The sequence below is a fragment of the Myotis yumanensis genome, unplaced genomic scaffold (genome assembly GCF_028538775.1).
Source record: "Myotis yumanensis isolate MYYU_CA2020_CCGP unplaced genomic scaffold, mMyoYum1.0.hap1 SCAF_1, whole genome shotgun sequence".
In the NCBI taxonomy this organism is placed as follows: Eukaryota; Metazoa; Chordata; class Mammalia; order Chiroptera; family Vespertilionidae; genus Myotis; species Myotis yumanensis.
Window position 1 is genome coordinate 110,950,689 of NW_027223752.1, and position 72,089 is coordinate 111,022,777.

The 72,089-nt window shown below is 42.4% G+C and overlaps 1 protein-coding gene and 1 pseudogene across 1 annotated transcript; one reads left to right on the plus strand and one right to left on the minus strand.

The window, feature by feature from the left end:
* Positions 1–6,088: 6,088 nt before the first annotated feature.
* Positions 6,089–45,611, minus strand: LOC139011396 (endoribonuclease LACTB2-like; annotated as a pseudogene).
* A 3,584-nt stretch (positions 45,612–49,195) lies between these two features.
* LOC139011498 (general transcription factor II-I repeat domain-containing protein 2-like) lies at positions 49,196–52,272 on the plus strand. Its single transcript, XM_070417034.1, has 3 exons — positions 49,196–49,458; positions 50,733–51,234; positions 51,322–52,272. Exons 1-3 carry the CDS (start codon positions 49,196–49,198, stop codon positions 52,270–52,272), a joined length of 1,716 nt encoding a protein of 571 aa, XP_070273135.1.
* Positions 52,273–72,089: the final 19,817 nt, after the last annotated feature.

Below are 72,089 nucleotides of genomic sequence, written 5' to 3' on the forward strand. Positions count from 1 at the left end.
CCCTCTCCAATCTGGAACACCTTGGACATCCCTCTTGCAATCTGGGACTGCTGGCTCCTAACCACTCACCTGCCTGCCTGCCTGATCGCCCCTAACCACCTCTGCCTGACTGCCTGATCGCCCCTAACCCCTCTGCCTCACCCCCCACCACCGTGGCTTTGTCCAGAAGGACATCTGGAAGACGTCCAGTCTATCCAGTCTAATTAGCATATTACCCTTTTATTAGTATAGACTAGAGGCCTGGTGCACAAAATTTGTGCACTGTGTGTGTGTGTGTGTGTGTGTGTGTGTGTGTGTGTCCCTCAGCCTGGCCTGAGCCCTCTAGTAGTCTGGGAGCCCTCAGGGGATGTCCGATTGATGGGACCGGGCCTAAGTTGTCAGTCTAACATCCTTAGCACTGCCACAGAGGTGCAGGAGAGGCTCCCGCCACTGCTGCTGTGCTCGCCAGCTGTGAGCCCGGCTCTCCTGTGGGAGAGCACTGATCACCAGGGGGCAGCTCCTGTGTTGAGTGTCTGCCCCCTGGTGGTCAGCACGCATCATAGCAACAGGTCGTATGCTGTTTGGACAGTTTGCATATTAACCTTTTATTATATAGGATTACATGTATACCACATTTTCTTCATCCATTCATTCCTTTATGGACACTTAAGTTGCTTCCATGTCTTTGTTATTGTAAATAATGCTGCAATTAACATATAATATCTTTTCCAGAGAAATACATAGAAATAGAATTGCCAGATTATATATATGTTTTCTATTTTTTAATTTTTTGAGGAACCTCCATACAGTTTTCCATAATGGTTACACCAATTTACATTCCCACCAACAGTGCACAAAGGTTCTCTTTGCTTCACATTTTTGCCAACACTTATCTCTTACCTTTTTTATAATAGCCATTCTAACAAGTGTGAAGTGATATCTCATTGTGGTTTTAATTTACATTTCCCTGAGAATTAATGATGCTGAGCACCTTCTCATGTGCCTGTTGGCCATCTGTTATGTGTTCTTTAAAAATGTTTATGAAGATCCTCTGATTATTTTTAAATCAGATTGATTTTTTTTCTCCTATTGAATTATATGAGTTCTTTACATTTTTGGATTTTAACCCTTATCAGATATATGAATTGCAAATATTTTCTTTCATTCCATAGGTTGCCTTTTTATTTTCTTGGTGGTTTCTTTGGCTGTGCAAAGTTTTTTAGTTTGATGTAGTCTCACTTATTGATTTTTATTTATGGTGTCAAATCCAAATGCTAAGACTGAAGTAAAAAATCTTACTCTCTATGGAGGGAATTCTTCTAAAGTTTTATGGTATCAGGTCTTACATTCAAGGATTTAATTCATCTTGAGATGATTTTTGTGTATGGTGTAAGACAATTACATTGTTTTGCATGTGGCTCTCTAGTTTTTCTAATATCATTTATTTAAGAGACTGTCTTTTCCCCATTGCATATTTTTGGCCCCTTTGTCATAAATTAATTGACCATATATGTGTGAGTTTATTACTGGGGTCTTTCTTCTGTTCCATTCATCTCTGTGTCTTTTTTTTTTTTTAATGCCAACACCATCCTGTTTTGATTACTATAGTTTTGTAATATACTTTGAGATCAGGAAGTGTTATGTATCCAGCTATGCTAATTTTTTATTGCTTTGGCTATTGAGGGTGTTGCATAGTTCCATACAAATTTTGAGATTGTGTGTTCTATTTATGTGAAAAATGCCATTGAGATTTTGACAGGGATTGCACTGAATCTGTAGATAACTTTGGGTAGTGAGGACATTTTAACAATATTAATTCTCCCAATCCATGAACATGGAAACCTTATCATTTATTTGTGTCTTTTTCAATTCTTTTCATCAATGTCTTTATAATTTTCAGTGTATGGGCTTTCAACTCCTTGGTTAAATCTATTATGAGGTATATTTATTGAGGTAATTATAAATGGGGTTGCTTTCTTAACTTTTCTTTCTGATCACTGTAATATGAAAAAGCAGCAGAGTTTGTATATTAATTTTGTAGCCAGAAACTTTACTGAATTTGTAAATTAGTTCTAACAGTCTTTTGGTGGAGTCTTTAGGATTTATATATAGAAGACTAGTGGTCCAGTGCACGAAATTCATGCACGGTGGTGGGGTGTGTCCCTCAGCCCGGCATGCACCCTCTCTAATTTGGGACCCCTCAGGGGATATCCCTCTCGCAATCTGGGACTGCTGGATCCTAACTGCTCACCAGCCTGCTTGCCTGATTGCCCCTAACCACTCTGCCTGCCAGCCTACTCACCCCTAAATGACCCCATCCACCAGCTTTCTCACCCCCAACTGCCCCCCTGCCAGCCTGCTCACCCCAACTGCCCCCCCACTAGCCTGATTGCCCCAACTGACCTCCACTGATGGCCTGCTCACCTCCAAGTGCTCCCCCTACCAGCCTGCTCACCCCCAGCTACCCCCCTGCCAGCCTGGTCATCCTCAATGGTCCCCTCCACCGGCCTGATCAGCCACAACTGCCATCCCCTCTTGGCCCCTAACCACCTCTACCTTGGCCCTGCCACCATGGCTTTGTCCAGAAGAACGTCTGGAAGGTCTCCCAGTCTAATTAACATATTACCCTTTTATTAGTATAGATAGAGGCCTGGTGCATGGGTGGAGGCTGGCTGGTTTGCCCTGAAGGGTATCCTGGGTGAGGGGTTGAGGGCTGTTTTCAGGCTGGCCACACTTCAGGGTGGGGGTCCCTGCTGGGGTGCCTGGCCAGCCTGGGTGAGGGGCTGAGGGCCATTTGCAGGCACCTTCATTGGCAGCTGGCCTGGGTGACCCAAGCCTCCCACTTGCTCAGGCCGGCTCTGTGGCTGCCACCATCTTTGTCCGGCTAATTTGCATATTCCCTCCTGATTGGCTGCAGGGCATCTCAGAGGTACAGTCAATTTACATATTTGACTATTATTAGTGTAGATTATATCATCTGCAAAAGAAGGCAATTATAGTTCTTCCTTTGTGATTTGGATACCTTTTATTTATTTTGATTGCTTGATTGATCTGACTAGGGCTTCCAGGACTATTTTGGATAGAAGTGGTGAGAGTGGACACTCTTGTCTTATTTCTGATTTAAAGGAAAAGGTTTTAAGTTTTTCACCATTGTGTATAATGTTAGCAGTGAGCAGAAATAAATTTCTGTTGTCTGTAAACTACTCAGTGTGTGGTATCTTGTTATAGCAGCCTGAATGTGCTGAGATGGTAATCTTGGTGGTAAGTATATAAGCAACATTAGGAACACACTTTAATCTGAGAAGTGAAGCTTCAGCTGGTGTAATCGAAATGTTATGAAATAAAAAGTGTGGAGCAAAATTCCAGGGAGTGAATTTTCAGCCATGTCCCTCGGGTTAGGCAGACAAGAAACACTTTTTAATCAAGTTGGAGTTAAGCAAGAAAGGACATCATTCAAAAGGAAATATGGTTATCCTTGAGACTCTTAGAGTCTAATGAGATGAAACACTCATACTTGAAATGACTTAAGAACATGACCAAACAGCATGTCAGTAAATAAAACTAGAAGTCATGAGAACCTATGAATTAACCTGATTTCCTGCTCCAGTAAAATAAGTCCCTGTTCTGCAACCACCATTGCTCTAAAAGGTAGTTGAGTTTGGTATGAGCCAGGCAGACTGAGTTCTAATCTTATCCCCAGTGCTACTAACTGGGTGAATTTGGGGGTAGGTTCTTAGACTTTCTAAGTCTCAGTTTAAAAAAATATATCTTAAATGGAGCTAAAAATAATATACTCTCATATGGTTGTTGTAAGCACTTACAAACTGTAAGTCTTACTGCATAGGACACACACACTCACCCCTTTTTTAAGGATAACCAGGAAGTGCTAGTTCTGCACATGAGCTGACTCAAGCTTCCAAGGAGAATTAGATTAACTGTCTAGCAATTGGTACCTGCTCCAGGTGCAAAAGGGATGGCTACCAGGTTAGCTGGTGAGCACATCTCTCAGGAAGCAACTGTTCCTCTTTGCAGGGACTTAGCATAGTACATTTCCAGACCCAACTTGGAGGAGTACAGAGGAGAGAGAGGTTATTAAGAGAAAGATTTTGTCAGGGCCTGGAGCCCCTTACAGTAGGGGAAGTGGAAAGAAATTGGTCAATTGAGATAGCTCAAGGTAGGAAACCAAAGATAACCTGCTTATTTCCTCAGACACCCAGGCTCAGTTCCCCTCTCGCCTCATGTTCTGCTAGCAAGTTTGCTCATGAGAGTAGGAAACACCACTGAGTCTTAATGTGGAGCAACTTGAGATTTCTGACCCAATGACTAGAGAGGGATGAACTCTGGGTCTCAGCCAGAATTCCAATGAAGCCCAGAGAATATTGGTCCTGAGATATGGGTGTCTGGCTCCATCCTTGTAAGGAAATGTTTTAGACAACACTCTTCCTTGTGGCTTTGGAGCATGGAGTATCTGCCAGTACCTCACAGACTCCTGTGACAGTTTCTTGCCCCCTGCCCCCCACTGATTCTTATATTTATTTCATAATTGTTATCAGTACTAACTTGAAAATAAGAGTGATTGCAGTTGAAAATACTAATGCCATTGAGGGCAGAAATTCCTCTTGGCAAAAAAAAAAAAGGCTCTCAAACCTGCCTTCTTTCCTGGTTAGGATAGCAGTGGCAAACTGAAGGGAGACCAGAGGTTATGGGTTAGGATCACGGTGGATAAGTGAGGTTGCCAGAGTAGGATCAGAAGCCTGTCTTAGGGGAATGTTCCAAATAGAGTGGTAACCTTATTTCAAGAAGAATTGTTTCTTAAAGCTCATCACCATAGTTCCCCCAGAAGAAGCTGCTGTCTGTGCTAGGCATCAGAGGCTATACAACATAGACATCCAGTCCTGTTTTACCATGGTCTGACCTCAGTGTGCTGGAGGGGGGTGAGGGGTGTACATCTCGGTTTCTTCTCTTGCTCACTCTGGTTAAGTGATAAATCATCTTGGCAGGGACACTATGTTTCTATTCATTTGCTACAGTGCTAGGCACAGGGAGCATACTTGATACATGTAAACCAGTAACCCTGTGACAATAACAAAAAGCCTGAAGCAGGGGTGGTATTTAGAAAACCAGTGGGAAGTAAGAGTCTGAAAATATATACAAGCTTATGCAAAACACTCACCTTTGCCATTAAGTGGCTTTCAAACTATACTGCATCCTCTGACAGATTTGAATGGGGGCTTCATTCATGAATGGCAAAGTATGTGAAAATTGTAACAAAATCAAGCTGCAAGCCAGAAAATAGTGTTCAGAGGAGCCCAGGGTGTGGCAGCCTAACCATGTGACTGATCAGAGCAGCTCTGAAACTGCAGTGTAATCCTCCCTGACCTGCTCACCTTAGCCAGCTTGTCACTGGTCTGTCTTTTCAGGGTTGTCCTTTGTCCTTTGTTTGTTCCTATTTAGGGGTGAGGGATGGTGGCTCTTGTTAAATAAAACACAAGATGGGAAAGTAATAATTTTTTAAAACTGGGAATTTAATCTTTTTAATTACCAAAAGTTGATATTCATGAATCATTTGTGGAATACCATTATAAGAAAATAAACATGATACAGAGATATAGAACTAATACATAAATCATGATATAATTGACAGAAACATGAAAACAAAGCCATTATCTATAGATATAGACAAGGGTTCCAGAAAAGGAAGAATTACATAGAAATCTGCAGTGTTAACTGAAGCAGTTAGAGAAAACAGTATTATTGACCACTGGTAATAGATAACAAATTTCCAAGAATAATATCCAGTTTAAATTACATAAATTTTATTATTTTTAAAGTAACCATTTTACTTAATTACTTGAAAGTAGATAAACTGGTGGATCTTGAACTTTGGTAAAATATTGTAAGATCTAGGTTAGATAAATGATCTATATTATAAATGTAAAAATGCAATTTTTATATTTTAGAATAAATATTACATTATGTTAAGGCATATTTAGAATTATTTTCAATGTTATACACTCTTAATTCTCTGTAAATAATTAATAATTAAGAAAACATACCACTCTCTATGAACAAAGCAAAATAAAACAACTAAAATTTTATTAATCTGAAACTAAAGATGAGATTTCCATTTCTTGTCAGAATCCATGTTGCTAAATAATTTTCCTTCTTTTTCAAATAAAGCAAGAGATTGCATTCAGTCATTTTATGTAAGTACTAGAGGCACGATACACGAAATTCGTGCACTGGAGAAGGGGGTCCCTCAGCCTGGCCTGCTCCCTCTCATAGTCTGGGAACCCTTGGGGGATGTCCAACTGCTGGCCTTAGGCCTGCTCCCTGGCAGTCAGACATCCCTTTCACAGTCCAGGACCCCTCGCTCCTTATCACCCACCTGCTCACTGATCCTTACTGCTCGGCTCGCTGCTCCTTAGCACTGCATGGAGGTGGGAGAGGCTCCCACCACTGCCGCTGTGTTCGCCAGCTGTGAGCCCGGCTTCTGGCTGAGCAGTGCTCTCCCTGTGGGAGTGCACTGACCACCAGGGGGCAGTCCTGTGTTGAGCATCTGCCCCCTGGTGGTCAGTGCGCATCATAGTGACTGGTTGTTCTGATCGTTCCACCTTAACAGTTGCTTAGGCTTTTATTATATAGATTCGGGAGTATACTTGTAAATAATTTTTACAAGTACCATTATGTAAATGATTTTTCAAAATTATATCATAAAACATCTTAAGAATTTGCTCTTCTCAAATATTTCTCGGAGAAATGTAGAATTTTATCTTCAGCAATATGGATTACTAGGCCATGTCCTGGATAAATAATATCAGCTTTGATGTCAATAATTAGTGAACCCTGAGAAAGAAGACATATACTAAGAAGGCTCCTGGAGGCTAACTGGGCTCAAATTAAACAAAACAAAATAAAATAAAACAACAACAACAAAACAGAGACTAGCAGCCATTTCCACACAGAGGCTTCTCACTCAAACTATACCCCACAGAGAAGCTTGCACTCACCTACCTGCTTCTATATTGAACTGCACTGTGATTCTGCCATATGAGCCAGCCCTTATATAAAGGAGATTCTGAAATCCTATTTCAACCAATAGGACTGAGGCTTTTCCTATCCAATAGAAGCTGTGCAGCTCTGACCAATCAGTACAGTGCCTAATGGGCTAATCAAACATAAGGATTTGAAGTCCTTATTTGCATGAGGGTGGACCAATCAGGGACCACAGACAGGGACTTCTGTCTATATAAGCCAGCTCCCCTCTGGTTCTGAGAACTCTTTCCCTTTCCACCAGTGACTGAAGACTGTGATTCCCCAGACAGAGCTGAAACACAGAAAACAACTCTAGAGCAGACCTGCCCAGGAGCAGAAAGGCAGACTAGTGCAGAGCAGAGCAGCTTAGATGAAAAGGAACTTGGCCCTAGGGCAGTGATGGCGAACCTTTTGAGCTCGATGTGTCAGCATTTTGAAAAACCGTAACTTAACTCTGGTGCCGTGTCACATATAGAAATTTTTTGATATTTGCAACCATAGTAAAACAAAGACTTATATTTTTGATATTTATTTTATATATTTAAATGCCATTTAACAAAGAAAAATCAACCAAAAAATGTGTTCGCGTGTCACCTAGGGCAACCTCACAGTTGTGTGGTTTTCACAGCTGTGCTGTATCACCATTGAGCTGTTTGCACTGAATAAAATTTCCTTCTTCACCATACACCAAATTGGGGTTCCTTGAATTGATGCCATCGGTTGACAAATTCTTTTCAGAAGTTCATATGATCGAAGAGGTCTTCAAATATAGTTCCTTCTCCTAGGACATAATCTCCTCTTCCAAAAATAGAGCCATTTGATCATTAGTGTGGCCAGGTGTATATTTAACTTTTACAGTGGCACCTTTTATGTTTCCAAATAAACATATTGTTGCTCTTGTCAATCAATGGTCATTGGTGCCAATTCAACACCAACAGGAATCCCCAATTTAGGGTGCAGTGAAGAAGGAAACTGTATTCACTACAAAACAGTGCAATTGTAATACAGCATGGCTGTGAGAACAGAATGGCTGTGAAACAATCATGTGGCCAGGCAACTAGACAGTCCTATTATGCCCCTCTCTGGTCTGATTTGCCCTGCACTGGTCTGTTCCATTCTGCTCTGGTCTGCTCCATTCTGTGCCAGTCTGCTCTGGCCTGCTCTGCTCTGGGTCTCCTTTGATGTTTTAGCTCAAATCTTCAGTGGAAAGGGAAAGTACACTCTCAGGAACAGAGGGGAGCTGGCTTATGTAGACAGAAGTCCTCTTTCCTGGTCCCTGATTGGTCTGCCCTCATGCAACTGAGGACTCCAAATTATCAAAGTTTAATTGGTCCAAAGGGCGCTTTCCTGATTGATCAGAATGGAACTGCTCTGATTGGTCAGTGGAGATGTTGATATAGCTGTGCATCTCCTATTGGATGAGGAGAACCTCAGTCCTATTGGATGAAATACGATTCTAGTCATTCCTTTATAAGGGCTGGCTAGATGGCAGAAACACAGTACAGGCAGGCAATTCAATGCAGAGGCAGGGAAGTCAGTGCATGCTTCTCCCTGAACTGCAGTTTGAGTGAGAGCCTCCTATGTAGACATGGTTGCTAGGCTCTTATTTAAAAAAAAAAAAAAAAAAGAGTCCAGTTAGCCAACAAGAGACCTTCTTAGTATGTATGTTATTTCTCAGGGTATACACTCTCCATCTCATAATTTTTTCTCTCTGAAGATTCTGTGGGACTTTTTTCATGCAATGTAAGAAAAGTTTACCTGTCCAAATTCAAATAACAAAATCGGAGACAGAAGAATGGTGAAAACGAGATTTTTAATGTGGTCTTGCAAGAGCAGGTTTCCAGTTGAATAAGCACACACAGAGCAGCGATCACAGGCAATTTATCACTAATGTGCGTGAGTCCCTCCCCCAGTTCCTCATTGGCTGAGTACCATGGGTTTAATAGTTTTCCCCATGTTGCCTAGGTCTTATTGTCTCCTATTGGGTTATTTAAAAAAATGGGCTGAGGCCTTTTCTAGTTGTCTCCACTTTGCTTTGTCTAGTTGGGGCAGGCAGATTTTCCTGGAAAATGTGCTACTGGTTACTTAGAGTGGTTCTCAACCTTCCTAATGCTGCGACCCTTTAATACAGTTCCTCATGTTGTGGTGACCCCCAATTTCATTGTTACAAATTGAACATAATTAAAGCATAGTGATTAATCACAAAAACAATATGTAATTATATATGTGTTTTCCGGTGGTCTTAGGCGACTCCTGTGAAGGGGTTGTTCAACCCCCAAAGGGGTCGCGACCCACAGGTTGAGAACCGTTGGGTTACGACATAGTTGTTTGTTCTTATACCCTTCCCTACATCCTATTTGCCTTGGAAAATTTAGTAACTGACTGGTCACATGTTGTTAGTTTTTTCTAAAAGTTGATTATGCTGAAGATGGATCACAGAGGCCTATTTCCTATAAATTCCCTCCTTTTCTTTTTATACTAACTGATCTTCATTAGCTGTTCTAAAACCTTGTGGCTTTCTTAGAGGAAGGGAGAGAGAGTCTATACAGGTTCCTCCATGGCCACCTTCAGAGCATTTGGAGTGGTGAGAAGCATGTCTAAGGGTCCTGTCCATTTCACTACAGTTGGTCCATTGTCCTTGTTCTGCTTATGTCTGTCTAATTATCTACCACAGCCCCTTAAGGATCTTGGCTCTGAATTTTTTCATGGAGAATGGGCATAGTGTCATTTTTGAAGCTACTTCATGCTGAGGAGAGATGGAAGTTTTGTGTGTGTGTGTTTTTCAGAGCCAAGAGATTCTTGCTCTCTGTCAGAAGGACAGTGAGGCCTGGACATGAAAGGAGTTGCCTACAGTTGGTATCCCCTGTGTATGAGTAGGGCTTATAACATGGTGGAGACAAACTGTGTTAAAAAATTTCAAAAGTTAGAACAGCAAGAATTATAACCAATGGTTTGGTAGAAGGAAAAAACACACATCACATTTCAGTTTTAATAATTCCTGATTGAAATATCATTTTTCCCTAAAATCACCCTCATTTTTTAAAAAATATATTTTATTGATTTTTTACAGAGAGGAAGGGAGAGGGATAGAGAGTTAGAAACATCGATCAGCTGCCTCCTGCACACTCCCCACTGGGGATGTGCCCACAACCAAGGTACATGCCCTTGACTGGAATCGAACCTGGGACCCTTGAGTCGGCAGGCCGACGCTCTATCCACTGAGCCAAACTGGTTAGGGCACCCTCATTTTTATTAAGGAGCCAAATTAAGACCAAATTATTTATTGCATTAAGTCTGGTTTCAATTTGGCTGGATTGTTTGCATGAACACAATAAGAATAGCAATTGATCATATAGGCTTTTTAAAAATCTGCTTTGCTGGAATTTCATGATTGAACCTTAATGAGCCCCTCAGGGCAGAGAAGCTGAGCCACCTAGCTGCCATAAGGCTTGCCTGGAATACCTGCAGACTTGAGTGAATTCCTCAAGTTTTTGAGGTTTCCAAAATGTCTTGAGGTTCCTTCCTTGCTATATCTCAGGAAAGCAACCTTTGTTCCTTATCTGGAAAGATTACTATGAACCATGTGACCAAGTAAGGTACCATGATTTCTCCAAGGCACTCTTATTGGCTTCAAGTCTTCTGGTAACATTCAGAGTCCAGACATTATTCTTTTAGACATGACACTTCAGTCAAAGTCTTGGTTAATAAAACAACCATTGGGAACTGGTCTTATTGAATTCATGCAAGGAAGTATATTGCCATGATTCACTCATTATAAATTGCCAAATTCTGGAGGGATAAGCCAGGGAGAAATATATATAATTTACCAAATTGCTTTAAGAAAACAAAGTTTCCTTATGTCTGAAAAACAAAAAGATTAAAAATCAACAATGCTTTCAACAAAAGTTATAAAAACTAAATAATTATTTTTAGTTCATTTAGTCCCATAAATAATTTTTGTTTCTTCTGATTTTCCCTGCCAATACTTCTATTAATCTAGATACTCTAAGAGTTCTAATAATTTTCATCCAGTTCAAAGGGGATAATCTGAAAATGTCAGAGTTCTTTCCATGGAGCCCTCAGAAGATGTAATATTTTTTTTTTCAAATGCCTTGTAACAAAACAGTGACTGTTTCTAAAATGACACAGTTATGGATTTTATTATAATCCAAATGGCATGCAATTTTGTCCTTCCTGCAAAACACAATATTCCAGAATAACAATTAGAGTTACAAATGAAAGCATAATATTGCTATTTCTTTATTTGACAAAGTTTCCTATGCACCTTAAGTATAAAATTTTCCTGAGGTTTATTCTCTAACTTCATTTGTCCTTGGGTGTGGTCAGCAAATGACACTAATTGGATTTTTGCTATCTATCTCCCTGAGTAGGTTGATATAAGCTACTTACCCTCTGGCAAAATTTGAATAATTTATTCTTAAGTGTTCTTTATAGACTCCAAATTGCTGTTTAACCATCTCAGTTTCCTTATTCCTGGTTTACTGGCCTGTGTCATTTATATAATTTCTTTTTAACACTTTTCTTTACAAACATTCTATAATTTTCATAACCCTTTCTATGCCTCATGCCTTTTATAACACTAAAACCATAATTTCTTTCCAATTAGTTAGGATTCTTTGAAAGGGCGAGGGCTAGGCCCTCCATCTTGCCCCAGGGTAAACGATACGCCCTCCATCTTGCCCCAGGGTAAGGGCTATGTTCTCCATCTTACCTTGGCCACGTGCTTGGCAAGGAGCTTCTTCCCGGAAGTCTAAGACTCTGCTAGCCACACTCAGGAACAAGACACCGACTTGCTCCTGGCCAATCGGCAGAGCACAGACACTTACTCCAACCCCCCCTATAAAACCCGTCTCTACACGGGGTTCTGTCTCTCAGCCACTTGGTTTGCCATTGTGTCGGTGAGTGTGGTGGACGGGGAGCTCAAGCTAGCTTGAAATATAAAGGACTCTTTGCTTTTGCATCGGACTGCTGGTTCCCTGTTGGTTTCTTGGGGATCCTGAAATCTGGGCATGACATTTGGGGGCTTGCCCGGGGTTCCCAAGACCATGTAGGGACCCTCAATCCATAGAGTCTGATTGGCTGCAGTAAGTGTCTGTGTGTTGTGTATTCTGTTCTGTGTGATATCTCTAAGGGTCTTGTCCTGTATCTGGAGGAATGGCTTCTAGATGGTACTCACCATCAAAACTCGGACTGGCTAAGGATTCGAATATGGCCTATCTTTTGAAAAAGGTAGAAGAGAAGCATTCCTAGGCAGTTTTCTACTGCCTCTGTTCAGGGACTTGTTCTTTGTCTGTCCTGTGTGAGCTCACTTCTGGAATCTGTGCCTGAGGGGCCTAGGCGGATGCGCCGTGAAAGACCACAGGCGGGGGAGAGTTAGAAGACGTTCTGCTCCCCACGAGGAATGTGTATTCTCCTCACGGATTTGAGGGATGTGTATTCCCCTCACAAGGGATGTGGTTTCCTCTCGCGGATCTGAGACGAGGTGGGTCGCTCCCGCCGGTTTGGTGTAACGCCATCGTCTAGTTGCTTCCATGGAGTTGGAAGGCTGTTCTTTGGGGCCCTGTTTGTATGTGTCTGTGTTTTTCTGTTTTCTGTGGACTTACTGGACAGATGTTATGGGACGGACTCAGACTGCTCCTTTGGGTATTGTGATTTATCATTTCAAGGAGATTGGGGGAGGCTTTAGAGCTCCCTCAGGAGTTGGGAAGTTTTTAGGAATTGAATGGATCGTTTAAACTCTGAATGAATGTCTGGTGAAAGTATGTGAGTGTAGAGGCAGGGGAAGGGTTCCTGCTTGCCTCCGCTAGCTGCTCGCTCCTTGCCCGCCGCCCTCCCGTGAACCTCCCGGGCAGGGAAGGTGAGCAGGGATCACTGTGCCTCAGGCCACAGGAGAGGATGTGCCTGCCCGCCCGGGAGCTGCCTGGATGCGGAAGCTGAGGCCGGCTTGGTGCGCAGTTGGGGCGCTCGGCCCCCGGGGGCAGGTGTGCAGGAGCGCGGCGTGCAGCGAATGCAGCCCTCGCCCCGGAGCCCAGCTGCACCGCGGCCCAGGTGGCTTGGCGGTGGTGGCGGTGGCAGCGGCGGCGGCGGCGGCAGCGGGCGGGCGTTGGCCCCTGGGCTTGTGGCAAGCGAGTGGAGCTGGGCGGAGCGCGGGGGGGGCGAGGCCGGCGAGTCGCTTGCGGGAGGCAGGAGCAGCGAGGCCCCCGGCGGCGGGTCCGGGGGAAGGTCCCCGGCGGAGCCCGCTGGCCGGACACCCGGGGGGCTGGCGGAGGCAGCGACTCTGGACAGGAGCCTGGCCCTTCCCGTGGAGATCGCCCCAGCTAGATCACAGAAGTTAAATGTAAAAGTTTTAAAATGCATCCGGGATTTCTGTGCACGTGTAAAGGGAAAAGGCCAGTTTAAAAACGAGTGCGCATAGTTTTGAGCTGAACTTGACCTTTTGCTGTGTACAGAATAAAAATCCGAGACTGTTTTGGCCTTAAAAATGGCAGAGATGAACCTGACAAAGAAATGTTCGGATTGAATTGGGAAAAATTGTGTTATTGTGGTAACTAAATGCCTTTGCTTATTGGTACAGCCACCATTTTAGGTTGCTAGCCTTGGCAGCCACCATGTTGGCCGCATGGTTTGCCACTCCCCTGGGGAACGCCATCTTGAAACAGCAAAGGCCCCTCCCTCTGATTTAGTCATGGGTGGAGCTTTAAGGCAAAGTCTTATGGGGCTGCAAGTGTGCTTGCTTTGCAGATTTATTTTTAAGCTAATTTCTTAAATCTAGAAAACCCTGCTTTCCTTAAACTAAGGACAATTAAAGGTTATGTCAAAGTCTTTAAAAGGGACTGATAGCAGTGATCCAATTTCTAAAGTCAGATAGAGACTGCAGTTTCATGCTGATCTTCAAGGGCATATTTTTCCTTTGCCTGGGAGGGACAGTGCAACTGTCCTAGGGTCGGGAGGGCTCCAGCTAACTTGCAACTTGGTGTTCAGGAGACCCAGGATATGCCTAAGTTTAACCCAGGTTCTAGATAATACCCACAGCTGTGGTTTGGACTGCATGCTGTCTCTGCTTCTGTAAATTGATCTGTCCTTATTGCTTAAATATGTATCCTTGTTGTTATTTACATGTCACCTAAAAATTAAGGCTAAAAGTTCTAACTAACTGGAAAGCATGGCTTTGGTGTGATGGAAAAAAAAAAAGAAATATTAGGCCAGTAAGGTGGAACTGGTCACTGGTGGTGGATTGTGAGAAGGGCTGGACACTGCCTAACTTCTCCTTCCTTGGTACCCCTGAAACATCAGAGGGTACTTCTGGCCTTGACTTTCTTGGTTTCTGGTTTTGGATTTGTTTATTCGTTTATGATGAAAACCATTTCTATCTGAATGAGACATAGGTCAAGAATCCTGTCCTAGGATGTGGGAAAGGGCCCCACATCTGTTCCTGTCAGGCCCCCATCAGGGGACTTGGGAGATGATCCTGTTATCAGCTCAAGAGCCCAAGACTGTAAAGATACTTGTTCACTTAAAAGGTGTAAGTATAAATGTGTATTTGATGTTTGTAAACACCTCTGTCTGTTTGCTGGGGACTTTGATTTGCTATGTGACATTCTGTGCTGGGTTGGGATTTTGGAATTCTGGGGTAAATTTAAAAGTTATTTGTGGATTTTCTAGTCTGATTGGGACATTTAAGGGTGGGGCTCACAGTTCCTCAACGCAAAGATTTAATGGGCCCTTCCCCCTGCCTGTGCTGAATTAGATAATACAGGCCAGTACTGATTAAAGGAAGACAATGGGCCTTGGAATCTATAAAGATGGGCGGGAATGAAGCTGGTCAAATGTACTGAAAGGGTTTGGTACCTGTTGCTGCTAGCAAAGGAGGGGCTGATCCCCCTCCTAGCCCACTCCCTTGAAAGAGGCCTGGTTGCTGCTCTGCCACAAAGAGAACTGGTAGAAAGGCAAGAAAGCAGAGTGCTGTAACTAATAAACAGGGTTCCTAACCTTAAAGCTGACTTTCTTGCTGCAAGAACTATCTCTTTCCTTGAGAGGGCTCCAGAGGGCGCACAAGGACATTTGGCTGCGCCTCGGCGCCACCCAGGAGACCAGCCCAACCCCAACTCCTCATCAGCACAGACCAGGAGATGGGGTCTATGTCAAAAGGCACCACCTGGAGCCACGATGGAAAGGTCCCTACACCCTACACCGTGGTGCTGACGACCCCCACCGCTCTCAAAATAGATAGACGGCGTCGCGACCTGGGTCCATCACACCCACGTCTGGTCAGCGGACCCATTCGCGATCCGGAAAGACTTCATCACCAAATGGAGCGTCAATCGAGAACAACGCAACCTGCTCAAGCTCAAGCAGGTGCTCGACCTGCCCGATGCTGGTAACATTGAATAGACTTAGATAATGCCTGCGTCTTCATGGACATGGCTCCAAAAAGACAAGGACAATTTATAGGAAGATCAGGAATAGACTTTAGTATCACATGTTTAGTAGCGGAAGATTTGGCTGCCTGAAGCGGCCATGATGCCAATATTATGTTTCATTGTATTGATATGTTATATTGACCTTTGATTCTTTTGCAGGTTTGAATGTGTGCTGGATGTACTGGAAGGGAACTATGGGGTGGCCCCCAAAAGTAAAGGATGGCTAGCTTCCAAGAGGGCAGGTGCTCAAATGGGCAGGAACGGTACCCATCAGGTTTTGGTCTCTGTTGAGAGACAGCTAACAGTTGTAGCCTGTAATACTGTCTTCCAGGCCTGAGTCACCATGCCCATGTCAGGGGTAGTAAGCTGGAAAAAAACCTGTTTAGAATAGAAGGTCTGAGGCATGGTTATGCATAAAAAGAAAATTTAATGCCAACAATTACTGTTTCGTTAAAAGGAATTGGCAAGGAAAGTCAGAAAATCTTAGAGTAGATCAGTATGTTTTTCTCCTTATGTAATTCCTCCGAAATTTGGCAATGCTAAATAAGTCATGGCAATACATTTCTTTGCATAGATTCAATAAGACTGGTTCCTAATAGTGGTTTTATTAACATAAAACTTTGACTGGAGTATCATGTTTTAAAGAGCGCTGTCTGAGCTCTAAAGACTTGAAGCCAGTAAAAATGCCACGAAGAAAGCCTGGTATCCTGCTTGGAAGCCATGAAGATGGTTGGCGCTGGAGCATCAGGCCCATGCCCTACCATCACTGGCGGTTGGTAAGAGTAGAAGGGGAGCAGTAAATATGCCTCTGCATCCCTGCGGAACCCCCACACACTCTGGGCTGCAACGGGAGGAGGGCAACTGAGATGGGCCTTAAAGCCTGGAGCATGGGCTCAGGTGGAGTTGCTACAGGTGAGGGAAGCACCTAACTCAGCAGATACTGCAGGCAGGCCTGATGGCAGCTGGTTGGCTTGGCTTCCTGGCCCTGCAGGGCACATTAAGATTCAACCATGAGATTCCAGCAAATGTGGTCGGTTACCATTCTTGTTGTGTTTATGCAAACATCAGACCACATTGAATACAGTAGATAAATTAATCTTGATTTGGCTTTTTGATAGCCATGGAGGAATTTTAAGAAGAAAAATCCTATTTCAATAGAAGTTGTTAAAGCTAAAATGGTTTCTTTCCCTTCCACCAGACCATTTGTTAAGATATGCCCAGTATGGGCCTCTAGCAACGGTGGAATAGAAATGCAGTCCATCTCATGATTGAGCCGGAAGTTCCAAGACTAAGGGGGGAATGAAAGGGCAAGGGCTAGGCCCTCCATCTTGCCCCAGGGTAAGGGATACGCCCTCCATCTTGCCCCAGGATAAGGGCTACGTCCTCCATCTTACCTTGGCCACGTGCTTGGCAAGGAGCTTCTTCCCGGAAGTCTAAGACTCTGCTAGCCACACTCAGGAACAAGACACTGACTTGCTCCTGGCCAATCGGCAGAGCACAGACACTTACTCCAACCTCCCCTATAAAACCCGTCTCTACACGGGGTTCTGTCTCTCAGCCACTTGGTTTGCCATTGTGTCGGTGAGTGTGGTGGACGGGGAGCTCAAGCTAGCTTGAAATATAAAGGACTCTTTGCTTTTGCATCGGACTGCTGGTTCCCTGTTGGTTTCTTGGGGATCCTGAAATCTGGGCATAACATTCTTAACCCTTAGAAATCTTTATTTTAGGTGACATATAAGTAATTAACACTCCTCAGATTAACAATATATTCAGATTTTAAGAAATATTTCAAATAAAATACAAGACTTATTGATTAATAGATTCAAATACACCCTCTAGATTCTTCATATGAGGCAAACTTACATTAATATTTCAATATCCTGTTATTTTAAAATACCTAGATATTTTTGGGGGGTGGATGGTTTATTGTTGTTGTTTTTTTTTTAAATTAAATCTTTATTGTTCAGATTATTACAGTTGTTCCTCTTTTTTCCCCCTATAGCTCTCCTTCACCCAGTTCCCACCCCACCCTCTGCCCTTACCCCTCCCACTGTCCTCATCCATAGGTGCATGATTTTTGTCCAGTCTCTTCCTTCACCCCCACACACCTTTCCCCCCAAGAATTGTCAGTCCACTCCTTTTCCATGCCCCTGGTTCTATTATATGCACCAGTTTACTCTGTTCATCAGATTTTTTATTCACTTGATTTTTAGATTCACTAGTTGATAGATATGTATTTGCTGTTCATAATTTGTATCTTTACCTTTTTCTTCTTCCTCTTCTTAAAGAATACCTTTCAGCATTTCATATAATACTGGTTTGGTGGTGATGAACTCCTTTAGCTTTTTCTTATCTGTGAAGCTCTTTATCTGACCTTCAATTCTGAATGATAGCTTTGCTGGGTAAAGTAATCTTGGTTGTAGGTTCTTGCTATTCATCACTTTGAATATTTCTTGCCACACCCTTCTGGCCTGCATAGTTTCTGTTGAGAAATCAGCTGACAGTCGTATGGGTACTCCCTTGTAGGTAACTGACTGTTTTTCTCTTGCTGCTTTTAAGATTCTCTCTTTGTCTTTTGCCCTTGACATTTTAATTATGATGTGTCTTGGTGTGGTCCTCTTTGGATTCCTTTTGTTTGGGGTTCTCTGTGCATTCTGGACTTGTAAGTCTATTTCTTTCATCAGGTAGGGGAAGTTTTCTATCATTATTTCTTCAAATAGGTTTTTAGTATCTTGTTCTCTCTCTTCTTCTGGCACCCGTATAATTCTGATGTTGGTACGCTTGAAGTTGTCCCAGAGGCTCCTTACACTACCTTCATATTTTTGCATTCTTTTTTCTTTTTGCTTTTCTGGTTGGGTATTTTTTGCTTCTTCGTATTTCCAATCTTTGACTTGATTCTTGTGATCCTCTTGTCTGCTGTTAGATCTCTGTATATTATTCTTTATTTCAGTCAGTGTATGCTTAATTTCTAGTTGGTCTTTTTTCATATCCTCCAGGGTCTCACTAAATTTATCGGCGGTTTCTAGAAAATTCTTGAAAAACCTTATAAATGTGGTTTTGAACTCTATATCCAGTAGTTTTCTTTCCTCCATTTCTGTCATTTGTGACCTGTTTAATTGTCTCCGTATTTTTTATGCTTCCCTGTGTTGGTAGAGTAGCTTTCTGTGCTAGGTGTCCTATAGGGCCCAGTGGCTCAGCCTCTCCAGTTACCTGAGGTGGACACTCTTGGTGCACCCCTTTGTGGTCTTTGTGCACAGTCTTGTTGTAGTTAAGCCTTGATTCTTGTAGGTATCACTGGGAGGAATTTACCCCCAGGCCAATTGGCTGTGAGAATCAGCTGTGTCTACAGTCAGAGAACTTCTGTGCTGAAGACACCTTTATGGGGCAAGACTTGCTTCAGTGGGGCTTTGGTGCTCACTGAGTCTGCCCCCTGAGTGTGTCCCTTATGGATCTGAGGAGTTGTAATCTGGATGGTCCCACTCTGACCACTGGGTACTCTGGCTCTTGGATCTCTAAGGAGGTGCTAATTTAGCCTCTTCCTGAGGCTACCCAGCAGGAGCTACAGAGAGATCTGCAGATTCCCCTTCCTTGTTTGGGATTTGGAGGTGCCCAGATGAGGCCCAGCTGTGAAGCAAATCAAGCTTCTGTGGGGCCTTGGGCCTTCTCTTGGAAGTTCTGTGTCTTTCTGGCCCAGCTGCAGTTTGTTAGGTAATTTTCAGATTGCAAAGGGCCAGGGCATTCATATGCAAAAGCCTCTGCCATTGCTTGGGTGGGGCGGGGTTTCAGGGAATCAACAGGGTGGTGCAAGCAGCTATGGCTGATCCTCAGCCCTGCCCTAAGAGGCCACGTGTCTCAGTGTCCCCTATAATTGCTCCAAGCACCTCTGAGAGAAAGCCGCCCTCGAGTTCCGAGTTCTGCCCGCTGTCAGACAGTCCAGTTTCTCCCCGTATGAGTCTGGGTCTCCAGAGACTTCCTGGAACTGGAGTTAAGAGCAGTCTGGGGCTTGTGACTCCCTCCCGACTCAAAAAGATTCAAAAAGACTGCCGCATCCTCAGTTGCCAGCCCTTGCTGCGTGGGCCTCCATACCTCTGCACTTTACTTCTGCAACTCTTCTGAGTCTCAGTGTGCTTTTCTCTTTCCTTCTAGTTGTAGAATTTCCACTTAGCCAGCCTTCCTATAGTTCTGGATGATGTCTGTTTTGTCTTTTAGTTGTATTTTTGAAGTTGTTGTGGGAGGCAGCAATTTTCGGTGTTTACCTATGCTGCCATCTTGGTTTCTCCTAAGATACCTAGATATTTAATATTTTTTGTTATTTAATTCAGCAAACTCCAAAGTTTTAAGTTACCAAAGACTTTGAAAAACTATGTTTAGGCATATATAACTATTATTGAAAAGCTTTATCATAAACCCTGTATTTTAATTATATTTATTTTGCTTTAACAATTTTGCGAATTTAAAGCCAATTATTATTAAGCAAGGCATTTTCTTGGCAAATTTTGTAACATGTATAACTCACCAGCTTCCAGTGGCTTTAATTTGAAAGTACTGTTTTATTTTATTTTATTTTATTTTATTTTATTTTATTTTATTTTACTTTATTTTATTTTTTACAAAATGGGAGTAACCCCCATAGCTATTTCTGCAGCCTGCTGGAGGGCATTTCTACAGATCTTTTCTTCCTAGAAAAAAGACTTGGCGGTGTTTAGAAGATTTTATTTCCCATATTTTTCTTTCTCAGTAAACTAACAATATGAAATCTTGCATATAAGAAGAAACCTCAAAAATAGAAACAAAACCCTTACAGTAAATAAATGAATACTCACAAAAGGGTGGACTGTGACATTAGCCTTAAAATACAAGACTTATTGATTAATAGATTCAAATACACCCTCTAGATTCTTCATATGAGGCAAACTTACATTAATATTTCAATATACTATTATTTTAAAATACCTAGATATTTAATATATTTTGTTATTTAGAGTCTTATCTCACACTAACCCAGCACAGCAAATGATTCTGAGTGGCACAATACCCAAACAGCAGAGACAGAGAATCCTCTGTTCATAAAACAGTGAAGAGCAAACTTAGTCACCCAAAGTTAAGAAAGCAAGCAAAGAACATTAGTGCCCAAGTTACATTACAGACAGACAAGAACTTTTTTTTTAGGTTTTTTTTTTTAATTGTCTAAAGTTTTACATATGTCTCCTTTTTGCGTGATTGACCCCCCCGCCCTCAGCTATTCCCACCCCAAGCAAGCCGCCACCACCCCAATGTCTGTGTCCATTGGTTATGCTAATATGCATGCATACACGTACTTTGGTTACTCTCTAACCTCCCACCTCCCCTGTCATTTGTCTATGGATCTATTTTTGTTCATCAGTTTATGTTGATCATTATATCCCACATATGAGTGAGATCATGTGATATTTATCTTTCTCCCACTGGCTTACTTCATTTAACATAATGCTCTCCAGTTCCATCCATGCTGTTGCAAATGGTAAAAGTTCCTTCCTTTTTATAGTGGCATAATATTCCATTGTGTAGTATACCACCATTTTTTAATACACTCATCTGCTGATCAGCATGTAGGTTGTTTCCAAATCTTAGCTATTGTAAATTGTGTTGCTACGAACATAGGGATGCATATATCCTTTCTGTTGGTATTTCTGGTTTCTTGGGATATAGTCCTAGGAGTGGGATTACTGGGTCAAATGGGAGTTGCATTTTAAACTTTTTAAGGAAATTCCAGACTGTCTTCCATAGTGGCTGCACCAGTCTGCATTCCCACCAGCAGTGCAGGAGGATTCCTTTCTTTTTCGCATCCTCTCCGGCACTTGTCATTTGTTGATTTGTTGATGATAGCCATTCTGAGATAGTATCTTATTGTTTTTTTGATTTGTATCTCTAGGATGATTAGTGACTTTGAGCATGTTTTCATATATCTCTTGGCCTTCTGTATGTCCTCTTCCAAAAAGTGTCAATTTAGGTCATTTGACCATTTTTTGATTGGTTTGTTTATCTTCCTCTTGTTCAGTTGTATGAGTTCTCTGTAAATTTTGAAGATTAAATCCTTATCTGAAATAGCATTGGCAAGTATGTTCACCCATGCCGTGGGCTTTCTTGTTGTTTTGTTGATGGTTTCTTTTGCTGTGCAGAAGTTTTTTATTTTGATGTAGTCCCATTTGTTTATTTTCTCTTTAGTTTCTATTGCCCTAAGAGCTGTGTCAGCAAAGATATTGCTACAACATATGTCTGCTATTTTACTGCCTATGGAGTCTTGTAGGATTTTTATGGTTTCTTGTTTTATATTTAAGTCCTTTAGTCATTTTGAGTTAGTTTTTGTGTATGGTGTAAGTTGGGGATCTAGGTTCATTTTTTGCATGTATATGACCAAATTTCCCAGCACCATTTATTGAAGAGACTGTCTTGACTCCATTCTATGCTCTTGTCTCCTTTGTCAAATATTAATTGAGCATAATGGCTTGGGTTGTTTTCTGGGTTCTCTATTCTATTACATTCATCTATATGTTGGCTCTTGTGCCAGTATAAGACAGTTTTGAGAACCGTGGCTTGGTAATATAGCTTGATATCTGGTATTGTGATCCCTCCAACATTGTTCTTCTTTCTCAGGATTGCTGTGGCTATTCGGGTGTTTTTTTTTAAATTTCAGATGAATTTTTGGAGAGTTTGTTCTAGATATTTGAAATATTCCATTGGTATTATAATGGGGATTACATTGAATCTGTAGATTTCTTTTGGTAGTTTGCACATTTTAATGATTTTGATTCTACGAATCCATGAACATGGTATGTTCTTCCTTTTGTTTATATCTTCCTCTATTTCTTTTTTCAATGTCCTGTAGTTTTCTGAGTACAGGTCTTTTATGTCCTTAGTTAAGTTTATTCCTAGGTATGTTATTTATTATTATTATTATTATTATTATTATTTTGGTGCAATGGTAAATGGGATTGTTTTTTTTTTTAGTTTCTCTCTCTGTGGGTTCATTATTGGTATATAAAAAAGCCATAGATTTCTGGGTGTTAATTTAGTATCCTGCTACATTGCTGAATTCATTTATTAGGTCTACTATTTTTTTGATGGAGTCTTTGGGGTTTTCAATGTACCGTATTGCCGGTGGTCTTAATCAGCATCTAGAAGGGGGTTTTAGGAATCTGAAGAAGATAATGCTGTAAATTATTATAGAGTCTAGAGATGAAACATAATTTTTGAAGGCATTTTGGGGAGCCAGAGAAAACTTAGCCAAAGAAACTAAGTTCTCCTGTCTCTCTGGACCCTTGCTTTTTATTAACACAAATTGTCCTAAGGCAAGATAGATATACAGCTGAAACCGGTTTGGCTCAGTGGATTGAGCGTCGGCCTGTGGATTGAAAGGTCCCGGGTTCGATTCCGGTCAAGGGCATGTACCTGGGTTGCGGGCACATCCCCAGTGGGAGATGTGCAGGAGGCAGCTGGTCGATGTTTCTCTCTCATCGATGTTTCTAACTCTCTATCTCTCTCCCTTCCTCTCTGTAAAAAATCAATAAAATATATTTTTTAAAAAAAGAGAGAGATATACATATCAAAGGCCAAGGTTTAGTATACAGAGGTATTATTGGATTGGAGGAACTGTCTTTGGCTGCTCAGGTGTTTGGCCAGTAGGAGGCAATAACATGTAGATTGAAATGCCCTCAGCTGTCTGTCAGCAAGCAATCAGATATGCATCCTTTTCAGGTTTGGGGAAATGCCCTCAGCCATTCCAGATGATTCAGCCCTGCTGACATGCTGGAATTAGCTTGCGACATCTCACCCTTTTTAATTTTATAAATTTAACAAGAATGTATGTTTTAAGGTTTTTAAATTCAATGGAAAGGATAGAGTTCTATCAAGTCCCTTTAAATTGCTGTCAGGCATTAAAGGAATCAGCCTGCAGTAAGTTCCTTTCTCAGCCAACAGTTCTTTGAGTCCCCTTTCAATGTCCAACAGTTTTTTATGTGTACATGCCAGCAATGATATGCTAGTTCTGGATGGTGGACAAATGGTGGCAGTGCAGGTCTGACCTTTCCTGGCTTTGTCTTGGGTAACCTGCAGCAACACACAGCTGCTGACTGCTAGTATGACAAGGCGTCTTCACCACCTTCCATCTCTGGACTGTTTCTCCTCTTGTCTTGGGGGCCACTGCTATTCTGTGGCTAGAGAAGCCTGGTCAGTTCCTCTCTGGGATCTGTTGTTGTGTAAATCCACAAGGGCTTGGAAGAGTTTTCTGGAAATATACAAACACCATCTCGACCAAACGTTAATAAAGGAATCTTTTTTGTATAATTAGACTTGGGATCCTTTCATTTTTGCCCAAACGATATTCCTTTGGTTTATTTTGACACCATGGGTGTTTTCATGGGTGTCTTGCTATCAGCATTACAAATGAAAAATAATTTTCAAAGTAAAATTTTAAAGCAATTAAGGCTTGATGTAATTTTCTTACAAGATATTTTCTTACAGGGGTTTATTCTACTATCCCCCCTTTTTTTGATTTAAATAATATTAAGAGGCTTTTGGAAATTTTGTAATGCAGTCTTGATAACTTTTAATTTTCTATACAGAAATATGACTGCTTTGGATTTATTGTATGTTAAGCAAGTTTACTATGAGATGAACCATTAATAAAAAAATTGTGAATGCTTCAGGAACAGTTTCCTGCCCAGTACAATTAAGTTTTCTTGAATATCCATTTATCTCAATAGTCAATTTAAATTTGCCTGAAATAAAGTTTATTTTTTAATTTTACTTGTCCTTGGCTGTGGAGAGTAAATGACAAGTAATTAAATTTTTGCTATTAATCTTTGAGTAATTTTACATACACTTTGTTTAGGGAGGCAAAAACACAAATTACTTACTTTTCTTTTTGAGGCCTAATATATTGACTTTTAATTATAGTTTTCCAGACATTTGAAGGAAACCTCTCTATTTCCTTCCAGAATAATTTTTAGGCTACATTTAGAGAGCTTTTTTAAAAAGACACTTTTCTTTCTTTTTCACACCAAGCAACAAATGTAACAAACATGGTTGCTTTTTGAGATTTTGACAATGCCGCAAAGCCATATATTTCAAGTGATTTTTTAAATTATGATGTCTTTACTTATTGTCAGACTTAGTACTTTAACAGCAATCTTTAGTTTACCCTGTAAATATTAGTGGAAGAGATTTCAAAATTTTTAAATTTCTTCTTTTTATTAAGCTTAGAATTATATTTTTAAAGAGTATCCCCTTTGGCTTATTTGCATATACAGAGGGATTATGGGAGGTTTCAGTAATTTTCTTAGAAGACTTTACTAGTATGCAATTGCTTATAAAAATACTGGTTTTTCATATAACTTAATTTATATGAGACCTTGATTATATTTTAAAAAGCTAATTTATTAAGTAATTAAAGTAGGTATTTTTATTAAAAAAGTAAAGCAAGCTAATTTAGTAAACATATACGTCTGATCTACAAAGCACAAATGCTGCCCTACCTCAAGCCTATTTAAAAAGCAGGCCGATGGGGCTTTTGTTTTTAAAATTTTGTCTTCTTTTTTTTTTTCCAGCTTATTCTTTTTTTTTCTTTTTTTAATCTTTAAATTCTTTATTAGTTAAGGTATTACAAATGTGCCCTCATCCCCCCCATTAACCCCCCTCTTTCCCCCACCCCCCACTCAGGCTCTCATCCCCCTGTTGTCCATGTCCATTGGTTTGGCTTATATGTATGCATACAAGTCCTTTGGTTGATCTCTTCCCCTTACCCCCACCCTCCCCTACTTTCCCTCTGGGGATTAAAATTTTGTCTTAAAATTCTACTGCTATTGAAAATTTGGCTTTACTTAAGAAATATTTTGCTACTTTACTTTGTCCTCCTTAGAGGCCAAAATCTTTATAACATTTAAAATAATGTATATAAGTAAAATATATTTATTAATTTTTATTTGATAAAGCTTTCTACTTAATTTCAAGTATATTAGATCAGCTAAATCTAAAATATTTCCTTTAAGAAGTGAGAACAAATTTTTTGAATCACTCTGGGCCCTTGGAGTTTTCCAAAAATCACCCCTCAATTATAGTCTTAAAATTTAACTTGGAAAAACTATTATATATATGATTTAAAGATTATATACTTTTTATAATTATCTTAAAAGATATCAATTAAATTTAAACTGGTTTTTGTATTAAAAACTTTGGTTGGGATCACAGAATTAATCCTTTTTTAATTAGATCTAGGTTGAAATTTTACTACATGGATGATAATTACCAAGTTTTCTACAGAAAATACAAGATTTATATTCTCAAAAATAAATTTCTATAATTTAGGCATCTAGTTACCATAACTATATAAATTTTTTCCCAATTTAATTTGAACCTTAAATTTTTAGAGCTGGCGAGTCAAATATTTCTTAGATTAGTAACACCTTTATATTTTTAAGAATAAATTTCAAAAATAGAAGACATATTTAATTAATAGATTTAATTCTCTCCTCTAGATTTCATATGAGGCATATTCAGATTAATATTTCAGTATTTTGTCATTTCAAAACACCTAGATATTTAAAAAATTAATTATTTATTTAATTTAGCAAGCTCCCAAAGCTTTAGGCTTGCTAAACTAGTTTGGTAGCAGGCCTGTAGCCATTCAAATACAAATTTCTATCTTCTTCCTGCTGGTTACTGCCAGAGGCAAGCAAAAAGTTTCATTTCAAAGGAGCCATATTTTTTCCTTAAGAGGTTGCCGCAGTGGGAAAAACTGTTTTTGGCTGGGGAAACAGGTTTTGCCCAGCTGCTTGACTTAAAATGACCATACTTTTTCTGCTGTTGGAAATATGACCAGCAAACTTCTAGCTACTCAAATGCAAAATCGTCAGATTGCCATGGGAAGTCAGCTTTCTTAATTAACAAAGGGCAAAGTCAGTGTTCACCTGGGCTACTTAGATCCTTATAATTAATGCTAGAAGGCCCGGTGCACAAAAATTTGTGCACTTGGGGGGGGGGGGTCCCTAAGCCCGGCCTGTGCCCTCTCACAGTCTGGGACACCTCGGGGATGTCAACCTACAGGCTTAGGCCTGCTCCCCGAGGGATTGGGCCTAAGCTGGCAGTCAGACATCCCTCTGGCAGCCCAGTAGCCCTCAGGGAATGTCCGCTTGCCAGCGGGGAGTAGGCCTAAGCTGCAGTCAGACATCCTTAGCATTGCTGAGGAGGAGGGAGAGGCTCCCACCACCACCGCTGTACTGGCAGCCATCAGCCTGGCTTGTGGCTGAGCAGAGCTCCCCCTGTGAAAGTGCATTGACCACCAGGGGGCAGCTCCTGCATTGAGCATCTGCCCCCTGGTGGTCAGTGTGTGTCATAGTGACCAGTCATTCCCAGTCGCTTTGCTGTTAGGGTCAATTTGCATATTACCCTTTTATTATGTAGGATAGAGGCCTGGTGCATGGGTGGGGGCCGGCTGGTTTGCCCTGAAGGGTGTCCCAGATCAGGGTGGGGGTCCTACTGGAGTGCCTGGACAGCCTGGGTGAGGGGCTGAGGGCCATTTTCAGGCTGGCCACACCCCCTTCAGGGAGGGGGTCCTGATGGGGTACCTGGCCAGCCTAGGTGAGTGGCTGATGGCTGTTTGCAGGCTGGCCACAGCCCCTTCAGGGTGTGGGTCCCCACTGAGATGCCTGGCCAGCCTGGGTGAGGGGCTGACAGCTGTTGGCAGACTGGCCAAGACCCCCAGCGGTGACCCTCACCCCATGAGGGTATAGCCAGCCTGGGTGAGGGGCTGATGGCTGTTTTCAGGATGGCCACAGCCCCTTCAGGGTGGGGGTCCCCGCTGGGGTGCTTGGACAGCCTGGGTGAGGGGTTGATGGTTGTTTGCAGGCTGGCCATGGGCCCCAGCTACCCAAGCTCCCAGTGGAGGCTGGTTGGAAGCAGGTATCTGGGATTTATTTATCTTCTATAATTGAAACTTTGTTGCCTTGAGCGAAGGCCACAGCAGGCCAGGGCAGGCAGGAAGCTTGTCTTCCTCCATCACATGGGAAACCAAGCCTCCTGCTTGCTCCAGCTCCTTGGCTGCTGGCCCCCATCTTGGTTGAGTTAATTTGCATATAGTCGCTCTGATGGGCTGGCGGGCATGGCTTGGGGTGTAGTGGAGGTGCAGTCAATTTGCATGTTTCATTTTTATTAGAATAGATATTATTTATTTATATTTCAACAATTTTGAGATTCTAGAGTCAATTATAATTATCTAAGGCATTTTCTTTGGCAACTTTTGTAACAGACAATTTACTGATTTTCTTGGTGGCGTTAAGGTTAACTTTTGATTGCAGTCCATGATTATTTAAATAAAGTACTTTTTATTATGGAAATACCAATCTTGTTGCTAGAACCAGCCTGCATCTTTATATTTTGGGTTCTTTCCACCATCTTTCTTTTGCAGGAAAAAAACAGTCTTGATTCTATATCATCCCAAAGAGAGTTAAGTTTAGCTCTTTACCTATCTAATATCCGATATCGGATGGTTGCATGCATTTGTTTTTAAGCTAACTTCTCTCTTTTCACATGCACAGAAATCCCAGACATATTTCTAAATTTTGTAAAATTTTCATGGTGAGAAGGAGACTTTTCCTAGCACACTCGGGAGTTTATGTTACAGTATCACCATGTGTCTCCCTTCCCCCACATCCTGCTTGCTTTGGGGGGAAAATTCAGTAAGTGCTTTGGCCGCATATCTTTTCCCAATTAAACTAAAGGCATGCCTAATGGATAATGACAGATGAACAAGACCAAATCAAAGTTCTTTTCCTAAATCTTTTTGCCAGTGTTCTTGTCCCAGCATCAGAAGGGTTCAGGAATCTGGAGAAGGGCCTGTGCTTAGATGACATAGGAATCCAGAGACTAATAAAGAGTCTGGAGACGAGATATAATTTTGAAAGGCATTGGGGGTCAGAGGACCTTCAGCTAAAGGAACTGAAGACTACCACCTTGTCTAGGACCCTTGCTTTTATTAACACAATTTGTCCTAAGGCAAGGCGGAGATAATACACTTCAAAGAGTAAGGTTTCAAAGGGTACAGAGGCATTGTCAGTTTGGGGAATAGCCTACAGCTGTTCAGGTGTTTGGCCAGTAGGAGGCAATAACATGTAGATTAAGATGCCCTTTAACTGTCTGGCAGCCACAATCAGTTTCCTATTCAGGTTTAGGGAAATGCCTTTAGCCATTCCCAACAGGTGACTACATGTGTGACTCATCCCTGTTGACTCCCCAAATCTCATCAACCTTTTGATGAAACCCTTGAAATTATGACATGCTGGAATTGGTTCCCGGCACTTTTTCTATTCCATTTTCCAAAGTAATGACTAGCTCTTAGAATTATTTTTGCCAAAATTTGCTTATCTCAATGTGTTCTTCAGTAAATTTTTAAAAAAGCATTAAGGAATCTTTTTGCAAGAGAACTGATAGCTCTGCCCTCACCAGATTTTGAGCCTCTCTGCACCAGAGGCAGATTCGGGATTAGGGCTTTAGTTTTTATTACATACTTTAAACAAAATTTTTTTATTGATTAAATTATTACATATGCGTCCTTATCCCCATGTTACCCCATATCCCCCCCACGCATGCCCTCACCCGCTGTTGTCTGTGTCCATTTGTTAGGCCTATACGCTTGCATATAAGTCCTTTGGTTGATCTCTCCCCCTTACCCCCACCCTCCCCTACCTTCCCTCTGATTGACGTTCTGATTGATGATTCTCTGTCTCTGGATCTGTTTTTGTTCATCAGTTTATGTTGTTCATTATATTCCATAAATGAGTGACATAATGTGGTATTTATCTTTCTCTCACTGGCTTATTTCACTTAACATAATGTTCTCCAGTTCCATCCATGCTGTTGCAAATGGTAAGAACTCCTTTTTTACAGCAGTGTAGTATTCCATTGTTTAGATGTACCACAGATTTTTAATCCACTCATCTACTGATGGGCACTTAGGCTGTTTCCAAATCGTAGCTATGGTGAATTGTGGTGCTATGAACATAGGAGTGCATATATCCTTTCTAATTGGTGTTTCTAGTTTCTTGGGATATATTCCTAGAAGGGGGATCACTGGGTCAAATGGGAGTTCCATTTTTAGTTTTTTTGAGGAAACTCCATACTGTTCTCCACAGTGGCTACACCAGTCTCCATTCCCACCAGCAGTGCACGAGAATTCCTTTTTCTTCCCATCCTGGCCAGCATTTGTCATTTATTGATTTGTTGATGACAGCCATTCTGACAGGTGTGAGATGGTACCGCATTGTCGTTTTGATTTGCATTTCTCGGATGATTAGTGACTTTGAACATGTTTTCATGTGCCTTTTGGCCTTTCTTTTGAAAAGTATCTATTTAAGTCCATTGCCCATTTTTTTTATTAAGTTGTTTATCTTAATTTTGTTAAGTTATATGAGTTCCCTGTAAATGTTGGAGATTAAACACTTACTGGTGGTAACATTTGCAAATATGTTCTCCCATGCAGTGGGCTTTCTTGTTGTTTTGTTGATGGTTTCCTTTGCTGTGCAAAAGCTTTTTATTTTGATGTCGTCCCATTTGTTTATTTTCTCGTTAGTTTCCATTGCCCTAGGAGCAGTATCAGTGAAGAAATTGCTTTGGCATATGTCGGAGATTTTGCTGACTGTGGATTCCTCTAGTATTTTTATGGTTTCCTGTCTTATGTTTAAGTCCTTCATTCATTTTGAGTTTATTTTTTTATATGGTGGAAGTTGGTGGTCTAGTTTCATTTTTTTTTTGCATGTATCTGTCCAATTTTCCCAACACCATTTATTGAAGAGGCTGTCTTTACTCCATTCAATGTTCATGCCTCCTTTGTCAAATATTAATTGAGCATAGTGGTTTGGGTTGATTTCTGTGTCCTCTATTCTATTCCATTGATCTCTATGTCTGTTCTTGTGCAAGTACCAGGCTGTTTTGAGAATAGTGGCTTTGTAATGCAGCTTGATATTTGGTATTGAGATCCCACCTACTTTGTTCTTCTTTCTCAGGATCACTGTAGCTATTTGGGGTCTTTTTTTTTTAATTCCAGATGAATTTGGGGAAAGTTTGTTCTAGGTCTGTGAAATATTCTTTTGGTATTTTAATGGGGAGTACATTGAGTCTATAGATTGCTTTGGGTAGTATGGACATCTTGATGATGTTGATTCTACCAGTCCATGAACACGGTATGTTCTTCAATCTGTTTATCTCTTCCTCTATCTCCTTTTTCAGTGTCCTGTAATTTTACACGTATAAGTCTTTAACCTCCTTAGTCAAGTTTATTCATAGGTATCTTAATTTTTTTTGTGCGATGGTAAATGAGATTGCTTTTTTAGTCTCTCTTTCTGTAAGTTCATTATTGGTGTATAGAAATCTCATTGATTTCTCAGTGTTAATTTTTTATCCTGCTACATTGCCGAATTCATTTATTAAGTCTAATAATTTTTTGATGGAGTCTTTAGGGTTTTCTATGTACAGTATCATGTCATCTGCGAAAAAGGACAGTTTTACTTTTCTTTTTCAATCTGGATGCCTTTCATTTCTTCTTGTCTGAACGCAATGGCTAGTATTCCCAGTACTATGTTGAACAGGAGTGGTGAGAGTGGTCATCCCTGTCTTGTTCCTATTTCTTAGGGGAAATGGTTTTAGTTTTTGCCCATTGAGTATGATGTTGGCTGGGCGTTTGTCATATATGGCTTTTATTATGCTGAGGTATGATCCTTCTATTCCCACCTTGCTGAGAGTTTTTATCAAAAATGGGTGTTGGATTTTGTCAAATGCTTTTTCTGCATCAATTGATATGACTATTTGATTTTTATCTCTCAATTTGTTTATGTGATGTATCACGTTTATTGATTTGCAGATATTGTACCATCCTTGCATCCCCAGGATAAATCCTACTTGGTCATGGTGTATGATCTTTCTGATGTACTGCTGGATCAAATTTTCTAGAACTTTATTGAGGATTTTGGCATCTATGTTCATGGGGGATATTGGCCTGTAATTCTCTTTCATTGTGTTGTCTTTATTTGGTTTTGGTATTAGGGTGATGCTGGCTTCATAGAATGTGCTTGGAAGTGTTCCTTCCTCTTAATTTTTTTGAATAATCTGAGAAGGATAGGTTTTAGTTCTTCCCTGAATGTTTGGTAAAACTTCCCTGTGAAGCCGTCTGGGCCCAGGCTTTTGTTTGCTGGGAGCTTTTTGATGACTGCTTCAATTTCTTCCATAGTTATTGGCCTCTTGAGACTTTTAGAATCTTCCTGATTAAATCTTGGAAGGTTGTATTTTTCTAGGAATATGTCCATTTCCTCCTGGTTTCCTAGTGTGTTAGAATAGAGTTGTCCATGATATTTTTTAACAATCCTTTGTATTTCTGTGGGGTCTGTTGTTATTTCGTCTTTTTCATTTCTGTTTTTGTTTAGTTGGTTCCTCTCTCTTTGCTTCTTGGTGAGTCTGGCTAGAGGTTCATCAATCTTGTTTATCCTTTCAAAGAACCAGCTCTTGGTTTCATTGATCTTCTGTATTGTTTTTTTTTTTTTTTTTTTTTTTTTTTTTTGTCTCTATCCAACTCATTTCTGCTCTGATCTTTATTGTCTCCTTCCTTCTGGATACTGTGAGCTTTTCTTGTTGCTCTCTTTCTAATTCTTTCAGTTGTAGAGTTAGATGATTTATTACCATTTTTTTGCTTATTTTTTGAGGTAGGCCTATAGAGCTATAAACTTTCCTCTCAGGACTGCTTTCATTGTGTCCCATAGATTTTAGATTGTTGTGTTTTATTGTCATTAGTTTCCTGTATGTTTTTAATTTCTTCTTTGATCTCTTTGGTAATGTGATCATTGTTTAATAGCATGTTTTTCAGTCTTCAAGTGTTTGAATTATTTTAGATTGTTTTTAATGTAGTTTATTTCTAATGTTGTGCCATTGTGGTTTGAGAAGATGCTTGGTATGATTTCAATCTTCTTGAATTTAGGGAGACTTTGATTTTGATCCAATATGTAGTCTATTTTTGAAAATGTCCCATGTGCACTTGAGAAGAACGTATATTCTGTGGCTTTGGAGTGAAATGTTCTGAAGATGTCAATTAAGTCCATTTGATCTAGTGAGTCATTTAGGATTGCTGTTTTCTTGCTGATTTTTTTGTCTAGAGAATTTATCCATGATGTCACTGGTGTATTAAAGTCCCCTACTATGATTTTATTGTTGTTGATCTCTCTCTTGATATCTTCCAGAAGTGTTTTTTTAATATATATTTGGGTGCATATATGTTTATCAGGGTTATAGCCTCTTGTTGTATCAATCCCTTTAGTATTATGAAGTGGCCTTCCTTATCTCTTTTTATGGCCTTCACTGTGAAGTCTATTTTGTCAGATATAATAAGTATTGCTACTCCACCTTTTTTTTCATTTCCATTTGCCTGAAAGATATTTTTCCATCCCTTCACTTTCAGTCTGTGTGACCCCTTATTCTGAGGTGGGTCTCTTGTAGACAGCAAATATATGGGTCATGTTTTTTTATCCATTCAGCTACTTGATGGCTTTTGATTGGAGCATTTAGTCAGTTTATGTTTAAACTTATTATTGGAAGGTACTTGTTTGTAGCCATTTTTTTTTTGTGTGTGCCTGTTTTCTGTTTTCTTTCTTAGCTTTTTATTTCTTCCTTTTACACCAGTTCCTTTAGCATTTCTTGCATTGCTGGTTTGGTGATAATAAACTCTCTTAGCCCTTTTTATTCTGTGAAGCTTCTTATTTCCCCTTCAATTTTGAATGATAGCCTTGCTGAATAGAGTATTCTTGGATTCAGTCCCTTGCTTTGCATCACTTTGTAAATTTCGTTCCATTCTTTTCTGGCCTGATTCTGTTGAGAAATCATTTGATAATCTAATGGGAGATCCCTTGTATGTAACTTTCTGTCTCTCTCTTGCAGCCTTTAAGATTCTCCTTTTGTCCTGAACATTTGCCATCAAAATTATGATGTGTCTTGGTGTGGGTCTTTTCAGGTTCATCTTGTTTGGGACTCTCTGTACTTGTGTGACTTTTTTCTTCCCCACCTCAGGGAAGTTTTCTGACATTATTTCTTCAAATAGGTTTTCTGACCCTTGTTCCTCTTCTTGTTGTCCTGGCACCCCTATTATTTGTATGTTTCTTTGTTTCATGTTGTCCCATAGCTACCTTAGGCTCTCCTCCTCTCTTTTAATTTTTTTCTCCAATTGCAGTTCAGTTTGGGTGTGTTTTGCTTCCCTGTCTTCTAATTCGCTAATTCAGTCCTCTGTTTCTCCTAGTCTACTGTTGAAACTTTCCATGGTGTTTTTTATTCCAGCTATACCACTCTTCATTTCTTCTTCATTCTTACATAAGTTATTGATTTTTTCATCCATTTCTTCTTGATTCTTACATAAGTTGTTGATTTTTTTCCTCTATCAGGTTTATGAACTGTATGACACTTATTCTGAATTCTTTTTATGACATATTGCATGCCTCTTTTTCACTAAGCTGCTTTTCTGGCGAGTCCTCCTTTTCTTTCCTCTGGGGGTTTCTTTGTCTACCCATTTTGGGTCTCACCAACTGATCTAGATATCAAGTCGTGCAGCAGCTGTTCCTTAGGTGGCAGTGGCTCCTCTGGCGGGAGCTTTTTGCATCAGTGGTGTCACATCTGGCTGGTGGGGGAGGCTGCTCACTCAGCTGCTGTTCCTTGGATGGTGGTGGGCTGATTACAAGGCTGCTGCTCCTCAGACAGGGGTGGACTGCTCAAGTGGCTGCTGCTCCTTGGATCGGGGCAGGCTGCACATTGCTGCTGTTCCTCAGATAGGGCAGGCTGCTCGTGAGGCTGCCACTTCTTGGACAGGGGAATTTTGCTTACAGGGCTACTGCTCCTCGTATGAGTGAGGGTTGCTCACACAACTGCTGCTCCTTGAGTGGGGGATGGGCTGCCTGTGCAGTTGCTGCTTCTTGGACATGGGCGGGAGTGAGCTGCTCATGTGGCTGCTGCTCCTTGGACATGGGCGGTCTGCTTGTGTGGCTGCTGCTCCTCGGACAGGGGTGGACTGTGTGGGGCTGCTGCTCCTCAATCATGGGCAGGCTGCTAATGCTGCTGCTGCTCCTCTGATGGGGCAGGCTGCTCCTGTGGTTGCTGCTCCTTGGACAGGGGCAGGCCATGTGAGGCTTCTGTTTTTAGGCCTAGGGCAGTCTGCTTGCAGGACTGATGCTCCTTGGACAGGAGTGGGCTGCTCATGTGTCTGCTGCTCGTGTGGTTGCAGTGCCCTGGGCTAAGGCGTTGGGCTGGTCAGAGGGGAGCATGTTTCAGAACTCACAGGAACCTGCGTCCAGGGTAGCTGAAGACTCGTTGACTGTGGGACCACAGCTGAGGTAGCAGGTCCCTGGCAGGGGTGGCTGTAGAGTCCCAGGTGTTATGTGAGGGCACTCTGGGTGGAGGTGAGGCTGGGTCCCAGTTACAGCAGCTCTCCCCTTCAAAAGGCTAGGCCTCTGAGGACAATGTGGCCTCCAGGTACTGTTTACTACGGCAGCAGAGGCTGCCTAGTTAGGCTAGCCCAGTTAGCCTGCCCCTAAATGTCCTGCGGGATCTTACTGTGCCTCACTCACATACACACACGCACATCCCACATGACCACAGACTCCTCTTTTTCTCTCTCCCTCACTCACATTCTCTCCCTCACTGCCGCCTTCTTCCTGCCTCTGTAGTTGGATCTGGGGTGTTATTGACCCATTCGTGGATATAGTTTTCTCTCCAGGTGTCGGGTTATGAGGCTCGCTCTCTAGCATCTTTCTCCAGGGATCCTCTGCCCTTCCCAGCTGCAAACCATCTCCCAGCTGAGTCTCCTTTGCCAATTCGGGCTGGATATTTCTCATTTCATCTGCTTACCCTATCTGCTCTGGGACAAAGCTTGAGACCTTTATTACAGACTTTTGACCCCAAATATGAGTTAGGATTTTAATTTGAACAAGAAACCACATTTTTAAATATGACAATGGAACTCCTTCTTAAGCCTGATTTTAAAAAGTACCTTTTAATATTCGAATTTGTTTATAATTTTGCCTTTTAATAAAATTCTTTCCCATTATTATCTGACTTAAAACAAAAGACTTTTCTTGCCCAATCTGGTTCGCAACTTCCAGAGCTTGGTAAAAGCTTAACAAACAGTTCATCTTACCACCATACCGGTGTTGTTTTCCCTCAGGTGAATTCTTCTTCTCCAAATATCCATGTCTCGGGTGTCAATTAATGCCAGTGTGTGTTTTTCTGCGTCTAGAAGGTGTTCAGGTGTTTGGCCAGCAGGAGGCAATAACATGTAGGTTGAAATATCCTCAGCAGTCTGGCAGAAAACAATCATTTATGCATCCTTTTCAGGTTTGGGGAAATGCCTTCAGCCATTCCAGATGATTCTGCCCTGCTGACATGCTGGAATTAGCTTTTGGCACAGTATCATGTCATCTGTGGATAAGCACAGTTTTACTTCTTCTTTTCCAATTTGGATGCCTTTTATTTATTCTTGTTGTCTGATCACTATGGCTAGGCCTTCCAGTACTATATCGAAAGAAGTGGTGAAAGTGGGCAACCCTGTCTTGTTCCCATTATTAGGGGAAATGAGTTTAGTTTTTGCCCATTGAGTATGATGTTGGCTGTAGGTTTGTCATATAAGGCTTTTATTATGTTGAGGTAGGATCCCGCTATTCACACTTTGCTGAGAGTTTTTATCAAGAAAGGATGTTGGATTTTGTCAAATGCTTTTTCTGCATCAATTGATATGATTATGTGATTTTTGTCTCTCAATTTGTTTATGTGATATATCACATTTGTTGATTTGCAGATATTGTACCATCCTTGTATCCCTGGAATAAATCCCACTTGGTCATAATGTATGATCTTTCTAATGTAATGCTGGATCAGGTTTGCTAGAATTTTGTGGAGGATTTTAGCATCTATGTTTATCAAGGATATGGGCCTGTAGTTCTATTTTTTTGTGGTGTCTTTATCTGGTTTTGGAATTAGGGTAATGCTGGCTTCATAGAAAGAGCTTGGAAGTGTGCCTTCCTCTTGAATTTTTTGGAATAGTCTGAGGAGGATAGATTTTAGTTCTTTGAATGCTTGGTAGAACTCTGCTGTAAAGCCATCTGGACCTGGGTTTTTGTTTGCTGGGAGATTTTTTATTACTGCTTCAATTTCTTCAGTAGTTATTGGCCTATTCATATTTTTTATTCTTTCTGATTGAGTTTTGGGAGATTGTATTTTTCTTTTTTTTTTTTTATTTTTTATTTTTTTTTTATTTTTTTAATTTTTTTAATTTTTTTTATTTTTCGCTAAAAGTATTACAAAGTGTATTACATAAGTGTCCTTTTTTCCCCCCCGCCCTTGACAGACCCCTGCCCTCCCTTACCCCCCAGTGTCTTATGTCCATTAGTTATGGTTATATGGATGCATACCAGTCCTTCGGTTGATCTCTTAATCCCCTCCCTCCTCCCCCCCAACCCTCCCTGGCCTTCCCACTGCAGTTTGACAATCAGTTTGAGGCAGCTCTGCCTCTGTATCTATTATTGTTCAAAAGTTTGTAATGGTCTTTATTATCCATGAATGAGTGAGATCATGTGGTATTTTTCCTTCATTGACTGGCTTATTTCACTTAGCATAATGCTCTCCAGTTCCATCCATGCTGTTGCAAATGGTAAGAATTCCTTCTTTTTTACAGCAGCATAGTATTCCATCGTGTAGATGTACCACAGCTTTCTAATCCATTCATCTACTGATGGGCACTTAGGCTGTTTCCAGATCTTAGCTATGGTGAATTGTGCTGCTATGAACATCGGGGTGCATATATCCTTTCTGATTGGTGTTTCTGGTTTCTTGGGATATATTCCTAGAAGTGGGATCACAGGGTCAAATGGGAGTTCCATTTCCAATTTTTTGAGGAACCTCCATACTGCCTTCCATAGTGGCTGCACCAGTCTGCATTCCCACCAGCAGTGCACAAGTGTTCCTTTTTCTCCACATCCTCTCCAGCACTTGTCGTTTGTTGATTTGTTGATGATGGCCATTCTGACAGGTGTGAGATGGTACCTCATTGTTGTTTTGATTTGCATCTCTCGGATGATTAGTGACTTTGAGCATGTTTTCATATGTCTCTTGGCTTTCTGAATGTCCTCTTTTGAAAGGTGTCTATTTAGATCCTTGGCCCATTTTTTGATTGGATTGTTTATCTTCTTTTTGTTAAGTTGTATGAGTTCCCTATAAATTTTGGAGATTAAGCCCTTATCAGATATGACGTTGGCAAATATGTTTTCCCACGAGGTGGATTTTCTTGTTGTTTTGTTGATGGTTTCTTTTGCTGTGCAGAAGCTTTTTATTTTGATGTAGTCCCATTTGTTCAGTTTCTCTTTAGTTTCAACTGCCCTAGGAGCTGTATCAGTGAAGAAATTGTTTTGGCATATGTCTGAGATTTTGCTGCCTTTGTATTCTTCTAGAATTTTTATGGTTTCCTGTCGTACATTTAAGTCCTTTATCCATTTTGAGTTTATTCTTGTGTATGGTGTAAGTTGGTGGTCTAGTTTCATTTTCTTGCATATATCTGTCCAATTTTCCCAACACCATTTATTGAAGAGACTATCTTGGCTCCATTGTATGTTCATGCCTCCTTTGTCAAAAATTAATTGAGCATATTGGTTCGGGCTAATTTCTGGACTCTCTATTCTATTCCACTGATCTATATGTCTGTTCTTGTGCCAGTACCAGGCAGTTTTGAGAACAGTGGCTTTGTAATACAGCTTGATATCTGGCATTGAGATCCCACCTACTTTGTTTTTTCTCAGGATCGCTGCAGCTATTCGGGGTCTTTTTTTATTCCAGATGAATTTTTGGAGAGTTCGTTCTAGATCCTTGAAGAAGGCCATTGGTATTTTAATGGGAAGTGCGTTGAATGTATAGATTGCTTTGGGTAATATGGACATTTTAATGATGTTGATTCTACCAATCCAAGAACATGGTATGTTCTTCCATCTGTTTATGTCTTCCTCTATCTCTTTTTTCAACGTCCTATAGTTTTCTGAGTAGAGGTCTTTTACCTCTTTAGTTAAGTTTATTCCTAGGTATCTTAATTTTTGGGGTGCGATGGTAAATGGGATTGTTTTTATAATCTCTCTTTCTGAAAGTTCACTATTGGTATATAGAAATGCCTCGGATTTCTTGGGGTTAATTTTGTATCCTGCTACATTGCCAAATTCATGTATTAAGTCTAGTAGTTTTTTGATGGAGTCTCTAGGGTTCTGTATGTATAATATCATGTCATCTGCAAATAAGGACAGTTTTACTTCCTCTTTTCCAATTTGGATGCCTTTTATTTCTTCTTCTTGTCTAATTGCAATGGCTAATACTTCCAGGACTATGTTGAACAGGAGTGGAGAGAGTGGACATCCCTGTCTTGTTCCTGTTCTTAGGGGAAATGGTGTTAGTTTTTGTCCATTGAGTATGATGTTGGCTGTGGGCCTGTCATATATGGCTTTTATTATGTCGAGGTATGATCCTTCTATTCCCACCTTGCTGAGAGTTTTTATCAAAAATGGGTGTTGGATTTTGTCAAATGCTTTTTCTGCATCAATTGATATGACCATGTGGTTTTTTTCTTTCAATTTGTTTATGTGATGTATCACGTTTATTGATTTACGGATGTTGTACCATCCTTGCATCCCTGGGATAAATCCTACTTGGTCATGGTGTATGATCCTTCTGATGTACTGCTGGATCCGATTTGCTAAGATTTTGTTGAGGATTTTGGCATCTATGTTCATGAGGGATATTGGCCTGTAATTCTCTTTCATTGTGTTGTCTTTACCTGGTTTTGGTATTAGGGTGATGCTAGCTTCATAAAATGTGTTTGGAAGTGTTCCATCCTCTCGGACTTTTTGTAGTAATCTGAGGAGGATAGGTTTCAGTTCTTCCTTAAAAGTTTGGTAAAACTCCCCTGAGAAGCCGTCTGGTCCTGGGCTTTTGTTTGCTGGAAGCTTTTTGATGACTGCTTCAATTTCTTCCATCGTTATTGGCCTATTGAGATTTTTAGATTCTTCCTGATTGAGTTTTGGAATGTTGTATTTTTCTAGGAATTTGTCCATTTCCTCCAGGTTGTCTAGTTTGTTGGAGTAGAGTTGTCCGTAGTATTGTTTAACAATCATTTGTATTTCTTTGGGGTCTGTTGTTATTTCGCCTCTATCATTTCTGATTTGGTTTATTTGGGACCTCTCTCTTTGCTTCTTGGTGAGCCTGGCTAGGGGTTTGTCAATCTTGTTTATCCTTTCAAAGAACCAGCTCTTGGTTTCATTGATTTTCTGTATTGTTTTTTTGGTCTCTATTTCATTGATTTCTGCTCTAATCTTTATTATCTCCTTCCTTCTGCTCACTCTGGGCTTTTCTTGTTGCTCTCTTTCTAATTCTTTGAGTTGTAGAGTTAGATGATTAACTACCATTTTTTCTTGTTTTTTGAGGTAGGCCTGTAGAGCTATAAACTTCCCTCTCAGGACTGCTTTCATTGTGTCCCAGAGGTTTTGGATTGTTGTGTTTTCATTGTCATTAGTGTCCAGGATGTTTTTAATTTCTTCTTTGATGTCATCGGTAACCCAATCAATATTTAATAACATGCTATTCAGCTTCCAAGTGTTTGAGTATTTTGGGTTGTTTTTATTGTGGTTTATTTCTAACATTATGCCATCGTGGTCTGAGAAGATGCTTTTTATGATTTCAATCTTCTTGAATTTGTGGAGACTTTGCTTGTGACCCAATATGTGGTCTATTTTTGAATATGTCCCATGAGCACCTGAGAGGAATGTATATTCCGCAGCTGTGGGGTGAAGTGTTCTGAAGATGTCAATTAAGTCCATCTGATCTAGTGAGTCATTTAGGATTGCTGTTTCTTTGCTGAGTTTTTGTCTAGCGGATTTATCCAGTGATGTTAGTGGTGTATTAAAGTCCCCTACTATGATTGTATTGTTGTCGATCTCTCCCCTGATACCTTCCAGGAGTTTTCTTATGTATGTGGGTGCTCCTGCATTGGGTGCATATATGTTTATCAGGGTTATATCCTCTTGTTGTATTGATCCCTTTAGTATTATGAAGTGGCCTTCCTTATCTCTGGTTATGGCCTTCACTTTGAGGTCTATTTTGTCGGATATAAGTATTGCTACCCCAGCTTTTTTTTCATTTCCATTTGCCTGAAAGATATTTTTCCATCCCTTCACTTTCAGTCTGTGTGAGTCCCTTCTAATGAGGTGGGTCTCTTGTAGACAGCAAATGTATGGGTCATGTTTTTTTATCCATTCAGCCACTCGATATCTTTTGATTGGACCATTTAGTCCATTTACATTTAAAGTTATTATTGAAAGGTACTTGTTTGTAGCCATTTCTATTTTTTTGTGGCTGCTTTCTTTCTGGGCTTTTTATTTCTTCTTTTTACACCAGTCCCTTTAGCATTTCTTGCATTGCTGGCTTGGTGGTGATGAACTCCCTTAGCCTTTTTTTGTCTGTGAAGCTTCTTATTTCCCCTTCAATTTTGAATGATAGCCTTGCTGGATAGAGTATTCTTGGATTCAGTCCTTTGCTTTGCATCACTTTGTAGATTTCCGTCCATTCTTTTCTGGCCTGATGTGTTTCTGTTGAGAAATCGTTTGATAATCTGATGGGGGACCCTTTGTAGGTAACTCTCTGTTTCTCTCTTGCAGCCTTTAAGATTCTCTCTTTGTCTTGTACATTTGCCATTGTTATTATGACGTGTCTTGGTGTCGGTCTTTTGGGGTTCATCTTGCCTGGGACTCTCTGTATTTGTGTAACTTTTTTCTTCCCCATATCTGGGAAGTTTTCTGTCATTATTTCTTCAAATAGATTTTCTAATCCTTGCTGCTCTTCTTGTCCTTCTTGCAGCCCTATTATGCGTATGTTACTTCGTTTCATGTTGTCCTGAAGCTCCCTTAGGCTCTCCTCCTGTTTTTTAATTCTTTTCTCCAGTTGCTGTTCAGATTGAGCTTGTTTCTCTGCCTTATCTTCTAACTCACTAATTCGGTCTTCTGCTTCTTCTAGTCTGCTGTTGAAACTTTCCATGGTGTTTTTGATTGTAGCTATATCACTTTTCATTTCTTCCTGATTCTTGCATAGGTTGTTGATTTTCTCATCCATCCGGTGAATGAATTGTACAACCATCATTCTGAATTCTTTGTCTGTCATGTTGCACGCTTCAGCTTCATTAATTTCCTTTCTTGGTGATTCTTCATTGTCTTTCCTCTGGGTATTGTGTCGTCTCTTCATTCTGATTATCTCCTGATGGTTCAAAGGTTGAGTTGCGTGGGCCTGGGCCGTGCGCAGTGGGAGGCTCCCACCACCCTAGTGTCACTGAAGAGCTCTGACACTAAGATGTGTGGTTGTTGTTGGTTGGTGGGAACCAGGCTCGCTCTGTGTCAGTGTTGCCAACACTCAATGTGGCCTCGCGCGTGCCCTTAGAATTAGGGACCCTGCCTGCACTGTGCTGAAATAGAGGCCCCCCTGACGCGTGTTTAGCACCAGAGCAGAGCCCCCTAGCTTGCGCCAGGAGTCAGAGTTCCCCAAGAGTTCAGTATCAGAGTCTCTGTTGCTTCTCGCAACCTCACCTTGAGAATCAGGGTCCCTGTGTGCCCTTGCACCAGGAATTGGATTCACTGGCTCTTAGTATGAATGCACAGGAAATCAGGATCTCAGGCGCAGGTGATAAGAAACACAGTCAAGTCACTGGTGCTTGGTGCTGCCTCCTGCCCTGAGAAACGGGGTTCCTGGGCCTGTGCTAGGCGGACAAACTCCCGTTCGCGCGATTGCTCCCAGCCCAGGGCTCTGATGCCAGCAGTGCACGCAGGATTAGTTCCTGGTGCTGTGCGCGATTTTGCTCCCAGCCCAGGGCTCTGATGCCAGCAGTGCGCACAGGATTAGTTCCTGGAGCTGTGCGCGTTTTTGCTCCCAGCCCAGGGCTCTGATGCCAGCAGTGCGCACAGGATTAGTTCCTGGTGCTGTGCGCGTTTTTGCTCCCAGCTCAGGGCTCTGAAGCCCGAAGTGCGCATAGGATCAGTTCTAAGGTGCTCGCGCACTTTCAGGCCAAAGTTTCTGCAGTGCTGAGGCCCCGGCAAGGGGTAGGTCTATCAGTTAGTTACTCTGGCACTGCCCGCCCGCGATCCTGGGGGAAGGGGGGATGGGCTCTGCTACTCACGGATCTGCAGCAGGGATCTCCGAACTTTCCGTGTCTGCAGGTCTGTAGCTGTGGTCACAGGTCTCTGTCCCCAGTGGCTGCAGGGTCCTGGTATGCGTCTGAGATCAGACTGGGTGGTGCTGAGGCCAGGATCCTAGTCTCAAGCAGCTCTGTTTCCCAAGATGGCGTGGTCGCTGTGCCTCTGCTGGCTGCCCAGGAGTGTCCGCCCCTCCGTGGAGGCGCGCAGGCCTCCTCTGGGCTCTCGCAGTCGCGCCGCCCGCAAGTCGCCGCCTCCGGGTTAGTAGCCGCTGGGTTAGTAGCCGATCTCTGGATGCCGGTAGGTAACCGCTTCCCAAGATGGCGTGGTCTCGCCGCTGCGCTGGCGCCCAGGGGGAAGTTTCAGCCTCAATCTCTAACCATCCGCATTTTTCAGGAGTTCTCTGTCTTTCCTGGCTGCAGACTGTCTCTCAGCTGAACCTCCCCAGCTTGATCGGGCTGGTTGTTACCCGTTTCAGCTGCTCGCCCCTATCTGCTCCGGGACGAAGGACCAACACGTCCGTCTAAGCCTCCGCCATTTTTTTCTCCATTGGGAGATTGTATTTTTCTAAGAATATGTCCATTTTGTCTAAGTTGTCCATTTTGTTGGAACAAGTTGTTCACAGTATTTTTTCCCAATCCTTTGTATTTCTGTGGGATCAGTTGTTACTTCACCTCTTTCATTTATGATTTTGTTTATTTGGGTCTTCTCTCTTTGCTTCTTTGTGAGCTTGGCTAGAGGTTCATCAATCTTGTTTATCCTTCCAAATAACCAGCTCTTAGTTTTGTTTATATTTTGTATTTTTTTTTTTTGGTCTCTATGTCATTTATTTCCACTCTAATCTTTATTATTTCCTTCCTTCTGCTTATGCTGGGCTTTTCTTGTTGCTCTCTTTCTAACTCCTTGAGTTGTAGAGTTAGATAATTTATTACCATTTTTTTTTTTTTTGAGGTAGGCCTGTAGAACAATGGACTTCTCAAGACTGCTTTCATTGTGTCCCATAGATATTGGATTGTTGTGTTTTCATTGTTATTTGTTCCCAGGGTGATTTTTATTTCATCTTTGATTTCTTTGTTAACCCAATCATTGTTTAATAGCATGCTATTTAGCCTCCAGGTGTTTGATTTTTTTCATTGTTTTTATTGTAGTTGATTTCTAATTTTATGCCATTGTGATCTGATAAGATGTTTGTCATGATTTCTATCTTCTTGAATTTGAAGAGACTTTGCCTGTGCTCCAATATATGGTCTATCTTTGAAAAGGTCCTATGTGTACTTGAGAATAGAGTATATTCTGTGGCTTTGGGGTGAAATATTCTGAAGATGTCAATTAATTCCATCTGATCTAGCGAATCATTTGGGATTGATGTTTCTTTGTTGATTTTTTTGCTTAGATTTATGCAGTGGTATTAGTAGGGTATTAAAGTCCCCTATTATGACTGTATTGTTGTCCCTCTCTACCTTCATATCTTCCAGAATTGTTTTTTTTTTAATGTATGTGGGTGCTCCTGTATTGGGTTCATATATGTTTACCAGAGTTATATCTTTTTTTTGAATTTCTCCCTTTAGTATTATGAAGTGGCCTTCCTTATTTCTTGTTATGGCCTTCACTTTGAGGTCTATTTTGTCAGGTATAAGTATTGCTACTCCAGTTTTTTAAAAATATATTTTTATTGATTTCAGAGACGAAGGGAGAGGAAGAGAGAGATGGAAACATCCACGATGAGAGAGAATCATGGATCGGCTGCCTCCTGCACGCCCCCTATTGGGGATGGAGCCTGCAACCCGGGCATGTGCCCTTGACTGGGAATCGAACCTGGGACCCTTCAGGTCCCAGGCTGACGCTCTATCCACTGAGCAACACCAGCCAGGGCAACTACTCCAGCTTTTTTTATTTTTCATTTCCATTCACCTGAAAAAATTTTTTTTCCCATCCATTCACTATCAGTCTGTGTGAGTCCTTTTATCTGAGGTGGATCTTCTGTAGATAGGAGATATATGGTTCATGTTTTCTTGTCCATTCAGATACCCTGTGTCTTTTGATTGGGGCATTTAATCCATTTACATTTAAAGTTATTATTGATAGGTACTTTTTTGTTAGCATTTTTATTCTTTATGTCTGTGTTACTTCTTCCCTTCCTATTTTTTCTTTTTACAACAGACCCTTTAACAGGTTTTGCAGTGCTGGTTTTGTGGAAATAAACTTCCTTAGTCCTTTTTTGTCTGTGAAGCTGCAGATTTCACCTTTAATTTTGAATGATAGCCTTGCTGCGTATAGTATTCTTGGATTCAGACCCTTGGTTTGCATGACTTTGTATATTTCATTCCATTCCCTTCTGGCCTGATGTGTTTCTGCTGAGGAATCAGTTGATAATCTGATGGAAGATCCTTTATAGGTAACTTTCTGTCTCTCTTTGGTATACTTTGTTGTTGTTTGCCAATTAAATTATAATGTGTCTTGGTATCAGTCTTTTTGAGTTCATCTTATTTGGGACTCTGTGAGCTTCTTGGACTTGTTTGAGTTTTTTCTTGCCAATATTTCTATCATTATTTCTTCAAATAGGTTTTCTATTCCTTGCTCAGTTTCCTCTCCTTCTGGCACCTCTGATATGTGGATATTGTTTTGTTTTGTGTTTTACCAAAGTTCCCTTAGGCTCTCCTCCTGTTTTTTAAGTTGTTTTTTTTTCCAGTTGCTGCTTTGTTGGGTATTTTTTTCCTACCTTGTCTTCTAGCTCGCTGATGCAGTCCTCTGCTTTTTCTAGTCTACTATTGATGCTTTTTATTGTGTTCCTTATTGCAGTAATGTCATTCTTCATTTCTTCTTGGTTCTTCTTCATTTCCTCTTGGTTCTTGCACATGTTGTTAAATTTGTCTTCCATCATTTTCAGCATCCTTATGACCATTACTCTGAATTATTTATCTGATAGATTGCTTGCCTCAATTTTGTTTACTTCCTTTTCTGGTGATTCCTCCATTTCTTTTGTATGGGGGCTGTTTCTTTGTCTCTTTATGTTTGTTCTTCTTAGGGTGTCTTGTTATGTAGCTCTCTCTCTACCGGGCTGACTTAAAGGCACAAAATACAACATGACAAGACATAACACAGAGGGCACCAAACACAAATTTATTCATGATACCAATAACCCCAAATAAAAGTGACCACCAGAGAAAAGAGAATTAGGGGAGAGAAAAGAGTGCAATAATGATATTGAGAAAAGGAAAATATGTAAGAGAGAAAAGAAAGAGAAGAATATAGAAGAGGGGAAAATATATGTATATGGGGAGAAAACACCAAAAAACCAACAACTAATCCAAACAATGCAAACAACAAACACTCAGAAAAGATGGAGGGAAGCTGAATCTGAAGCAGCAGATCTTATTTCCAGAAGGTAAGGTCAAGGAATGGAATGAATGGGGAAGTGGTCACATTTCAGTATAGAGGAGGTAGAAAGAAAATTCGTGTATATGAAGAAAAGTAAAAAACAATATATATCCTATATAATAAAAGAGAAGCATGCAAATTAGCCATCTCTCTGCTATGCTCAAGCCACACCCACCAGACACATCCACCAGCCCATGAGGAATGGGGATGGGGCAGGTACTTCCCTCATGTCCCCATGGTGATGCTGGGGAAGTTCAGGCCCCCTGGCCACTTGCATGTCCACAGGCACAGGGAGATGGAGTTGGGGCAGGAGCTTGCACGTGCATGGGTGCCGGGGAGCCGTGGTCGGGGTGGGAGCTTCTGCCTCGCTGGCACACATGTGCAAGCACTGGGGAGATGGGGTCTGGGCAGGAGCTTAAGGGCGCCTGGGAGCTGGAGTTTGGGCGGTGTGCGAGGATGCTGGGAAGCTCCTGCTTGGCTGGTGCATGTGCTCAGGTACCTGGGAGCTGGGGTTGGGGCGGTGCATGCATGAGGAATCCGGGCGCAGGGCCTGGAGCTTCCCCCGAGTCGCAGGCAGTGGGAAGATGGGGTCAGGGCAGGAGCTTATGGGTGTCAGGGAGCTGAGGGTGGGGCGGGGCGCGTGGACGCCCAGGAGCCGCAGTCGGGGGGAGTTTCCCCCTTGTCACCATGTTGGCGCAGGGAAGCTCTCACCAGGCTGTGAGCACCCTCAGGCGCTGAGGAGATGGGTCGGGGTGGCACCAGGGGCAGGACATGGAGCTTTCCCCACATTGCCATGGCAACACGGGGGAAGCTTCCGCCCCATTGGAGTGCAAGGGTGGGCGCTGGCGGAGGTTCTTGCTCTGCAGCTGCTTGTGCGCGCCGGCACCAAAAGGCCTGTGTCCCCGGGACAGGTGTCCTTGGGAGCCAGGGCACCCCGAGCCTGTAGGCCCGAGCCTAGGCCTGGAGCAGCCGGGGTCCTTGAACATGGCAGAGGGTGCATGTTGGGCTGAGGGGACTCCTTCCCCCCACCCCCATGCATGAATCTTCATGCACCGGGCACCTAATATCTTATCTAATAATAGACAAACATGGTAATTAACCATACCTCTGCTACACTTCCCATTGGATAATCAGCAGGATATGCAAGTTAACTGCCAACAAAGATGGCGGCCGGCAGCCATGCAGCTGAAGCGAACATGAGGCTTGGTTGCTCCAGTGATGGAGGAAGCCAATGTTCCCCGCCTGCCTCGCCCTGCTCTAAGCTACACTCTAAGCAACAAAGTTGCAATTATAGAAGCTAAACAAGCTCCAGATACCTGCTATCAGCCAGTTTCGGCCTCAGAGCTTAGAGCGGCAGTGATGGCAACAATGTTTCATTTATAGAAGCCAAACAAACCCAGATACCTGCTTTCAGCCAGCTGCAGCCTCAGAGCTGGAGCCTGCTCTCAGCTCCAGTGACAACTATAGAAGGTAAATAAATCCCAGAATAAAAAAAAAAAAAAAAAAACAGAAAAAAGGAGAGGCTGGGAGCTTCAGTTACCCGCCAGCCTGAAAACGGCCCTCAGCCCCTCACCCAGACTGGCCAGGCACCCCAGTGGGGACCCCCACCCTGAAGGGGGTGTGACCAGCTGCAAACAGCAAACAGCCATCAGCCTGTCATCCAGGCTGGCCAGGCACCCAAGCGGGACCCCCATCCTGATCTGGGACACCATTTATGGCAAACCAGCTGGCCCCCACCCGTGTACCAGGCCTCTATCCTATATAGTAAAAGGGTAATATGCTAACTGACCCTAACAGCAGAACGACTGAGAATGACTGGTCACTATGACACACACTGACCACCAGGGTCCAGACGCTCAATGCAGGAGCTACCCCCTGGTGGTCAGTGTGCTCCCACAAGGGGAGCTCTGCTCAGCCACAAGCCAGGCTGATGGCTGCCAGTACAGCGTTGGTGGTGGGAGCCTCTCCTGCCTCCTCAGCAGCACTAAGGATGTCTGACTGCAGCTTAGGTCTGCTCCCCGCTGGCAAGTGGACATCCCCCGAGGGCTGCCGGGCTGCCAGAGGGATGTCTGATTGTCATCCTGGCCCAATCCCCTGGGGAGCAGGCCTAAGCCAGCAAGTGGTCACCCCTAAGGGGTTCCAGACTGCAAAAGGGCACAGGCCAGGCTGAGGAACCCCCTACCCCCGATTGCACAAATTTTTGTGCACTGGGCCTCTAGTATATATATAAAATCGTGCATAATAAAAGCCTAATATGTTAAGCGTTCAATTGGCCTGTCAGTTGTTCAATCAATCAAAGCATAATATGCTAATGATATGCTAAGGCTGCTCAATCACTTGCTATGACATGCACTGACCACCAGGGGGCAGACAGTCAACTGGCTGAATAGTAGCTATGATGTGCACTGACCACCAGGGGTCAGATGCTTCAACTGGTAGGTTAGCTTGATGCTGGCATCCGGCTGATTGGGAGGGACTGAGCAAGATGGATTGGACATGCTCTGGAGCCCTCCCGTGGTCCCTCCTTGGCTGACCAAGCTCCTGTGTCCCTCCTTGGCTCTCATCATGCACTGGTGGGGTCCCTTGGCCTGGCCTGTGCCCTCTTGCAATCTGGGACATCTCAGGGGATGTCGAATAGCTGGTTTCAGCCCAATGGTATAATGACTGGGCACTATTACATGCATTGACCACAAGGGGGCAGACGCTCAACCCAGGAACTGCCCCCTGGTGGTCAGTGTGCTCCCACAGGGAGAGTGCCACTCAGCCAGAAGCTGGAGGTCACAGTTGATGAGATCAGTGGTGGTGGTGGGAGCGTCTCCCACTCTGTGGCAGTGCTAAAGATGTCTGACTGATGTCTTAAGCCTGCTCCCCACAGGGAGTGGCCTAAGCCATCATTTCGACATCTCCTGAGGGCTCCCAGACTGTGAGAGGATGGAGCCCGGGCTGAGGGACACCCCCCCCTCCAAGTGCATGGATTTTGTGCACCAGGTCTCTGGTATATATATGGTGTGTGTATGTGTGTGTGTATATATATATATATATATATATATATATATATATATATATAAATTTTCCCTTTCTTTAATCTATCTATGATCTATGTCAGCCATGGGCAAACTACGGCCCACGAGCCGGATCCGGCCTGTTCGGCTGTTCTATCTGGCCCGCAGAGCCGAAAGAGCGGAGGGTTCTCTTGCTCTCCCCTCCGCTCCTTCACCAGCAGCAGTGTTAACATGGCAATGTCGGGAGACACGGCCGCAGCTCCTTCTAAGAAGGAACAACCTCTCAATCTTCCAGAGGCTCCTTGTAATGCCCGCGGACGCGTCTCCCGACATCACCCTGGGAATGCGTAGACACATTATCGTGGTGATGTAGGGAGACACGCCCCTGGAGAGCACAGTATCAGAGCCTTCTGAGGTAAGATTAAGAGCTCTACTCAAACACAATTTTTTCCTGTTCCCACATTCTGTACATCACAATGACTTGTTAATAAAACAACAAAGACTTTCAGCTTTTAGGGCTTGTATCCACTGCAATTTTTTTTCCCCACTGCGGAAGACACACAAAGGACATGTCACACTAGCCATGCTGCGGCTGCATTTTTTTTTGCTGATACGGATGCGGTATCAGTAACGCTACCGTGGCCACTAACCTCATGTGTTAGCGGCAAAACAAATGCATTTTGCGCTGCGTTTGCTTCTTCCCCTTGCGCCTGTAAAAATGCGTGCTACAGGGCATTAGTGTTAACATACACCACTGCACAGAGTTGCGCAGCGGAAGCGTGCTGGGCCCATAACATACACCACTGCACATTAGTATCAACGCAAACATGATGGGAACCTGTGTACCCTGCATTAACCCTAGCTGCGCTGCATTGCAGTACTGCACCACACTGCAACGGCAGCACGGCTAGTGTGAACGAACCCTAATTCAGTGGGTTGAACAAAAAGATTGTATAGAAATGTGATGAACTAAAGATTTTATTACAAAATCGCTTAATTTCAGGGTTTCAGAAGTAATTGGACAAATGAAAAACTGAAAATCAAATGTTTATATCTAATACTTGGATGAAACCCTTTCCTCGTAATGACAGCCTGAAGTCTTGTACTTATGGACATCACCAGATGCTGGGTTTTCTCCTTTGTAATGCTCTGCCAGGCTGTCACAGTAGGGGTATATATATAAATATCCTGCCATTTCCAGCTTTTAATAAGAAAAACTGTTGCAATGGGCATTTAAAAGTGGCACTTGGTTGTTTTTATAGAGTCCAGTGGATGCAATCTGACATTGATAATCGGCTCTTTCACACTATGTGCACTGCGGCTGTTTTTTGCCAGTAATGGAAGTGCTAGTGGTAACTACTGGTTACCCATGTTTTGCACTGCCCTAGCACCTCCCATACAAGTGTGTCTGGAAGACACAGCAATGTGCAGCTATGTGTGTTACCATAAACAAAGGGCCTGTGTGAAAGATACACAGGTTTCCTATGGAGGAAAGGGGTTGTTCTCTATGGTCAGTGTGTGCCTCTGTCCCATGTCTGAACTTTTTCAGATGACTTTGTTATATATATATTTTTTAGAAGACCAAAAATGTTATAGTAGAGCAAATTTAATCACTTGTTTTTATACTTTACTGTCTTTCACAGACAAACTGCAATTCAAGAGACAACTACCAAAGCAAGTTTTATGCTATCATTCAAATTAGCAAAAGCTAGCAAACCTCTCTCTGAAGGCGAGTTTTTGAAAGAATGTATGATAGAGACAGCAGGTCTCTTGTGTCCAGAGAGCAAAGGCAAGTTTGAAAAACTCAGCTTATCGCGCAGGACAGCGACTTGTCGAGTGGAACTGATTGATGAAGACTTGGCCAACAAGTTAAATAGTAAGGCAGAGTTCTTTAAGTTTTATTCACTAGCATTGGATGAAAGTAATGACGTAAAGGACACTGCTCAGCTCTTAATTTTTATCCGAGGGATTAGTGACAATTTTGAAATTATGGAGGAGTTTTTAGCCATGGAGCCACTGAAAGGAAAAACACGGGGAGAGGACTTGTATGACCGGGTGTCTACTGTCATCAAGAAAATGAAGCTACCATGGAGTAAACTTGCTAATGTCACGACAGATGGATCTCCAAATTTAACTGGAAAAAATGTTGGACTGCTAAAAAGAATTCAGGATAAAGTGAAAGAGGAGAACCCTAACTAAGATGTTATTTTTCTTCACTGTATTATTCACCAGGAATCATTGTGCAAGTCTATATTACAACTTAATCATGTTGTTAGTCCAGTCGTAAAGCTTGTTAATTTCATTCGAGCAAAGGGACTTCAGCACCGTCAGTTTATTAAGTTTCTGGAGGAAACTGATGCGGATCACCACGACTTACTTTACCACTCTCATGTCCGCTGGTTGAGTTTGGGCAAAGTTTTCCAACGAGTGTGGGAGCTCAAAGAAGAGATTGGTGCATTTTTGAAATTAAAGGGGAAGTCTGACGAATTTACTGAGCTGAGTGACAAGAATTGGCTGTGTGACTTTGCATTTGCTGTAGATATATTTTCACATTTGAATGAGCTAAATGTGAAGGTACAGGGAAAAGATCAGTATGTACATGACATGTACACTAATGTGAAAGCCTTTAAATCAAAGCTGATTTTCTTTTCCAGACAAATTTCAGACAAAGTCTTCACTCATTTTGCCACACTAGCCACACAGAAGGAGACCATCCAAAACGTGAAGAAATACAGCAAATCACTGGATGACCTGCATGCAGAATTCTGTCGTCAGTTTTCTGGTGTTGAAAAAATTGACCAGTCACTTCAACTGATGGCCTGTCCTTTGTCACAAAACCCTGAAACAGCACCGGAAGAGGTGCAACTGGAACTCATCGATCTTCAGTCTGACTTTGTCCTAAAGGAGAAATTCAGCTCTCTTGAACTAAGAGACTTTTATGCTTCACTTAATGAAGCCACTTTTCCAAACATCCGGAGGATGGCACAGAAGATACTGGTGCTGTTTGGGTCAACCTATGTTTGTGAGCAGACATTTAGCGTCATGAACATCAACAAAGCCCCTCACAGATCCAGCTTAACTGACGAACACCTCAGATCTATCCTGAGAATAGCCACAACAAAACTAACTCCAGACTTTGATGCGTTAGCTAAAAAAGGAGACCAACAACACTGTTCCCACTGAAGTTGATGTTTTAAAGACCAAAAACCTTTCAACCCAGTCTACATTGCCATCTACATCGACGTCCGGGGCATAATTTGGAAGTTGCACTAAAGAAAATGTTTAATTTACTGTTTACACATTTTGTTCTTTTCTATTTGTTTTAGTTTTAAAATATTTTATTATATTTAAGTTTAATTTGAAAGGCTTTTGTACCTTTCCTTTGTTAGGCAATTTTATTTTGCCTTTGCCATCTTCAATATAAGGTATGTTATTATGCTATGATTCCTCCATTTTTTGAAGTTTCAAATTATAATAATTAGTGTTTACATTCTTCTTGTTAAAATGTTTGAAATGAATAAAACTATTGAAATAAAAAAAAAAGACCGTACCCTTTTATGTAATGATGTTTACTTTGAATTTATATTAGTTCACACAAACACTCCATCCATGCTTTTGTTCCGGCCCTCCGGTCCAGTTTAAGAGCCCATTGTGGCCCTCGAGTCAAAAAGTTTGCCCACCCCTGATCTATGTAGTCATCTATTTTTGGAAAAAGAGAATAGAGAGTAGATAGGCCTGAGTTAGCGATTGAAACTAAGTTCCTAGTAGAAGAAGAGAACAAGTGAGGAGAGGGAAGACAGAAGAAAAAAACAGGAAAAAAATACAACTAACAAACAATCAAACAAACAACAACCACAATACAGAAAGAAAATAAAAGGAAAAAAAAATTGGCTAGTGAAGAAAGAGAAAAGAGAAGTGTGCATGGATTTGGAGCAGGGGAGAGGAAATTAGGTATATGAGTAAGATCAATTTTTAACTAGGAGTAAAAAGAAAGGATAGAAAAAAACTAAAGCAGTAACAGGGTAAGAGAAACAGGATGAAAAAGGGGAAAAGTGAGGAAGAGAGTGTTGGCATAAAGGAAAAATTGAGATAGAGTAAAATAACGCTAAAATAAAAATAAAATGTACAACAGTGATCCAAAAATAAAATAAAGAAAAAGTAAAATAAACTTAAAAAGCTGAAATAATAGTAATAATAATTAAAAATAGAAATATAATAATAAAACATGTAAAATAAAGTGTGAAAAAATTCAGTTTTTTAAGTAAAAGATAAAAAATAAAAAAGTGAAGGAGTGAAGGTTGTTTGCTTCTGCAGAGTGTCAATGACCCATGGTGGCTGGTTTAAGATCCCTCTCTACTGTTCTGCCTGATACATCTGTTTCCTGTCAGGTAGTCAGCACAGTGTTGAAGTTCCCCACAATCCACTGCTCCTCTGTGTCATAAGCCACAACCTTGGTTTCAAGCAGATGGGATCTCTCTGCTCACTTTATTTCTCTGCATGCCTTCAGTTGTATTTACACAAGCATCTATTTCTGACACCTCCCCTGGGTGGCGGTGTTTCTGTATTAGTTTCTGGGGCCAAATGGCTCCTCAGCCCAGTGTTTAGACTCTTCTTTCCCTGCTGCACTTAAGACTGGATTGGAGGGACAGACTATCCCAGGCCTGGTTTCCTGCTCATCTCTCCCTAGTCTGATGCCCAGTTTCCACAAAAACAACTTTCCCCTGCAGTCTTGGTGAGTGTTTTTAATTGGAAGATCCTATGTACGGGGCTTAGCAAGCAACAGCAAGGAAGTCCAACAGATAAAGGAACTGCACCAACTTGAGTCTTTCTCCCCCCAGCACTGCATGGCCAGTATAGCACTTCAGGTTGCCTTTCTGGGCACCATCTTCCACGGCTGTGGGCTCAGATCTAGAGTTCCCTCTGCCAGAAGTCCTGTAGACCCCCTTCCACATTTGAGGGCTACACTGACCCCAAGGGCCGTGGATTTGGTGGAGTGTAATCTCCCTCTGAGACTCCAGACTCCACTGTGCGTGTTTCTCTCTCCAGCCTGGATCCCAGATCTCACTTCTCTCCAGGCGATCTCTGACCTTTCCATCCATTTATTGCCTTACCAGTTATGTTTAATTTGCCAATTCTGGGTGGATGTTATTCAATTCAGCTGTTCCTTCTATCTTCTGTGTTAGAAGGCACAGGACCCATCTGTGTGTTCAGCTGCCACCTTGTCTCCCCCTTGACAAAATTTTAGGTGCCTGTGGCCAGGGAGGCTGGAGTCTCAGTGTTCGTGGGTTTGCAGCTGAGGCAGCTGGTTCCTGGGTGTTGTGGTTGTATGGTCCCGGGAGGTATCCGAAGTCTCCCCAGTTGAAAGTAAGGCTGGGCTTCCAATCACAGCCGCTTGCTCTCCCCTTCAAGATGGTGCAGTCTCTGCAGTAGAGCAGGGCACTCTGGGGGAGATTTCAGCACTAGAAGAGGCTGCCCAGCCAGGGGAGCCTGGTTCACCAGTCCCCAATAGTCCTGTGGAATATAACTGTCCCTCACGCACAAATAAAGACACTTCCTGCATGTCCACGCACTCTCCTTTCGCTCTCTCACTCACACACTATCTTGCAGCCTGCCATCCCGTCGGTTGCCATCTTGGATCCTCCAGACAATAACTTTTACTAGCTAAGAGTTTCCAGTGGCTGATGCCTTAAAAGAGAGAGCAGTAAGGGTCCCCAAGATTAAGAACTCTCAGCAGCTGCTGGGAAGTTTCTGCAATCCCTGCCAAGCAGCCGGGCCCCTCAAAGCTGGATGCACCCCATCTTTAAACACAAAACATCAACAGAGACTCTCTTATATACAGCTAGAGGCCTGGTGCATGAAATTAGTGCACTGGGGGGTGTCCATCAGCCCAGCCTGCACCCTCTCCAATCTGAGACCACTAGGAGGATGTCTGACTGCTGGTATAGGCTTGATCACCCCCTAACCACTCCCCTGCCAGCCTGAACTACACCTAACTGCCCTCTCCTGCCAGCCCGATTGCCCCCAACTGCCCTCCCCTGCCACCCTGGTCACCCCTAACTGCCCTCTCCTGCTGGTCTGTTCGCTCCTAACTGCCCTCCCCTGCAGACCTGGTCCCCCTGAACTGCCCTCCCCTGATGGCTTGGTTGCCCCTAACTGTCTTCCCTTGCTGGCCTGGTTGTCCCCAACTGCCCTCTGCTGCTGGCCATCTTGTGGTGGCCAGCTTGTGATGACATGGGGGTGACCATCTTGTGATGACATGGGCATGGCCATCTTGTGCAAGGGTGTGATGGTTAATTTGCATATTACCGCTTTATTATATAGGATATATTTATGGGTGCATACAATCTACAGACAAGAGCTTCACTCCATGCTCATTGTCTTTCCAGCCACAGATACTACAGAATGCCCTGCAAAAAAACACCAAAGCAGAGAAATGTCTCTTGTCCCAGAGTGGATCAAACTAAGGACTCAGAGATCAGGCCAAGGACTGCAGAAGGTTTCTTGCCATCCAGAGATGACCAGGCTCATCTAATCTTCATTTGAATCAAACTTGGGCCAAAACAGAAGGTCTATGAATTCGGCTTTTTTAGGCCATATAAAACAACAGTATTTGATCATCATTTGTCCCCTGTTCATGGACTGTCCCCCCCAGAACCTCAGAATTCTCTCCAATGGACTATCCAAGGGAATGTCTAAGGGAGTCTCCTTGACCCTGCTTTCCTTGGTTTCCCTAGGCCTAGAATTCTTGTTTCCCATCCTCGGCAAGTCCCCGTGACTATTCTATGTGCTCAACTCTCCTTACTGGACATTTCTTGCACACCCCAAGAGTCCCTGTGACTAGTCTATATGCTTTATAGTCGCCCCACCCCCCTGCTTTACTGGAAATTTATTGCCCTGTGCTCAAGCCCCCTTACTGGAGGTTTCTTGCACATCCCAAGTTTCACTTCATCCATCTCTAGTCATATCCCTTGCATGAGAACAGAACCACAGATTAGGACTATGCACTTGCTTCATGTCCAGGACACATCTTAGTCAGACATACTCGACCTCCAAGGATACCCAACCACCAAGGCATTATTTATAGTCCATTTTTTCCTACCTTAGCCCATGCACAAGGTTGCCTGGTTGCTGTGGGTGCTTTTCTTTTGTCCCTTGTGTCAGTTTTGCCACCTTCCAAAAAACAGTCTTGGGTTTATCTGGCCTTCGCAGAGAGACAGGAACTCAGGCAGGCAGGCCACCCAAAATCAGGTGGGACGCGTCTCCCTCTCAACCAAGGCTCTGCTCTGCACAGACACAGAAATCCCAGATGAGCCTCAAATTGTGAGAAATGCTCACCTGTCTGAATTCAAATAATGGACTCGGAGAAAGAAGAATGGAGAAAATGAGACTTTTAATGCAGTCTTGCAAGAGTGGGTGTCCAGTTGACAGGAACACATGGAGCAGTGATCACAGGCAATTAAACACTAATGTGTGAAAGTCCCTCCCCTGGTTCCTCATTGGCTGAGTACTACGAGGTTAATAGTTTTCCCCATGTTGCCTAGGTCTTATTGTCTTCTATTGGTTTATTTTAAAAAAAATGGGCTGAGGCCTTTTCTAGTTGTCTCCACCTCCCTTTGTATAGTTGTGGCAGGCAGATCTTCCTGGAAAAGGTGCTACTGGTTATGTAACACAGTTCTTTGTTCTTATATTCTCTCCCCTCCTCCCTAGATCCTGTTTGCCCTGGGAAAATTCAGTAACCGACTGGCCACATCTTGTTAGTTTTCTCTAAGAGTTGACACTTGCTGAAGATGGATCACAGAGACCGGTTTCCTACATGCAATATCTAGTGTCATTCTTAATGTTTTTACAAATATCTTGTATGCGTCTGGTGTAATCACAGTGCCAATGGACCGCTATGATTTCCTGGATTCCTGTGTTAAATTTTTCAGGGCCTGCTTTCAATGTCTGATACATTCTGGAATTGCTGGTTCTCCAGTGTCAATGAGTATTTTTCTGGGGTGGGACCCTCTCAGGTGCCCTGAAGGCCATGGGACCCTGGTTTCATCCCAGGATGCATAGCACCTGACTGGATAGCCACTGGATGTCCTGCAGAGTGTCAGCCATCTCTGCCTAAGCCTTAAGGAGGCATGTAGCTTATAGTGTGACCAGAGCATGGAATGTGGGAAGTAATGACTTTTTAAAAATATCATTTCTCCCTGGCCAGTTTTTCTCAGTGGTTAGAGTGTTGGCCTGTGGACCCAAGGGACACAGGTTTGATTCCTGCTCAAAGGCATGTACCTCAGTTGCAGGTTCGATATCGAACCTCTGTTGGCAGGAGACAACCAAATGATGTTTCTCTCTCCTCTCCCACCCTCCTTTTCACTCTCTCTGAAAATCAACGGGAAAAAAAAATATTCTCACAATAATTTCAGTTGGCTGTGAGAGCAGATTTGCTGCCATTAGAACAATAATTCGAAGTCAATAATTCAAAAATACATATGCACATGCTCTAACATCCCCAGCATGACAGTTTGGGTCATTTGCCCTTGGGAATTTACAGGGCCACACTCTGAGAACAACAGGGTCCCAGGGGTTGGGGTGACTTACTCCAATGTCCTGGTCAACACCAGCTTGTTCTCCACTCAGCAGGTTAGTGACCTGAGATGGCCCAAGTGGCTTGGGGACATCAGCATGGCTCTCTCATAAAACAAGGAATAGGAGAGCTTAGCAAGCCCCTGTGTTGAGTCAAGGACACTGGGCCTCTAAAGACCCCAAAAAGACTGGCTGCCCTTTTATCATGCCTTCCTCAAAGACTTCCAGGTTCTAAAGTTCTCAGGGCCTCTTCCTATGATGCCTGACCTTGGAGATAAGTTCAGGAGGGTGTGAAGGGTAGCCTCATGAAGTACCTGGAATTTAGGGTACATTGGTGGACTGTGCAGTGGGACTTGCAGGGGGGTTTGTAGCAAGGGGTCTTTCTCCTGGTTTCCTACCCTGCCTGGTCTCTGGGCTCCTGGACCCCTAGCCCAGCTCTGACCAAGTTTCTCTGTCACCTGAGGATAACCCATGGCAGTACAAGTGAGTATTCAAGGCCTTCAGGGGCTTGGCTTTCTATAGCCCCTTACTTATAGTTGCCCCTCTTTAGCTTGTCCTGCAGTAGATAATAATTTTTTACATTAAAAGAAAGAGTGCTGTAGAATTTTCAAAATCCCCTTGTACAAGATATTTGAATCTTTGTGGCCACCTTTTATGGTAGATATATTTAAAGATGAAGATACCAAGATAGGGAGAAGAGAGGACCTCCTTGATGTGTTTGATATGAACAAGTCACAGCTTGAACCAAAGCTTGTAACCACAGAGTTGCTGCCTTGGGACCTGTCTCCCAGAGGTCACTCCATAGAGCTTGAGAGGATGCTGTGATGGCAGGTAGTACAGCATGTTGGTCAGGTTCTGTGGTCAGGTTGCCCTAGTGAGAGTCAAGACTCTACTACTGACTGAGACAAGTTTGCTTACCTCTGTGTCTCAGTCTCTTTATCTACAAATTGGGACTAGAGATAGTGCCCACTCATAAGGTTGTATCAACACAAACTAATTAGTAAAAATAAAGTCCCTATAATAATAGAAGCTATGTTTTTGTGCTTATGTGCCTGGCCCCATGCTATGTACATTATGTGCATTAATTCATCCCATAAACACAACCATCCTAGGAGATAGGTATACTTATTATTCCCATTTTAGAGGCAAGAAACTGAGGCATAGAGAGACAAAACAATTTTTTTAGTGGGAGAAAGACCAGGGACCATGTTCTTAACCACAACACTAGACTTAATTTTAAAACAGACGTTAGCTCCCGGTAGGCAATCAAAAGTTGCTGGCTGCTGATGTTATAGGGATATAGTGTTATGCTATCAGGGTTCTGCCACCCCTTGTACCTCTTCTCCAAATTAGTTTTTGTGTCCAGAACTTTCACCTCGGTCAGGACTCCAGTTTGGCTAAATAGGACTTCTGTCTCCTGTTAAAATGAAAAATCCCCTAGGACAGCTTATATTAAACCTTACCTCAGTGTCAGTGAGTCCAGAGGCTGTGGGGAAGATTGAATGGGAAAGAGGGAGAGAGATTCTGAGGTCATGATCAGCAAGGTAATGAGGGGCATTGCTACTGGTGGGATGTGGCAGAATGAGGTAGAAACTTTGTAAAAACAAGGCCAAGGACTTATCTGTCTTACAATTTTCTCCAGCTGCTAAAGTAATCTATACTGTAGAAACTCATTAGAGTTCATTTTCTGAGCCCTCTTTCCATGAACTGAGTGCTGCTATGTGTCTGGTATCAGACTGACAGAGGTTCCCTGATAGAGGAGGAATTCAAAACATGGAGAGGTCCTATAACTAGACAGTAAAAATCCAGCCCTGACACCCCAGGATCCCGTCTCCCTGAATAAATACAATTCATTTCCCTATGGTCTGAAAAAACTTGGCAAGAAGATATTGCATATGACCCTTAACAATAAATTAAACACTTGAGTGTCAAGTTTTCTACTTGGCTTCTGTATGGGAGAGAGGGTCAGGGGCTCTCCCTTGCAAGCTTTGGTACCAAAGCTGAGCCTCTTTGGTGGAAGGCTTGCCATTTAACTTATTTTCCTGTCTCCTTTTCTGAAAACCAGGTGCAGTGATGCTCTCTGCCTTCCAGGTATATACAAGGGTTAATTAGTTAATGTTTGCATAGGGCTTTGAAGATGAAAGTACCATATAATTGTTATTACATATCATCTCTTCCAGAAAACAGGAATGCTTCTACTTCAGGGAACACTTGAATATGTCTTCATATTTATCACTCACTTTAGGATAAAACTTGTCAGACATCAGGGAACTAATGATATTGTGCATAGCATGGAGGATCAAATAGTTAACCCCCCAAAAACAACAGCAATAACAACAACATGCATTAAAGAACTCCTTGGTCACCAGGAAGCAGCTGTCAGGGGCCTTGGTGACTGGGTGAGTCCACCCATTCAGTTGCTAGCTGCTGGGCAGAACTACCATAACTGGATCCCAGCAGAGGGGATATGAGTCAGTAAGAATGCTGTGGCTCCACAGGCCATAAAGTGCTGGAACAGATGGGAGAGGCAAGAAATATCATTTAGGGCGGGGCATGTCATGGGAGAGGGGTGACTTAGAGTAAAAGACACTGCTTACCATATTTGAAAATTATTTGTAGAGTGTCCTGATTGGCCTACCTGCCTCTTGTGAGAATTCCATTACATTAATCCATGTTCCTTCTACTGTCAGACTGATTGCACTTTTTAACATAGCATGTCTGTGGCTTGTAAACCTTCAATGCCATCCACTTGCCTAGAAAATGAAGTCCAGTGCTTTTAAACCCTTGCTATGTCCTTGAAAGCTGTCTACCATCTGCCTCCTATTGGTTTTTTTTAAAAAAATATGTTTTTATTGATTTCAGAGTGAGGAAGGGAGAAGGAAAGTGAGAGATAGAAACATCAGTGATGAAAGAGAATCATTGATTGGCTGCCTCCTGCATGCTCCACACTGGGGATCGAGCCTGCAACCCGGACATGTGTCCTGACCGGGAATCAAACTGTAACCTCCTGGTTCATAGGTTGATGCTAAACCAGCCAAGCAATTTTTCTACTCTTTTTCTTCACACACTTCTGTGTGGAACTCTCCCAAACTAGTTAATGTCACCCCACTACACTCAGGCTAAAATGCCTCCCCTTGCTTCAGCACCTATATCCACATGAATTCTGGACATTTCTCTGCTTGTGTAGCTCCCAAGAGCCTCCTCCCTTTAGTCAATTCTGTTTTCTATTTATTTATTTAACACTTATGTATTTATATATTTTCTTATATTGGCATGTATATGTTTATATAAATGTTTCTTATATCGCTCTTTGGGTTGAAAAATCAGGGAAGCCAAGGGTTGTTATTTACTAGTACATTTGCATAGATCACTGGTACAGGAAGTTTTAAACTCCATAAGGGGAGGCGCATCTCCAATACCTAATATTGTAACTGACATACATTAGGTTCCAGTTATCACTTGCTAAGTAACCGATCACCTGAACTTAGTGGTGTTAAATAATAAACTGTTTATTATTGTCTCTCTTGCTCTTTAGGTTGACTTGACTCAGCTATCAGCTAGGTGGTTCTTGCTTGGGGTATTTCATGTGATTGCAGTCAGATGGTTACTGGGCCTGACTCATCTCAAAAGTCCCACTCATGTGTCTATGACCTGAGCCGAGAAGACACAAACAGTTGAAACAGCCAATACTGGTTAGGGATGTCTCTGTTTCTACCTGGTTTCCCCATGTGGTCTCACTATCATGTCAGTTTCAGGGTAGTTGGGCCTTTTTCCCTGATGACTCAAGCTTCAACGCATGTGTCCCATGAGTACTCTGCAGAACTGCATGCCTTTTTGCTGCCATATCCTGGGAGTCAAGCAGCATTCTGTTGGAAAACCACATCACAAACCAGTCCACATTCTAGGGGAGGAGATTATCCCCTTAATGTGGGAAGTGTCAAAGAATTTGTGGACATGTTTTAAAACTATCACAGCAATAAGTACTTGTTGATTGAATAAATAAATAAATAAATAAAAGTGGCCATGTTTCTGGTTTACAATTTGAGAAAAAGGCAATATAGTAGCAAACTGAAATTTTCTTGCTATTAAGATATTTGTTTATTTTTTTAATGTGTTTACAAATCAAGGTAAAGTATGCATTTCTTTTGTCCTTCTTGTAGAACACATTATGTTATGTTAATTAACTCAAATTAATAGCTTGTGGATTTCATTTCTTTAATTATTAATTTACTTCTGGGGTTGTCCTAGAAGAACCTACTAGCACCAGCTTTAATGAACCCTTGCTGGAATCTGACGAAACAAGTGTGATAGTCCAACATTATTAGTGCCTCTTATTTCTTGTTCATCTCACACTAATGTACTGCTTTGCTGGATCGAATTAAACAAGGTTTTAGAAACTTTGCTCAGTCTTCTAAATTGCTCTGAGACCCTTCTAAGAGTAAAGCAGTCAATATAAGAATAACTACTTTTATGTTGAGAAGATGTAAAAAGTACTCTACCACTCCCTACTATCTTATATCCTCTACTAGAGGCCTGGTGCACGAAATTCATGCATGGGGTGGGGGGTCTCTCAGTCCAGCCTGTGCCCTCTCCAATCAGAACCCCTCAAGGGATGTCTGACTGTCAGTTTAGGCCGGATCCCAGACATCCTGCTCGCAATCAGGGACCACTGGTTCCTAACCGCTCACCTGCCTGCCTGCCTGATTGCCCTTAACCCCTCTGCCTGCCTGCCTGATTGCCCCTAACCACTTGCCTGCCTGCCTGATCACCACTAACTGCTCACCTGCCTGCTTGATCGCCCCTAACCATCTCTGCCTGCCTGATCACCCCTAACTACTCTGCCTGCCTGCTTGATAACCCCTAACTGCTCGCCTGCCTTCCTGATCTCTAACCGCCTTTGCCTCAGCCCCTGCTGCCGTGGCTTCATTCAGAAGGACATCTGGAATGACGTCCAGAAAGATATTTGGCTGTCTGGTCTAATTAGCATATTAGACTTTTATTATTATAGATGTCGAATAATCTCTTAGCCTCAGACATTGTCCTTGATGGTCAAAAAAACTTTATAAGCTTCAAAATTATTTTTCCCCTATTTTGATTGCTATAATGGGAGCTGGTAGAACATTAAAATTTTCATCTGATTTTCTTCTTCCCTATAGTCAGACTTGAGCTAGTGTCCTGGCCATGTGGCTGGAGCAACTTAGAGAATGTCATTCCAATCATATGACAACTCTCTGGCACAGTTTATTTATTTAGCAATATTGCTTGTTTACCTGTTATGTGCCTGGCAGTAGCACACCTGGGAGACTCCACAGGGAAGAAAATAGTTTTTGAGCTGAATTTTGTGGGATAAGGTGGTTTCCAAGCTACAAAGTACTTGAGATTGACTGTGGGGATAAGATCACTCACCAAGGAAAGGGCCTGGCTTAATTCCTGAGTCCATGCAGGGGTCTGCATTGGAGGTGTTTATAGAGGGTCCAGGAAGAAATACTAGGATAGATTGTGAAAGGTCTTGGAAACCCTGCTTAGGGCTTTGTTCTTTATTCGTTAGGTTAATGAGAGGGCATTTTAACAGGGAAATGATAGAAATCACATAGATTTAGAATTATGATGCTCGTATCAATATAGAAGGATGGGAAGACACTTGTAAAAGAAAGTTGTGTGACAGAAACTATTCAGAGGGGACTATGGTGGCCCAGGAACTAGACAAGTGCCAAATCTTATCCTGAGAAGTGAGAAGACAGCAGGAAATGGAAGGAGGGATTGGGAAGGCTGACTGATAGGACTTGGAGCCTGATGTAGGGATTGAGAGAGAAGGGGGTGTTGAGAATAAATATGAGATTTCTGTCTCCACATTTGGGTAGCTGAGATACCACACAGACATAGGCAAGCAGAGCAAAGTAGCACGATTGGGGAGCAGGGCAGAAATAAAGAATTCAGGGCTGCACTTGACCAGTTTTAAGTGCATCTAGGGAACACATTCCTTCTGAGGAAAGGAGGTGTGTGGGTGTTTACTTAATAGTCTCTTCCTTGTCATTTTTTGTCACATGAGGGAGGTTTTGGCCTCTATTATCCGCTTTTGATTTTTAAATCATTTCTTTAAACTTGGTTCTTCAAAGTATGGTAAGACCATAGTGCAGCGCCACATTTGAGAGCTGGTTAGAAATGCACTATCACCAGTCCCACTGGAGAATTACTGAACTAGAATCTGCATTTTAACAATGCAGGTGATTCATATACACTTTAAAGTTTGATAAGCACTGCTGTAGAACTCTAGTTTCTCTCCTCCTCCAACTTCCTCTCTGACCATGTCTCAAATGTAAAATGAACTTCGTACTTCCAGTTGAGCATTCTGAGCTATTGTTATTGGTGTACTACTAAAATGGAAGGGAGACACCTATTACTTCCATTCCTACTGCTGTGGTTCATGGAGGAAGGCATGTTCTGTGTCCTTTTCTAGAGATAAGCTGTTACCCATGAACACATTTGCTCCTACATGGATTTCTTTCTATGAATTCTTGTATAACTGGGGCAAAAACTGCTGCAAAGAATGCCCATCATTTACCTTATGTTTTTGGCTTCCAGAATGCCTAATTTTATTTCTGTCTTCACCAGCTAATCTCAACAGTGTGGACTGAAACCTGCTAACTTCTGTGTTCAAACATATTTTTTGCTCTGTGTGTGTGTGTGTGTGTGTGTGTGTGTGTGTCTGTGTCTGTGTGTGGCTAGGCTCTTCTTGCCTTACATAAATAGATGTGTAGCTTTTTATTAAGGAACTAGAGGCCCAGTGCATGAAAATTAGTGCACTTGGGGGGGATCCCTCAGCCTGGCCTGCACCCTCCAGCCATCCAGGAGCCCTCAGGGGATGTCTGATTGATGGCTTAGGTCCGTTCCTTGGGGTAGTAGGCCTAAGCTGCAGTCTGGCCTTCCTCTTCAGGAGGCTGATCAGGGGACCGAGGGCCGGTGAGTGGCCAGCCCCCCCCCCCGCCCCCCGCCACAGCCGCCACCACCAGTGGCCTCTGGGTGGGCTGATCAGGGGATGGTGCCAACCCTGCCCCCAATCATCCTTTTGCCACCTCTGGTCACCACCCCCATGATCACTGTCCCCTCCCCTTGCCCGCTGGCATGCACCTTGGCTGGCCTGGCACCACCTGCTCACTGGCCCCGCCCTCCACTGACCAGTTGTTCTGCTGTTCAGTTGATTTGCATATTATGCTTTTATTATATAGGACTAGAGGCCAGGTGCATGAAATTCGTGCATAGAGTGGTGGTTCCCTCAGCCCAGCCTGTACCCACTCCAATCAGGGACCCCTCGGGGGATATCTGACCACTGGTTTAGGCCCAATCCCTGTGAGATCAGGCCTAAACTGGCGGTCAGATATCCCTCTCACAATCTGGGACTGTTGGCTCCTAACCACTCACCTGCCTGCCTGCCTGATTGCCCCTAACCTCTCTGCCTGCCTGCTTGATTGTCCTAACTGCCTCTGCCTGCCTGCCTGATTGCCCCTAACTGCCCTCCCCTGTTGGCCACATCTCGCCCCTAACTGCTCTCTCCTGCTGGCCTAATCACCCCTAACTGCCTCTGCCTGGCTGATTGCCCTTAACTGCCCTCCCCTGCCAGCCTGATCTTGCTCCCAACTGCCCTCCCCTGCAGGTCTGATCTCACCCCCAACTTCCCTCTTCTGCCAGCCAATTTGGTTCTGATTGGTCAGTTTCTATGCCAGTCAGCATCTCTGGGCCTATCAATGGGGCCTGACCAGAAAGGCGGGGCTAATCAGCAGCTGGGTGGAGGCCTGGAGAGAAATGGAGGTGCGGCTGCTGGCCAGGCTGGGAGAGAAAGAGAGGCAAGTTCTGATCAACAGCTGCCACAGAGGCTACAGATCAGACCCAGCCTCTCTCTCTGAAGGCCTCTCCCTGGGCCTTATCTGCAGCCCCCTAGGCAGTCAGTGCTGGGTTGGTGCATCTGCAGTGCCCAGTCAGTGCTGGGTCACCACAGAAACCCAGCACTGACTTCTGGTCTGGTCTAGCCTTAGGTGGTAATGACTCAGGCTCTTTATTATATAGACTAGAGGCCCGGTGCACAAAAATTTGTGCACTCGGGGGGGAGGGGGGTTCCCCCAGCCTGGCCTGTGCCCTCTCGCAGTCTGGGACCCCTCGGGAGATAACGACCTGCTGGCTTAGGCCTGCTCCTGGGTGGCAGAGGGCACGCCCAATCCCTAGGTGCAGCCCCTGGTCAGGCTCAGAGCAGGGCCGATTGGGGAGTTGGGGCACCGCCCCCTGTCATGCACAGAGCAGGGCGGATCGGGAGGTTGGAATGCCACCCTCAGTCACGCTCAGGGTAGGGCCGATTGGGGGGTTGGGGCACCGTCCCCTGTCACACTCAAGGCAGGATTGATGGGGAGGTTGCGGTGCCACCCCCTGTCACGCACAGAGCAGGGCCAATCAGGGGGTTGGGGCGCTGCCCCCTATCACTCACAGAGCAGGGCCGATCAGGAGGTTGGGGCGCTGCCCCCTGTCACTCACAGAGCAGGGCCAATCAGGGGGTTGCGGCTCCGTACCCTGTCACACAAAGAGCAGGGTCGATCAGGGGGTTGGGGAGCTCCCCCTTGTCACGCACAGAGCAGGGCCGATCAGGGAGTTGAGGAGCTCCCCCCTGTCATGCACAGGGCAGGGCCGATCACGGAGTTGAGGAGCTCCCCCCTGTCACTCACAGAGTAAGGCCGATAGGGGAGGTGGGGTACCGCCCCCTGTCACACACAGAGCAGGGCAGATCAGGGGGTTGGGGCACTGCACCCTGTCACACTCAGGGAAGGGCCAATGAGGTTATGGCTCTACCCTGTTACACACAGAGCAAGGCCCGTGGAGGGGGGTTGGGGCGCCACCCTCTATCACCCACAGAGCAGGGCCAATCAGAGGGTTGGGCGCCGCAACTGTCACACTCAGGGCAGGGCCGATGGAGAGGTTATGGCTCTACCCTGTCACACACAGAGCAGGGCCCGTAGGGGGGGGGGGGTTGGGGCGCCGCACCCTGTCACACACAGAGCAGGGCCGATCAGGGGGTTGGGGCGCCACACCCTGTCACACACAGAGCCGCAGGGCAATCAGGGGATTGGGGAGCTCCCCCCTATCAGGCACAGAGCAGGGCTGATCAGGGGGTTGGGGCGCCTTCCCCTGTCATGAACAGAGCAGGGCGGATATGGAGGTTGTGGCCCCGCCCCCTGTAACACACAGAGCCACAGGGCGATCAGGGGGTTTGGGCACTGCCCCCTGTCATGCTGATCCCGGTGCTGGGAGGCATACTACCCTTTTACTATATAGAATAGAGGCCTGGTGCATGGGTGGGGGCCGGCTGGTTTGCCCTGAAGGGTGTCCTGGATCAAGGTGGGGGTCCCCACTGGGGTGCCTGGCCAGTCTGGCTAAGGGGCTGAGGGCCGTTTTCAGGCTGGCGGGTGACTGAAGCTCCAAGTGATCCTTTTTTTCTTTCTTTTTTTTTTTTTTTTTCTATTCTGGGCCAGCTTTAGCTCTGAGGCCTCGCTGCTGAAAGCAGGATTCTGGCCTTTACCTTCTGTATTTGATACAATGTTGCGGTCTGGCTGGCTGAAGCCCGGCTGACTGAAAGCCGGTTTCTGGGGTTTTGTTTAGCTTCTATATTTGCAACATAGTTTCTTAGAGTTGCAGCTGAGAGGCCGGCAAGTCAGGTGGGGAATGTTGGTGTCTGCCGTCACTGGAGCAAGCAAGCCTTCCTGTTCGCTTCAGTGCATGGCTGCCGGCCGCCATCTTGGCTGACAGTTAATTTGCAAAAGGATATGCTGATTAGCCAATGGGAAGGGTAGCGGTCGTATGGTAATTACCATGTTTCTCTTTTATTAGTGTAGATGATTATATCTTCTAACATTGGCTTAGAATGATTACAACAAGCATAATTTAAAATACCTTACATCTTTGGAAAGAGTATACAAATTTAATTGATCAGATCTCTCCCCACCCACACACATATACACATACTCCCACTTTTACATACAAAGTAAAATTCTGTGATAGGCAAATTAGCTGTGTAGTGACTTAGCATATACATTTATTCTTTACATATGTTTTGATTTTTCCCCCCTTGGTGCTTAAATGTTAGCTCACATATAAGTACTTAATTCTAGGGAGCTTGGGCCTGTGCTGCTTTGGACCTAAATTGATTGCTGAACTTATAGGATTGGAATGACTCAGGTAAAATTTTAGAAAAATAAAAGCGTTAAGCTATATAACATTAAGTTATATAATGCATGCTGAGAGCCATGATGCTCCAGGGGTGGAGAAGCTTCTGAAAGAAAGGTCCGCAAGCAGAATTAGCACTCAATTACCCCTTTACTATGAAAAGACTATCAAGAGGTGTTGTTACTCATCCAAGCCAATTTCTGACTTTAGTGAGTTTTAGGTTAACCCCTTTCTTTATATTAACTGACCTATTTAAATACAGGTAATTTACTTTCTCCTTTTCACCTTATTTTAAACTGTTCTCTTTATTATTTGTTACTGTTTTGGCCTTAAAGCACACAGAATTGTATTACTATGATCAGAGCTGTTCCTTGGTTTGTGTCACATTCAAAGAATTATCCCAGTCTCAGTCTCAGATCCTTTTTTTTTTTTTTTTTTCCTTTTGACTCCCAACTGCATTACCAGTTGTCTGGCTTCCATCAAGCACTCATTCTCATATGCTTAGTGGGAATTTTCTACATGTAAATATTTGTGAAAAAACACGTTTTATATATGCTCTAAACTTGATCAAAATATTGTACTATATACCAGGTTTAACTTTTTTAAATTTAAATTTTATTTTACAATTATAGTTTGCATTCAATATTACTTTGTATTAGTATCAGGTATAGATAGTGGTTAGATAATTATATACTTTACAAAGTATTCTATCTGATATTTCTCATACCCACCTGGCACCATACAATATTATTGACCATATTCCCTCTGCTGGACTTTATATCCCTATGACTATTTTATAACTACCAATTTGTACTTCTTAATACCTTGAACTTTTTCATCCAGCCCCCTAACCCCAGATCCCTCTGGCAACCATGTCTGTTCTCTCTACCTGTGAATCTGTTTAAATTTTGTTTGTTCATTTATTTTGTCTTTTAGATTCCCTGTATAGGTGAAATAATAAGGTATTTGTCTTTCTCTGTTTGACTTCTTTCATTAGCATAAGATCCTCAAGGTCCATCCATGTTGTCACAAATGGTAATATGTCAATTTTTTTACAGCCAAGTAATATTCCATTGTATATATGTACCACCACTTTTTTATCCATTCATCTGTTGATGGGCACTAGGGTTGCTTCCATATCTTGGCTATCACAAATAACACTGCAGTAAACATTGGGGTGCATATAGGCTTTTGAATTAGTGTTTTGAGTTTCTTTGGATATATAGCCAGAAGTGGAATCACTGGGTTATAAGGTAGTTCCATTTTTAATTTTTTGAAGGACCTCCATGCTGTTGTCCATAGTGGCTGCACCAATATGCATTTCCACCAACAGTGCACAAGGGTTTCCATTTCTCCACATCCTTGCTAACATTTGTTATGGATTTATTGATGATTGTCATCCTGACAGGTGTGAGGTGGTAACTCATTGTGATTTTAATTTGCATTTCTCTAATGTTTAGTGATGTTGAGCATCTTTTCATATGTCTATTGGCCATCTATATGTCCTCTTTGGAGAAGTTTCTATTCAGGTTCTTTACTTTAAAAAAATTGGATTATAGTTTTTTTTTTGGTGTTCAGTTGCTTGAGTTCTTTGTAAATTTTGGATATTAACCTCTTAGCACAGGCATGTCAAACTTGTGGCCCGCGGGCCACATGTGACCCATAATGCATATTTTTGCAGCCCAGCCAATATAACGGTACATAAGAAACATATTAATAAAAATTTCATAACTTAATTTTTACATTATCCTGTTATACATAATTATTAAAAACAAACTACAGTGTTCACTAATGACTGATTACTATAATCATGTTGCATTTATTTACCTTATGCGCCTTACACACAGGTGCATCATTTCTCTCCACTAATACTAGCAGCGAATATTTTAGCAGCTGATTGCAACATCATTAGTCTTGTACTGACTTGTTTGGTGTGCACAACAGGAAATATTTTGCTTTTGGAGAACAAGAAAAAATAGGTGTATTTGTGTTATGCTTATTAATTTGTGCAGTTATTCAGTGTCCGGTAAGTTAATGTTCAATAAAAAATATTAATTAAAATGTTCTATTATTTTATGTTAGCTATTACTCATTTATTTCAGCTCTTTGTATTCAGCATGTCTCTATTGAAATAAATCTATGTTTCTATGAAAATTGAAGCTTTTGTTCTTTTGTAGCCCACATAACTTAAATCTTGATATTTGGCCTATGTTAACCTTTGAGTTTGACATGCTTGCCTTAACAGATATATCACTGGCAAATATCTTCTCCCATTCAGTAGGTTGTCTTTTTGTTTTGTTGATGGTTTCCTTTGCTGTGTAAAAAATTTTTAGTTTGATGTAGTCCCATTTGTTAATTCTTTCCTTTGCTTCCCTTGCCCAGAAAGATAGTCCAATATATTTGCCCAAAGGAACAATATTGCTAAGAAAGATGTCAGAGATATTACTCATTTTTTCTTTTAGGAGTTTTATGATTTCAAGTCTTATATCAAAGTTTTTAATCCATTTTTAGTTTATTCTTGTATATGGTTTAAGAAGGTGACCTACTTTCATAATTTTTGCATGTAGATGTCCAATTATTCCCCAAACATTTACTGAGTAGACTGCCTTTATCACATTGTATGTTCTTGCCGCCTTTGTCATATATTAATTGACTATATAGGCTTTGCTTTACTTCTGAGCTTTCTATTCTGCTCTTATTGACCTATGTGCTTTCTTTTTAATGCCAGTAACATTCTGTTTGGAATACGATAGCCTGGTAGTATAATTTGATATCAGGTAGCATGATACCTCTAATTTTGTTCTTCTTTCTCAAAATTACTATGGCTATTCAGATTATTTTGTGGTTAAATATTAATTTTAAGATTATTTGTTTTAGTTCTGTGAAAAATGCTATTGATATTTTGATAGGGGTTTTATTGAATCTATGGCTTGCTTTGAGTGGCATGGACATTTTAATGATGTGAATTCTTCCTATGCATGAGAATGGCATATGCTTCCATTTATTTGTATCTTCTTCAATTTCTTTCTTCAGTTTTTTATAATTTTCTGAGTACAGGTCTTTTACCACCTTGGTAAAACTAATTTCTAGGTATTTAATTTTTTTATGCAATTGTATATAGGATCATTTCCTTCATTTCCTTTTCTGATAGTTTATTATTTGTGTCAAAAAATGCAGCTGATATCTGAATATTAATTTGTATCCTGCTACTTTACTGAATTCATTTATCAGTTCTAGTAGTTTTTTTCTGAAACCTTCAGGGTTCATCATATACAGTCATGTCATCTGCCAATGATGACAGTTTTACTTTTTGGATGCCTTTTATTTCTTCTTTTTATTTTATTCCTGTGGCTAGGTTTTCCATACTATCCTATATAATAAAAGGCTAACATGCAAATCTACTGATCAGCAGAACGACCAGGCACTATGACATGCACTGACCACCCGGGGGCAGACACTAAATGCAGGAGTTGCCCCCAGGTGGTCAGTGCGCTCTCACAAGGGGAGCGCCACTCTGCTTACAGCTGGCAAGTGCAGCACTAAGGAGCCGCTAGCAGGTGGGTGGTAAGGAGCAAAGCGTCCCAGACTGTGAGAGGGCACAGGCTAGGCTGAGGGACCTCCCCCTTCCAAGTGTACAAATTTCATGCACTGGGCCTCCAGTATTGAATAAGAGTGGTGAAAGTGGACATCCCTGTCTAGTTTCTGAAGGGAAACATTTTTAATTTTTTCCTCCTTTAATAAGTTGTTAGCTGTGGGTTTGTCACAATTGGCTTTATTATGTTGAGGTGTGTTTCCTCTATTCCCAGTTTGTTGAGAATTTTTATCATAAATGGGTGCTGAATTTTGTAAAATGCTTTTGCTGCTTCTATTGATATGATCATATAAGATTTTTTATGTGGTGTGTCACATTCACTGAATTGTGGATATTATATCAATCTTGATTTTGGCATCTCTGTTCATCAGGAATATTGGCCTATAATTTTCTTTCTTGGTAGTATCTTTATCTGATTTTGAAATTAGGATGATACTGGCCTTCTAAGAATGCATTCTGGAGTTTTCCTTCCTCTTGAATTTTTGGAATAGTTTGAGAAGGATAGGTGTTAGTTCCTCCTTGAATGTTTGGTAAAAGTCACTGGTCCAGGACTTAGTTTTTTGGGAATTTTTTAAAGTGATTTTTTTTTTTTTTTTGCGACTTGGAAGCATGCAAGTCTGAAGATTCTCAGAGG

Bases quoted from the DNA above. Each gene is read 5' to 3' on its own strand.
- LOC139011498 (XM_070417034.1), top strand. From the start codon at position 49,196: ATGGGCAAACTACGGCCCACGAGCCGGATCCGGCCTGTTCGGCTGTTC. The intron at 49,459-50,732 runs GTAGGGAGACAC...TGTCTTTCACAG, and splicing joins AGACACATTATCGTGGTGAT to ACAAACTGCAATTCAAGAGA. The intron at 51,235-51,321 runs GTTGGACTGCTA...ATTATTCACCAG, and splicing joins CAAATTTAACTGGAAAAAAT to GAATCATTGTGCAAGTCTAT.